Here is a 72,089-nt window from a genome sequence, read left to right as displayed (position 1 = left end):
CTCAGGACCGACTGGAGGACATTATAGTGGGAATAAAATCGCACATAAAATACTCGAATCAGGTTTTTATTGCCCCACTCTATTCAAAGATGCCAATAGGTATGTTACTTCTTGTGACAAATGCCAAAGGACAGTAATATCTCCAGACATGATGAAATGCCTCAGACATATATGTTTTCATGTGAAATATTTGACGTTTGGGGTATCGACTTCATGGGTCCATTCCCTAGTTCATTTGGGAATAAATACATCTTGGTAGCTGTCGATTATATGTCCAAATGGGTTGAAGCCCAAGCTTTTCCTACTAATGATGCTAGAGTAGTAGTACGTTTCTTTAAGAAACTTTTGTCTCGATTTGGAATACCTAGAGCAATCATCAGTGATAGGGGTACTCATTTTTGTAACGCCCAATTCGACAAGATCCTTAAGAAATGCAAAATTCACCACTAAACAGCTACCCTTTACCACCCTCAAACTAGTGGCCAAGTCGAAATGGCAAACAGAGAGCTTAAACATATCCTAGAAAAGACAGTAGAATCAAACAGAAAGAATTGGGCGATGAAAGTAGATGATGCTTTATGGGCTTATAGAACTGCTTTTAAGACCCCCATAGGAACATCAACTTACAGACTTGTGTATGGAAAAAGTTGTCATCTACCATTTGAGTTATAACACAAGGCATTCTGGGCTATACAATTTCTAAACCTTGATCCTAAACTTGCAGGTGAAAACAAGTTGATGCAGTTGAACGAGTTAGATGAGTGGCGAACCAATGCATATGAAAATTCACGCCTATACAAGGAAGCAACAAAGCACCGCCACTATGCTCGTTTAAGACAATGCAAGCAATTTGAAGTTGGAGATCTTGTCCTGTTGTATAACTCGAGGCTCAATTTTTTCCCTGGGAAGCTTAAATCATGATGGTCAGGTCCTTTCATAGTCCAAACTGTCTTTTCATATGACACAGTAGAGGTAAGTCACCCATCACAAGGCACTTTCAAGGTAAATGGACATCGCCTCAAACTCTACAACAATGAGAATTTCAAAGACGATAGAGAGGAGTTACGGCTCCATGAACTTCCCTAAATATACCCACAAAGTTGTGATAAACCATAATTTATACATATTTTTACCTCATGCTTAGCATATTTTTGGGTGAATTATCCTTAGATTTGGTGAATTCAATGCTCCTAATCCTTTAATTTCATGTTTTATACTTAGGTGGGCATAGGAGAGTAAAAAGAGCGAGCAACGGGACGAAAATGGAGAAAATGGACCAACATGAAAAATTAACATGGCTTGGACTTCCTCATACGAGTAAGCCACATGGCCGTGTCCATTTGGAAGAATCGAAGCATGACTTACACGAGTAGACCACACGCTCGTGCCTATATAACAGCCTTAAACACAGATTGAAGAAATCGCACACGGGCGTGTCCCTGTCGAGCCCAAGTCTAATTCTATTCGGAAAAGGGCACTCTTTAGGGCTTTTAGGCATTCTAAAGCCTATTTAAACATACGAGAGGAGGATTAGAAGAGACACACAGAGTAGGAGGCAAGGAATTACTCAAGGAAAGCCGATTGATCCATCTCAGAAGCTAGATTCATCATCAAGACTAAAGATCTCCCCTCAATTTCCTTCGGGAGTTTTGGGTTTTCTTTATGTTTTGTTATCTTTATTCTTTTGAGATTTATTCTTTCATAATTATGAACTAAACCCCCTAAATACCTAAGGGGAATGAAACCTAAGACGGATCTTTTTATTATTATCTGAATTGTATGATAAATATTTGACTTGTTCTTAATTATGTGTTCTTAATTTTTGTTTTAATATTCCAAGATATTGATTCAAGTTAATGAACTTATTCAGAGGAGCAAAAGTCCCTATCTAAGAGTAAATTTGTCGTAATTAAGTGGAGTTGATTTCACGCCTAGAGATAGGGTGACAAGATTTTTTTGGATTAGGGTGAAACCTAATAAGGGAGTCTATAGATCTAGTTAATGCAATACTAGGGTGTTAATTAGAAAGAGATTTCAATTAAACAACCTAGGGTTAGACGTTATTAGTCTCGAGAGAGATAATAATATAACTTAGGGATTTCTACGGATCAAGTCAAATGAATAAATCATCTAATTCAGAGTCAAATAACAAGTGAAATCTAGGCAGATTTCTCCTTGGGTATTGTCTTAATCAATCGAGTTTTCCCAAAAGCTTTTCCCCAATTTTCTCTCTGTGCACCCTTAGTTTAGTTAATTAGTTTAGATAAACAAATCCCTTAATATTTAGGCTAGATAATAAAAAGAAAGTAATTACTAGTACTCTTGGTTCCTTTGGGTTCAACAATCCGGTCTTGCTAAAGCTATACTAATGTTCGATAGGTACACTTGCCTTCATTGTGATAATAGTTAGTTTCAGTAACGATTAATTATAAATTTTTAAAACTTATCGCGACGAGCATATCAAGTTTTTGGTGTCGTTACCGGGGACCTAAGATATTAGGAACACTCGATTTTTTATTACTTTAGCCATTTTACTTTATTTGCAATCTAACTTTTTATTTTCTTTTCTAATTTTCTCTTTTATCCGCTTCTGGCAGGTTTTTTATAGTGTATGACTAGAAGAAACCCGTTGGGACCATTACTTTTTGATAGTGAGATCGATCGCACAAATCGTAGAAACCAAAGAGAAATAAGCGAAGCTTAAGATACACAGAGGAAGAGCAAGAGGACGATATTCAAACCACAACCGAGGAGATGGCTGAAAATCAGGAAAATTCGCTACCTCCTGCGATTGCCACTGATCGAGTAAATCAGAATCATGCTCCACGCACTATGTATGATTATGCTAAACCGAATTTAACAAGAACTAAGTCAAGTATAATTAGGCCTGCTATTGCTGCAAATAATTTTGAATTGAAACCTAACACGATTCAAATGATATAGCAATTTGTTCAGTTTGATGGTTTGCAGGATGAGGATCCAAACACTCACTTGGCGAATTTTCTTGAACTTTACAAATTATTTAAAATCAATGGCGTCTCTGATGATGTCATTCATCTTTGGTTATTTGCATTTTCATTAAGGAATAAGGCTAAACAATGGTTGAACTCATTACCACGAGGGTCAATCACTACTTGGGAACAAATGACCGAAAAATTTTTACTTAAATATTTTCCACCGGCTAAAACAGCTAAGTTGAGGAATGATATCTCTTCTTTTGTGCAGATAGATCTAGAAACACTCTACGATGCATGGGAGAGATACAAGGATCTGTTGAGAAGGTGATCTCACCATGGGCTACCACTCTGGCTATAGGTTCAAACTTTTCACAATGGCCTGAATCCTTTAACTAGACAGATGGTTAACACAGCCGCTAGTGGGACTATCAATAATAAGACACCTAAGGATGCTTATGAATTTATAGAAGAGATGTCACTGAATAATTATCAGTGGCAAGTCATGAGGACAAAGCCAACGAAAGCAGTCGGCGTTTTTAACGCCAATTCAGTCACCATGCTCTCTAATCAGGTAGAACTTTTGAATAGAAAAATTTATGATTTTCTTGGTTCTTCACAGGTTCACCCAGTAATTCAATGCAATGCAAGTGGAGGACGGACGAGCAATTCAGAATACCCACCTTATGGCCACATCATGGAAAACGAGCAATTAAATTATATGGGTAATAATCCTCGACCTTAAAATAATCCTTATAGTAATATTTACAATGCAGGATGGAGGAACCACCCAAGTTTCTCATGGGGATGCTAAGGGATCAGAGACCACCACCACCTTCAGGCTTCCAACAACCACCTTACCAACTGGAAAAGAAGTCGAACCTTGAAAAGATACTAACAAAGTTTATTTCGGTGTCGGAAACTCGCTTTCAAAATACCAAAACAGCAATTAAGAATCAACAAGCGTCGATCCAAGGGCTTGAAACTCAGATAGGCCAACTCGCCAAATTGATTTATGAACGACCACAAGGTAGCCTGCCGAGTAACACTGAATCCAACCCAAGGGAACAACTCAACGCAATTACCATCCAAGACGAGGAAGAGTTAGTTGAACCTAAACCAGAATCGAGGCAAGGAATTGTGGCAAGTAAAGGTAAAGGCGAGGTGGAACATAGTGAGCAGAAACTGATAAGTAAAGAGTACAAACCATGAGTGTCATACCCCAATGCGACAAGGAAAGACCGCACAGATGAACAATTTGGTAAATTCCTTAAACTATTAAAGAAATTACACATTAACTTACCATTTATTGAAGCTCTTTCGCAGATTCCAAACGCAGACAAATTCTTAAAGGAGCTTTTAACAAATAAACGGAAATTGGATGAGGCGTCGCATATGGAGTTAAATACAGTTTTCTTAGCCATTTGTACAGAACAAGCTTGCCAACAAATTGAAAGATCTAGGGATTTTTACGATTCCTTTTTTAATTGATAGCTTAAATATTAAAAATGCTTTGGCTGATTTAGGGGCTAGTATTAATGTCATGCCCTACAAAATGTTTAAACAACTAGGTCTTGGGAAACCCAAACAAACTAGGATGAGTATTCAATTAGCCAATAAAACTATCAGATTTCCTAGAGGTATCATTGAATATGTACTTGTAAAAATTGATGAATTTATATTCCGAATCGATTTTGTTGTTCTAGACATAGAAGAGGGTAGTGACGCACCTCTAATTCTAGGAAGGCCCTTTTTAGCAACTGCTAGAATAGTTATTGATGTTGGTACAGGTGAACTCACACTTCGTATGGGTGATGAATCAGTTACTCTTCAAGCTCGTAATCCTATTAATACTAACCATGTGGTGCAACCTTCTTTACAGGAAACACGTTCGAAAGCCTTGTTCAAGTAAGAACAAAAAACCCATCTATGAAGAATGAAGGCTACAAGTCGAGGAACTAGAAGAATGGCGGACACAAAAATTGAGAGCACACAATAGACCAAAACCACCCCATGACGAGCTCAATATTTCACCAAAACAACTTAAGGTTGGAGACAAAGTACTATTAGATGCAGCAGACCCTCGGATTGCCACCTCTGAACCTAATAGAGAAATCCCTCTTACGGTACTTAGCATTTTCCCATACGGCACAGTCGAGGTAATTCATCCCAAATTCGGTACGTTCAAGGTAAATAGTACTCATCAAAAACTTATTTTGATAAAATTGATAACAGGGATGAGGAGTGTAAACTACTCACACCACCATGACCATGCAAGAGAGAGGTAAGTCGAGCTTAGACTATAAATAAGCGCTTCTTGGGAAGCAACCCGAGCACTAACGGTGTTAAATTATTTAAATTTTAGTTTTTAACATTTAAGTCCACTAATCGAAACACTAAACACAAGTTTTCCAGAACCACATGGCCAGGCCCACAGGCGTGCCTTAGGCCGTGCCCATACCATGGAAGGCAACACGGTCATGCGATACAGCCGTGTGGAAACAGCGCATAATTTTTCCCCAATATGGGAACTGATAAGTTGCCACGACCGTGCGACATGGCCGTGGGTGAATCTAGAAAAACAGCACGGGCATGCGACACGCCTATGTTTAGAGGCCATGGTTGAAACTGAGAAAACAACATGGGCGTGCGACACGCCCGTGCCCACTACCCATGGTCAAGACTGACAAAATAAAACTGGCGTGGACATTCATACACGGGCGTGGGAGAAGTGAACAAAGCAGAACAGCACGGCCGTGTACATCAACATGCCCAAAGAACACGGGAGTGAGCCGAATTTCAGACGCGCCCAAATTTAAAAATCACGAAACACACAGGCTAAAATGAGGGCACACGACCGTGGGGAAATCTATATAAACCCCTCACTATTCATCATCTCTTACCTCAAAAACCCTACCCTAGCCGCTGCAACCTCTTCACATGCCCTCAATCCTACACCCATGGCTGGCAGCTCTCCTCAGACGACTAACTCCTCCCTCCACCAACCTATTGCGTTTGTTCACTCTTTTCTCTTTATTATCTTCATTCTTTTTTCCAAATTTATGATCTATTCTTGTTTTATTTAACTGTTTTAAGTTATCTTCATAGTTTTAATGATAGTTCTTTGCCATTTTTTATGAAACCTTCATTAATCATCATTCTCATATACATGCATCCACTAGTTATTTTCCTTAGCATCATTCTCGTATTTATATTCATAATAATGATTTGATATATCTATTAGGACTTGGTTGTTTTTCAGTAGATTTTCCCTTTAGTCAAAAAACTCCCATGAAATATTGGTATTTAGTTTTAACATACTTGCATGCTTTTCTATTCGTGCGGATTATTCCTATAACTTCATGTTTTCATTGCAGATATTATGTCAAATCCATGCGGTAAGAAAACCGTTGTACCCACCTCGAAGAACAGAAAAGGAGCAACTTCATCCTCGGGTCCTACTACTGAAATCAAGCACCTATTCCTCCAATTCCCACCGGGACCACAAGAGGAACTTTTTCAAACACTACGGGCCTGACCCTTAGGTACGGGCCGCTGCATTGACTGGGCCGCACTTTAACAAATCCAATTGGCTGACACTGTCCGAGCCCTCCTAACGACGGACCCGTGGGGGCTATTCTTTGATATCGTCGAGCCGACGTACCTCGAGCTCACACTCGAACTCTGTTTGACCTTCCACCTCCAAGCAGTTATGACAGAGTTGGATGATCCCAGAACCGTCTAGTTTGGTCTTGGCAGTTTAGTTCGCCAGTTGAGCGTACCTGAGTTCGGCGTCGCTTTGGGGCTCTATACGGAGGAGTTCATGGACAACGATGATTTTGACACCCTCCATCGCCACATCTACTTGTCTCCCTCCAACTGCTAGAGGACCCTCGTTCCTGCTTCGGCCACCTATGACCCTAACAGCTCCAAGGCATCGGCCCTCACCCTATCCCTGAGGTACTTTCATACCATCTTGGCCCACACTCTGACAGGGTAGCGGGAGAGCACCGGCATCGTCAACACTCACGACGCCTACTTTTTATGGAGTATGGCGAACGAGCACATCTTCGACCTTGCCTATTTCATTGTCCTCGCCATTCACTATCAGACAAAGTGGCATAGGAGATGAGTCATTTCCATTGGCCCCTATGTAACTCGACTGGCACGGTATTTCGGCCTCCTCAACACGGCAACGTAAGCATCCTCACTCACCCTCATTGGTCAGATGTCCCCACAGGGCATCTCGAGTATACTACATATGAGGATGATCGAGCGACGACGTAGAGTTGACCCTCCCCAATACTGCTTGGTCCAGTCCGTATTAGAGGAGGACCCAGAGGACATTACTGATGATGTCCCTCCACAGCATGAGGACCCACCGTCTCAGCCACCACCCATCCATCATCCAGTTCATGCAGCTACTTCATACTCTGACATCTCTGAGTGCCTTACGCGATTTGATCAGTAGTGTTTTCAGCGCTTTGATCACATTGATGCTACTCTACATCAAATTTGTTAGCACCTTCACATCCCATCGCCACCACCACCTTACGAACCATCTGGCGATGACAATGTTTAAAAACTTTTTATTTATTATTTTTATTTTCACTTTTACCTTTATTTCTCTTCTTAAAGTACTTTTTATTTTACTTTCCTTTAATACTATTTCATTTTTAGGTTTTATATTTTTTATTGAACAATTTTTAGTTTCAGCTATTTCATTACGAGTTATAAAGAGTTCTTGACTTTATCACAGTTATAAAGAGCTCCAGAGCTCAGCATCACTTAGGAACTTGAAACTCCACTGGAAAAGGTTCTTTACTACTGCCATGTCCTGCTTGACCACGACTATAGCTAGTACTAGATATAATATTCTTTTGGCGCTGGACGTATGGACTAATGAACCTCTACCACCACTGGAGTATCCTCCTCCACTCTCATCATTGCTTTAGCCGATTATTCTCCATAACTCCAATTCAAGGAGTCCATTCATCATTCAGGAAGTTTCACTTCGCTCCCTATCTTATGATTATATATCTATATTTTTCAGTATATCTATCATTGTACATTGAGGACAATGTACGTCTTAAGTGTGGGGGGTCATTTATATCATTATCAGAAAATCCTTGAATTTTGTCTTGTTCTCAAATAATTTTCTCATATCATCATTAGAATGAATTTTGATTAATTTATGATTTTTATTAATATGTTAATTTATGATTTTTATTAATATGTCTTGAATTAAAACATAGGCATTTATGTATTGATTGTTTAAACTTTAAGGAATTAGAGAATCAAGCATGATAAGTTGAATTTTGAGAATTAAAAATTTTTAAGTTGTTTCCCCAAGTCTAGGCATTATCTTGAGTTGAAGTTCACAGGTTTAAACATCAAAAAGCCATAATTTTTGTGAGATCTTGAGCCTTTAGAGCATCTATTTTTTCTTTCATGCTCACTTTTATTGTTGCTTTGAGTGCGTCAATATCGAATCGTTATTCTAGAACTTGCTTGATTATGCATGTCAAGACCACGCCATTGATTTGATGTGTCGAGATGATAAAGGCACTTAGGTTTAACCCACTTACTCCGTAAAAGCCTACACTTATAATTAACCCTTAGTGAACCCCTTTGAGCCTAACAAGCCTTTAATTGATTTACCCTCAATATTAACCCATAACCCATTATTGTTGAAATCCCCTAAATTAATTTGATCCCTATTTGTGTCGAGATTTGATTTGAATAAATTGCTTAGCTATGTTTTATTTTTGATAGCTAGCCTATGTTATTTGACTTATTCTTTAAAAAAAACATACATACATACATACATACATACATATTAGTAGTAACTCTTTGTTTTTGAGCTTAAATAATTAAATTCATTATCCCATGAAGAAAAGCTCAATTCTAGGATTTTCTAATTAGAAATGTAATTTATCAAGTTGTAGTATTTTTCTAGTTAGGTAATTTTTCAATTCAATCTCGACTCTAACCTTATCCTATGCCTATGTAACAGCCTTAAACACGGATTGAAGAAATCGCACATAGGCGTGTCCCTGTCGAGCCCAAGTCTAATTTTATTCGAAAAAGGGCACCCTTTAGGGCTTTTAGGCATTCTAAAGCCTATTTAAACACACGAGAGGAGGATTAGAAGAGACACACAGAGTAGGAGGCAAGGAATTGCTCAAGGAAAGCTGATTGATCCATCTCAGAAGCCAGATTCATCGTCAAGACTGAAGATCTCCCTTCAATTTCCTTCAAGAGGTTTGGGTTTTCTTTAGGTTTTGTTATCTTTATTCTTTTGAGATGTTTTCTTTCATAATTATGAACTAAACCCCCTAAATACCTAAGGGGAATGAAACCTAAGATGGATCTTGTTATTATTATCTGAATTGGATGATAAATATTTGACTTGTTCTTAATTATGTGTTCTTAATTCTTGTTTTAATATTCCAGGATATTGATTCAAGTTAATGCGCTTATTCAGACGAGCAAAAGCTCCTGTCTAAGAGTAAATTTGACGTAATTAAGGGGAGTTGATTGCACGCCTAGAGATATGGTGACAAGATTTTTTCGGAATAGGGTGAAACCTAATAAGGGAGTCCACAGATCGAGTTAATGCAATACTAAGGTGTTAATTAGAAAGAGATTTCAATTAATCAGCCTAGGGTTAGACGTTATTAGTCTCGAGAGAGATAATAATATACCTTAGGGATTTCTACGGATCAAGCCAAATGAATAAATCGTCTAATTCAGAGTCAAATAACAAGTGAAGTCTAGGCGGATTTCTCCTTGGGTATTATCTTAATCAATCGAGTTTTCCCAAAAGCTTTTCCCCAATTTTCTCTCTGTGCACCCTTAGTTTAGTTAATTAGTTGAGATAAACAAATCCCTTAATTTTTAAGCTATATAATAAAAAGAAAGTAATTACGAATACTCTTGATTCCTTTGGGTTCAACAATCCGGTCTTGCTAAAGCTATACTACTATTCGATAGGTACACTTGCCTTCATCGTGATAATAGTTAGTTGTACGAACGATTAATTATAAATTTTTAAAACTTATCGTGACTAGCATATCAAGTAGAGTCAAGCTTAGACTCTAAATAAGTGCTTCTCGGGAGGCAACCTGAGCACTAACAGTGTTGATTTCTTTAAATTTTTGTTTTTAACATCTAAATCATTAACTGAGTCCTTAAATACAGGTTTTCCAAATTCACACGGCAAGGCAAACGGGCGTGCCTTCGGCCGTGTGCCTATCACGGGAGGCGACACAGCCGTGCATACAACTGTGGGAGAATAGAGCAAAATTTTTTCCCAACACGGGATTCGATACATTGCCACGACAGTGTGACACGCCCATGGGCAATCCTGCCAAAATAACACGGGCGTACGACACACCCGTGGCACCACCCGTGGTTGAGATTGTCAAAAGAACACAGGCGTGCGTATTTATACATGGGCATTGGAAAAGTGAACCACATCACGCACGGTTGTGCGATACGACCATGTGACCACACGACCTATACACACGGGCGTGTCCTCAGGCCGTGTGGCGATTCCTCATTTCCGATAAACATGGGCTGGACGCGAGCCATACGGACGTGTGAGACCAGTGTTGGGTGACACAACCGTGCATCTTTTAAACTCATTTTATTTTATTTTCTTTACTTTTATTTCTATTTATTTTTTGAAGACTCATGTTTTATATTTTTAAACTCTACCTATCTTTATGGTAATCATCGAATTATTCCCTTAATTCTCCTTCACAGTAGTGTCTTCTCATTTATCCCTCAGAATCATGCCTTTCCTTCAGCTTTATCTTCAGCTCTTGCTCTAGCTAATCCAAGGATTTCATCCACAATCTCAGGGCAGTTCCACTTATCTTCCTCTCTTTCGATATTATATTTATATCACTATTATATATCTTTGTACATTAAGGACAATGTTCATCTTAAGTGTGTGGGAGTTATTTATATCATTATAAAAAAAATCCCTGAATTTTGTCTTATTCTCACGTGAATCACTCATATCATTATTAGAAAGAATTTTGATTAATTTATGATTTTTATTGATAAATCTTGAATTAAAACATAGGCATTTATGCATTGATTGTTTAGACTTTAAGGAATTAGAGAATCAAGCATGATAGGCTCATTTTTGAGAAGTAAAATGTTTAGGTTGTTCCCCCAAGTTTAGGTATTATCTTGAGTTGAAATTCAAAGGTTTAACATCAAAAAGCCATAATTTTTGTGAGATCTTGAGCCTTTAAAGCATATATTATTTCTTTCATGCTCACTTTTATTGTTATGAGTGCGTCAGTATTGAATTGTTATTCTAGAACTTGCTTGATTATGCATGTCAAGACGACACGTTTGATTTGATATGTCAAGATAATAAAGGCACTCAAGTTTAACCCACTTACTCCATAAAAGTCTACCCTTATAATTAACTCTTAGTGAACCCCCTTGAACCTAACAAGCTATTCATTGATTTACCCTCAATATTAACTCATAACCTATTATTGTTGAAACCCTCTCATTTGATCCCTATTTTTGTCGAGATTTGATGTGAATAAATTTCTTAGTTATGTTTTATTTTTTATAGTTAGCAAAATTCTATGTTAACTTGATTTGTTCTTAAAAAAAACATACATACATATTAGTAGTAACTTTTTGTTTTCGAGCTTAAGTATTTAATTTCATATCCCATGAAGAAAAGCTCAATTCTAGGATCTTCTAATTAGGAATGTAATTTATCAAGTTTTAGTATTTTTCTAGTTAGGTAATTTTTCAATTCAATCTCGATTCTAACCTTCTTTTTCAGCTTTTGACCACACCCCCTAACCAAAGCCAAGTTACAACCCTCTAAAAGACCTTTTGATTGATGTATCATCTCAATTTATAGTGGTGGAGATTTGATTTTCATGCAAGCCTATGGTAATAACTTTTCATATTGACTGTTGAGTGCTAAATTTCTTGTCATTAAACACCTCGAGTGATTTAAGTGAATCTTTAGTGAGGAGTTTAAACTTTGTGATATTTTGAATCAAAGGTAATCAGTTAGATAGGGGGAGACACCTATGTTTTCGTGATAAAATGCTCAACTTGGAATGTTTGAAACTTTAATGTTCTTCTAATTGAATTCTCAATGTGTGATTACTTATGGTTTATTTTAAGATATTATTGATAGGAATTATAAGTTGAGAAGAATTTATTTTGATTGTGAGTTAAGGATTTTGCTTGAGGACAAGCAAACGCTTAAGTGTAGGGGTATTTGATAAACCATAATTTATACATATTTTTTCTCATGCTTAGTATATTTTGGATGAATTATCCTTATATTTGGTGAATTCGGTGCTCCTAATCCTTTAATTTCATGTTTTATACTTAGGTGAGCATAGAAGAGTAAAAAGAGCGAGAAACAGACCGAAAATGGAGAAAATGGACCAACTTGAGAAATCAACACGGCCTAGACTTCCTCACACGAGTAAGCCACACGGCCGTATCCCTTTGCCAAAATCAAATTCGACTTACATGCGTAGACCGCACGCCCGTGCCTATATAATAGCCTTGAACACGGATTGAAGAAATCACACACGGGCGTGTCCCTGTCGAGCCCAAGTCTAATTCTATTCGAAAAAGGGCACTCTTTAGGGCTTTTAGGCATTCTAAAGCCTATTTAAACACACGAGAGGAGGATTAGAAGAGACACACAGAGTAGGAGGCAAGGAATTACTCAAGGAAAGCTGATTGATCCATCTCAGAAGCCGGATTCATCATCAAGATTGAAGATCTCCCTTCAATTTCCTTCAAGAGTTTTGGTTTTTCTTTATGTTTTGTTATCTTTATTCTTTTGAGATGTTTTCTTTCATAATTATGAACTAAACCCCCGAAATACCTAAGGGGAATGAAACCTAAGATGGATCTTGTTATTATTATCTGAATTGTATGATAAATATTTAACTTGTTCTTAATTCTTGTTTTAATATTCCAGGATATTGATTCAAGTTAATGCGCTTATTTAGAGGAGCAAAAGTTCCTGTCTAAGAGTAAATTTGACATAATTAAGCGAAGTTGATTGCACGTCTAGAGATAGGGTGACAAGATTTTACCAGATTAGGGTGAAACCTAATAAGGGAGTCCACAGATCGAGTTAATGCAATACTAATGTGTTAATTAGAAAGAGATTTCAATTAATCAACTTAGGGTTAGACGTTATTAGTCTCGAGAGAGATAATAATATAACTTAGGGATTTCTACGGATCAAGCCAAATGAATAAATTGTCTAATTCAGAGTCAAATAACAAGTGAAGTCTAGGCAGATTTCTCCTTGGGTATTGTCTTAATCAATCGAGTTTTCCCAAAAGCTTTTCCCCAATTTTCTCTTTGTGCACCCTTAGTTTAGTTAATTAGTTTAGATAAACAAATCCCTTAATTTTTTGGCTAGATAATAAAAAGAAAGTAATTACTAGTACTCTTGGTTCCTTTGGGTTCGACAATCTGGTCTTGCTAAAGCTATAGTACTATTCGATAGGTACACTTGCCTTCATCGTGATAATAGTTAGTTTTAAGAACGATTAATTATAAATTTTTAAAACTTATCGCGATGAGCATATCAGGTAGAGTCGAGCTTAGACTCTAAATAAGTGCTTCTCAGAGCAACCGAGAGCACTAACAAATGTTGATTTCTTTAAATTTTTGTTTTTAACATCTAAATCATTAACTGAGTCCTTAAATGCAGGTTTTCCAAATTCACATGGCAAGGCAAACGGGAGTGCCTTCGGCCGTGTGCCTACCACGGGAGGCGACACGGCCGTGCGATATGACTGTGGGAGAATAGAGCAAATTTTTTTCCAAACACGGGATTCGATACATTGCCATAGCAGTGCGACACACTCGTGGGCAATCCTGCCAAAACAAAACGGGCGTGCGACACGCCTGTGCCACCACCCGTGGTCGAGACTGTCAAAAGAACACGGGCGTGCGCATTTATACATGGGCGTTGGAAAAGCGAACCACATCGCGCACGGTTGTGCGATACGACCATGTGACCACACGGCCTATACACATGGGCGTGTCCTCAGGCCGTGTGGCGATTCTTCATTTCCAATAAACATAGGCTGGACACGAGCCACACAGACATGTGACACGACCAGTGTTGGGCGACACGACCGTGCCTCTTTTAAACTCATTTTATTTTATTTTTTTTACTTTTATTTCTATTTATTTTTTGAAGACTCATGTTTTATATTGTTAAACTCTACCTATCTTTATGGTAATCATCGAATTATTCCCTAAATTCTCCTTCACAGAAGTGTCTTCTCATTTATCCCTTATAATCATGCCTTTCCTTTAACTTTATCTTCAGCTCTCGCTCTAGCTAATCCAAGGATTTCATCCACAATCTCAGGGCAGTTCCACTTCTCTTCCTCTCTTTCGATATTATATTTATATCGCTATTATATATCTTTGTACATTGAGGACAATATTCATCTTAAGTGTGTGGGAGTTATTTATATCATTATCAAAAAAATCCCTGAATTTTGTCTTATTCTCACGTGAATCACTCATATCATTATTAGAATGAATTTGATTAATTAATGATTTTTATTGATAAATCTTGAATTAAAACATAGGCATTTATGCATTGATTGTTTAGACTTTAAAAAATTAGAGAATCAAGCATGATAGGCTGATTTTTGAGAAGTAAAATGTTTAGGTTGTTCCCCCAAGTTTAGGTATTATCTTGAGTTGAAATTCACAGGTTTAACATCATAAAACCATAATTTTTGTAAGATCTTGAGCCTTTAAAGCATATATTATTTCTTTCATGCTCACTTTTATTGTTATGAGTGCGTCAATATTGAATTTTTATTCTAGAACTTGCTTGATTATGCATGTCAAGACCACACCTTTGATTTGATATGTCAAGATGATAAAGGCACTTAGGTTTAACCCACTTACTCCATCAAAGTCTACCCTCATAATTAACCCTTAGTGAACCCCCTTGAACCTAACAAGCTATTCATTGATTTACCCTCAATATTAACCCATAACCCATTATTGTTGAAACCCCCTCATTTGATCTTTATTTTTGTCGAGATTTGATTTGAATAAATTGCTTAGTTATGTTTTATTTTTGATAGTTAGCAAAATTCTATGTTAACCTGATTTGTTCTTAAAAAAAAACATACATACATATTAGTAGTAACTTTTTTGTTTTTGAGCTTAAGTATTTAATTCCATATCCAACGAAGAAAAGCTCAATTCTAGGATCTTCTAATTAGGAATGTAATTTATCAAGTTTTAGTATTTTTCTAGCTAGGTAATTTTTCAATTCAATATCGATCCTAACCTTTTCTTTCAGCTTGTGACCATACCCCCTAACCAAAGCCATGTTACAACCCTCTAAAGACCTTTTGATTGATAAATCATCTCAATATATAGTGGTGGAGATTTGATTTTCACGCAAACCTATGGTAATAACTTTTCATATTGGCTGTTGAGTGCTAAATTTATTGTCCTTAAACACCTCCAGTGATTGGAGTGAATCTTTAGTGAGGATGTGAAACTCTTTGATATTTTGAATCAAAGGTGATTACTTAGATGAGGGGAGACACCTATATTTTCGTGATAAAATGCTCAACTTGGAATGTTTGAAACTTTGATGTCCTTCGAGTTGAATTTTCAATGTATGATTACTTATGGATTATTTTGATATACTATTGATGAGAATTATAAGTTAAGAAGAATTTATTTTGATTTTGAGTTGAAGATTTTGCTTGAGGACAAGCAAATGCTTAAGTGTGGGGGTATTTGATAATTTGTAATTCATACATATTTTTATCCCATGCTTAGCATATTTTTGGAAGAATTATCCTTAAATTTGGTGAATTCGATGCTCCTAATCCTTTAATTTCATGTTTTATACTTAGGTGAGCATAGGAGAGTAAAAAGTGAGAGAAACGGGCCAAAAACGAAGAAAATGGGTCAACGTAAGAAATCAACACGGCCTGGACTTCCTCACACGGGTAGTTCACATGCCCGTGTCTATTTAACAGATTGCAACACAGCCTAAGCCACCTTACACGAGCGTGTCACATGGGCGTGTCCCTGTCGAGCCCAAGTCTAGTCCTATTCGGAAAAGGCCACTCTTGAGGGTTTAGAAGCATTCAAAACCCTATATAAACACACCAGGAGGTACCTAAAAGACACACATGGAGTAGGAGACAAGGAATTACTCGAAGAAAGCCGATTGATCCATCTCAGAAGCCGGATTATCCTTCAAGACTAAAGATCTCCTTTCAATTTCCTTCAAGAGTTTTTGGGTTTTCTTTATGTTTTGTTATCATTATTCTTCTGAGATGTTTTCTTTTACACTTATGAACTAAACCCCCAAATACCTAAACAGAATGAAACCTAAGACGGATCTTGTTATTATTTTTTGAATTATATGATAAATATTTGATTTGTTCTCAATTATGTGTTCTAAATTCTTGTTTTAATATTCCAGGATATTGATTCAAGCATTGATGTGCTTATTCAGAAGAGACAAAGTCCCTGTCTAAGAGTAGATCTAGCATAATTGAGCGGAGTTGATTGCACGCCTAGACATAGGGTGACATAATTTTGCCGGGTTAGGGTGAAACCTAATAAAGGAATCCATAGATTGAGTTAATGCAACACTAGGGGTTTTAATTAGAAAGAGATTTAAATTAATCAACCTAGGGTTAGACATTGTTAGTCTCGAGAGAGATAATAATATGAATTAGGGATTTCTACGGATCAAGTCAAATGAATAAATCGTCTAATTTAGAGTCAATAACAAGTGAAGTCTAGGTGGGTTTTTCCCTTGGGTATTTTCCAAATCATTCAGTTTTCCCAAAAAGTTATTTCTCCAATTTACTTTATGTGCATTCTTAGTTTAGTAATTAGTTTAGATAAAACAAACCCCTTTATTTTTAGGCTAGATAATAAAAAGAAAGTTAATACTAGTACTTTTAGTTCCTTTGGGTTCGACATCCCAGTCTTTCCATAAGCTATACTACTGTCCGATAAGGTGCGCTTGACTTTGTCGTGATAATAGTTAAGTTTTCAAGAAAGGACATTCATAAATTATAAAACTTATCGCGATTTGTTCACATCATATAGACCTATAATCACAAGGTCATCACATGATTATTTTCATAAGCATGAATTACCTATTTACATCTTCACTAAATGTGCATCATAAACTGAAATCATTTCTCATGAGCTTGGCATACATATCTATGTTACTCAATATGCTCATATTCATTTCTTACTAATTATATAACATGAATTGAATTCACATCTCATCAATTTCATGTAAGTACCTGTACCAATCACAATATGGTCATAACCTTTCTCATTTAGCTTAAACCGTAACTCTCACCGTTGAACCATTCGGAAAGCTATCGGATATTTACTAAGCCTCAAACATAGGGTATAATGTCGATGCCATGTCCCAGACATGGTCTTACACTGGCTCATCCATCAAGTCGATGCCATGTCCCAGACGTGGTCTTACACTGACTATCGAAATCAACGCTGACGCCATGTCCCAGACATGGTCTTACACTAGCTCTCACATATCCATGCCAATGCCATGTCCCAAACATGGTTTTACCCTGACACATCTCGTAGCCGATGCATGTCCCAGACATGTCTTACACTGGCTTACATCTCGAGGTCGATGCATGTCCCAGACATGTCTTACACTAGCTCTCGTCTCAATGCCGATGCCATGTCCCAGACATGGTCTTCCACTGTCTCTCCAATAACCCGAATGCCATGGCATGAATATCCGAATTGTTTCTTAAGGTTCAAACAGGAATTCTACTATCTCAATATTCATCAAACATAATCATTTCTACAACCAAGCAATTCATGCTATATCAATTTAAACACATATAATAACAATGTAGCTGTATTATTTAAATACAACTTATTTGTTTAAATGGAATATCATATTCCATCAAATCTCCAAGCATTCAATCAACACATAAATGTTATTTACATTTGACATCACTTTCACATATACAATATCATCAACCTAAAATTTAATACAATCATGGCAAGATAGATTTTCAAGTATAATAACAATGGCATAAATATCATGCTCATTTAATCACACGGACTTACCTCAAATGCAATTTCGGCTAATTATTCTCTTTTTGTCTTTAACCACGCACTTTCTCGATTTAAGCCCAAATCTCGATTTTCTTGATCTAACATGATGAAATTCACTCATTTAATCACTAAATAAATTTGGATAATCAAAATTCACATTTTTGGCAAATGACCATTTTGCCCCTAGGTTTTCACAAAATGACCATTTTACCCTTAGGCCCGGAAATCAATTTTTATTGAATTTCCTTATTAGCCAAGCCTAACCGAAAAATTATTACTCTTATGACAACCCCAAATTTCCACTATTTCACACAATTACAACCTATTTTATAACTTTTACAAAATGACCCTTTTAGGTGTTTTCTATAAAAATCCTTTTACAAAAGTTTTTTTTATTACACAACCAAGACTCATTTTCTTCCATAAAAATTCAGAAAAAAACATAAATCCTTTCATGGAAAATCCCTAGACTATCAAACATTTCACAAAATAGTCCCTCAATTAGCTAGTTCATGCTACAAGGGTTCCAAAAGTATAAAAATTATCAAAAATAGGCATCTATATCACTTACTTGCAAAGAATATAAGTGGCTGATATTTTGATCTTTCCAAGCCCCCTCCTTGCTTCCATTTTTGGTGGAAGAAGAAAAAAAAGATGAAAGGATGACAAATTTTTCTTTTTGTTTTATTTCTAGTCAAAATTAAGCTACTAACTTCACCTAACTTTGACTTTTCAACTCCTATTTGTCTCTATGGCCGACCAAGCTTATGAAAGGGGTCTATTTGAACTTTAAACACCCCCAATTATGGTTCTCTAGCAATTTAACATATTTAGCTAGCAAATCACAACTTTTGCCCTTTATGCGATTTAGTTCTTTTTCGAAATTAAGCTCACAAACGCTAAAATTAATTCACCAAAATTTTCATGCACTCATATAATCATGCTATGACACATAAAATAATATTAAAAATAATTTCTCCAGCCTCAAAATAGTGATTTCAAAACCACTATTTCGACTAGGCAGAAAATCGGGCTGTTACAAACATAAAGCCTATTGGGCTCTTAAGCAATTCAATCTTGATTTGAAGTTCACAGAGATAAACGGATGTTATAGCTCAATGAGTTGGAAGAAATAAGAATGTTCTCTTATGAGAATGTCAAAATCTTCAAAGAAAAATTAAAGAGATGGCATGACAAGCACATTCGACCCCATGTGTTCAAAGTTGTCAACAAGTCCTTCTATTCAATTCTAGGTTGAAGTTCTTTCCAGGTAAACTCAAATCTTGATGGTCAGGACCCTTTAGAATTAATCAGGTTTTCCCGTACGGAATATACACATCCTCATGTCGTGATCTATTGGTTCTGTTTACATCTTACTAGAGGCTACACTATAAGTATTCTATTGTCATACGATGACATGGGTCTCTACCATATGGTCTTACACATATCTGCATGTCATGATCTGTCATCTGGTTAGCAATGTATCTGCCCTACCGGAGGTATCACAAATGATTGTGTTACTCATTTAACACATAACACACTTACCTATATTCATTCACACACTCTTGCAAAATTCATATTCTTCCATAAAAAATTTCACATGCGTACATACCACCCATCATCTTATTCATGCAACAACTCATATATCTCATTTGTAAACATGTAGAATTTTTATGAGACTTTACATACACATACATTCACTAGTTATCCGAGAAGATATCAACGTATGAATTTTGATTATAAATTATCATATATGAGTTAGGATAAAGACACACCTAAAAGTCACATTTACTTTAGCTCGGAAAACATGTTCTGATAGTCTTACCTGAACCAGCAGCAACAACTGCTTAAAAGGACATTGAATCACCATTAAAATCTCATTTATCGACAGTTTACTAACATCTCAATTACAGGCGATCCCCAAATAGGGCCTCCTATTCACACCCTAATATTTTTATACCTCTTAACATCTTTACTCTTTCAAATTCATAACATGCAAAGCTATCAGACTTACTAGGAGGTTGAAACATCCACTGATTAACCCAAAGACCTTAGCTTCCAGTATAACAAAGAAGAAGAGAATATTTAGTCTTAAAAAGAACTAAAGCATAGAACGGAAGGAAGAAAACCATCTGAATATTCCCTTCTTACCACATAGATATACTCAATTCCTCTTAGAGGATATTGACAAGTGTTGAATGCATACAGAAATTGTCCCTTAATTGCCCTACAAAAACTAGGAAAATATAAAAAGGAAATCTGAATGTAGATACTATTTGACCAGTAAATCCATTCAATTGACTCCCAACCAATCCCACTACATAACCCACCTTGGATAGCGTTCGAGCAAACCGGGCATACATACCTCTGGCGGTAACTCTCATAAGGAGTTCTCTTGAAGACGATCTAATCTCCCAACATTTTCTCATACATTTGACATGTGCATCATGCTTGGCCGTATTCTAAGGCATGCTATTCTATTGGCGTACATTTTTTCAATTGGGAAATATCCCAAGATGTAAACCTCAGATTCTATGATAGTAGATACATTATCCGACAAGATTTAACTTGCTAAAATTCTGAAAAGTGGCAGACTATACTACAATAGTGCGCTGAAACAGGTAACCTTCACATCTATTCGCCTCTCTCTTGGATCCGCCAATTTTGGGGTATGACATACTTACTATTAAATAGGAAGAATTAGAAGCATATGGTTCCCAATTGTCACACGAGATGGCCACACGCACTTATGAGTATTGTAGATTTGGTCATTTAGTTTTCATATGGTTCCCAATTTGCAATTTGATCCACACAGCTTCAAAAAGTTACACGACCTAGACGCACGGTTGTGTGACCCATTTTTTGCATGATTATCTTTAACATTTGAAAATATTTTAATTTGATCCTTGTTTGTTCTTGGGTAAACTCTAGATCTCACATAAACTCATATAAGACTCGAGAAAAGTTTTAAATGGTATTTCATGGTTGAATTGATTAAAGTAATTGAATTTTTTACTGTTAATTGCTTATAATTGTTTTGTTTTGTACTGTAACATCCTGTAATTCAATTTCGACGATAGGGATAGGTGAGGGGTGTTACATTCCGCTTATTATCATGCCAAATAATCAATAACAACCCATAGTTCTCATTTTGGTCAAATTTGCAATTCAATGATCAAACTTTTCAAAATTTACAATTTAGTTCTTTTTACCACATGCTCACTTCTATAATTATTTGCATTGATTTCATCTCCAAAATCAAATTTACATTCATGAAAATTTTCTATCTAACTCATTTTTCAAAATTTTCTCAAAATTTCATTGTTTTCGACCTTAAAACTGTGTCAAATGAAATTGTTTTCGACCTTAGAACTGTGTCAAATGCCAAATAAAAATTTTTGGAGAGTTACATAATCCATTAAAAAATAAAATATAGATTAAATTAATTAAAAACTTAAATATCACAAGTCAAGAAAACTTTATCACAAATAAATTGAAATATATGCAGTCATAGAGAGCAACTCATATGGTATTGTTACCAGCTTGGCTTTAGAGTAATTCTGCTGCTATTACTCATTTGGTTAATTGATTTATGAAGTGCAATTATTATATTTGAATTTTCAAAGTACTCCGATAATAGAGAGGCTCATAATTTAGTTCGTATAAGATTTATTTTCTTATTTTTTATGTTTTATATTTGTATTCTTGGTTGCCTTAATGTTTCCTTCAATATTAAAATTTACATTCTCTTTTTAAAAGTGCAATATATTTTATTATTACATCTAACATTTATTAATTTATATAAGATTTGATGATAGTATTTTTATTTTATTTTATTTATCCTGATATGTATTACTCGAAATGATTCATTGACTGATGCTAAGAATTTTGATTAATAAAAGTTGTTGAAGTATTTCCATATAAAACAAGTTAACATGGAAACTATCCCTTTGTCCAAAGAAAACATGATTTTGGATTAAAAATATTAATGTTTGTAACTTTAATAACCTATATCTTTATAATTTTTAAAGAATTAAATCAAACATTTATCATTTTTAGGGGGTTAAAGTGTAATTTTACTTTTATTAATTTTAAATTTTAAAAATTTTAAAGGGCCTAAATGAAAATTTTTCTATTTTAGGAGGGGCTCAGGGCCCTGCTATCCCCCTAGCTACGCCCCTGTAAGAGTGGATAATAATATTAAAGTTGGAAGAGACAAATGAAGTTATGCATGTTTAAACAAGTACTAATATTTATATAATTAAAATATCAATATTTTATACTATAAAATATTTATAAATTGTGATATATATTTATATTAAAATACTAATATAAATATTTTTCAATAATACATTAAGAATATTATTTAAAATTTAAAATTATTATTGTTAAAATAAAATTGTAATATTGAATAATAAATTATATTAATGATACTAATAATTTATTATATTATTAAATATAAATAACTAAATATGTATATTTAATAATATGAAACATTGTAATATTAGATATTAACATTTATTTTAGAAAATTTAAAATTTAATTTTTATTAATAAAATAATACTAGGTTTGTTTTAAGTTAATTTTTATATAAAATAAAATTATTCTTAATTTTTTTTCAAAGATGACCTATTTTTTCAAAGGCTAAGTTAATTTATACCCATTGAATTTGGTCCAAATCTAAATCAACATTTTCGATAAATATGATTTAATTTAATTTTAATTGTTGAGTTTAAGAGTTTAGAATTCACTAACTTATTAAATGCTTCGGATTAATGTTTGTTAAAGTAGAGATATTTGAATTTATATGTTGGAAAAATTTAAAGTCCTTAACTTTCTAATTTGGCATGATTTGAGTTAATTGGAATGAGCTTTAATTGAGTTCGACAATTTTGGTTCTATGTATAAAATATTTTTACTATATATTTTTATAAATATAAAAAATGAAAAAATAAATCGAAATTTTTAATAAAAGCTACAGATCTCACAAAAGTTTACAATTACATCTCTAATATATTCTAGAACTCTTAACGGTTGAAACAGGTGGTGGCCTCCCAATGGCCAAGCACCTACACAAAAACACTAGAGAAATACATTCCTCAACACCATTCCAGGACAAGGCTAGCACATCACAAGCATGCAATTAGCAGCACCAAAGCTCTATAAGGAGCTCATGCTCCATCTCTAAAAGCTCTTAGATAACAATATCTTGAAATCAAACAAGGGAGGTTAGCCTTTTTTTTTTACAGCAGTTAAAAAACATAGAATAATCTTGGTTTCGGACAGCTAGCCTCCACCACCACCACCATCTTCCATCAAACCACCACTCTATTCAACCTCCACTACTTCTTTCATTACCCAAACCCTTCACTACAACCAAAATCAGCCCACAATCCATCGCTCTACCCAAAAACACCTATTGCTCGTAGCTAATCTCAATCCTCAGACCATTATCAACCCCTAAAAACTCCTCTCAGTGTTTTCTAGCCTCAACTTGAATAGCTAATGGGCACTTATTATCAAGAACTGTTTTAAGTTTCTCACAGCTCAAGACAATTATCAGGTTCCTTTTCCATTCCTTATGGTTATTTTTGTTTAGTTTGTTTTTAGTGAGTATGTTCAATAAGGGAGTTGGTGTCATTTTCGAATTGAAAATAAAATATTCATATATTTGTATATTTGTATTAAGCAAATGTTTTAAAACATTTTGCAATATTACGATATGCATTAATATGATGCTTGTGTCTTACATTAAACCTTGAAAACATTTGTAAACCATTGCAATAATAATTCCTACACCCATTGAATCAAGCCATCTTGGGGTGATCATGATCAACTAGTAAGAACATGAATTTTCATCCAATTAGTACATGAACCTAATTCCATAGGCATTCATACGTACTAATAATCATGTAACGTTTCGCCATCATTCTAACTTAAGCATAGCTCTTTGGGGAGTTACTTAACTAGATGATCTTGAGTGTATAACTATCAACTCAACACTTATAGCATCATGAACCACAAATGAGTCATCTTGGGACAATCTCAGCGAGTAGCATGTTGTGCCTAGTTGTCCTCTTTGAAAACATAATTTCTTAATGTATCACATAATAATACCTACCACAGAGGCCACTCCAACTATCACATGATCATAAGAAAATTTTGCTTACTTTCAAGAGGTCTTCTTAGTGAAATTCGTATGACAACGTCTACCTTGGGGCGGTTCCATTTCATGCCATCCCAAGAGACCATTAATGGAAGTCTTAGGTTTTTTTTAGAGACCTTCTCCCACTCAATATTTTAAAAATCATGTTAGGTTTTTAATGTTCAGTTTCAATCATGAATGATCAATTTATGCATGACAAGTACATGTGGCATTCTTTCCTAAACTATATGGCATGCTTATAGCATATATGTATGACATGCTATGGAAATTTTATAATACACACATTCATTTATTCACAAGAATCAATCAATTATCAAATAATTTTTTATTCTTCGCAGTTTCTCTTTTAAGGGAGAAAAACAAAGAAGTGAATGTGAACCGTGCACCAGGTAGGGTCTCAGGAAAGGAAGGTGAGTCATATTTGACCACTTAAAAACCAAGTCTTTCTTTGCCAGAGCCAATACTAGACATGCACCTTCTCATTACCACACTTCTCATAGCGATCAAATAACCTATAAAAGTGAATGGAACAATACAACACATGTATTTTCTCATTACTACACTTTTTATCTTTAACCAATAAATTGTGGATCATCTTATACATATATTTCACAATTATATCATTAGAAATTACTAAACATATATATAAGGAGATGAGTAATTAAAATTAAATTTCCAGCCAAGGTTTCCATGGTTCTATTTTTAGAAAATAAATGAAAACTATAAATTACATAGTTTTTTTTACCATAGGGCATTTCTTGAGTCTTCGACTGCCATCGCTCCATCTTCTTCTCGTCATGGACTCATTTTGAAAAAATTACATTTAAGTCCTATGTCTGTTTTTGACTCATAAGAATTCTAAAAAAATAGTCCTACATAGAGATGATAGTCCATGGTCTATTTCCTAAGAACTACAACTTTTGCAATAAATAAAAATTATATAATAAATATATAAAATTGTATTCATTTACATACACTCCCTTAAACATGCGAATAATTACAAGAATGTCATATCTTATCAAATATCAATCAAACAAGATGAAGAGAGAAATTTGGTCTCAGTTTGCACTATAAACATAACACAACTTGGCTCTGATACCAATTGTTGGAAAAAATTCGATTTGAAAACGATTTTCTTGTAGAACAGAAAATTAAAATTTTGAAAACCAACTTGGTTTGTGATATTTATTGCAATAAACCTTAGACCAAAATCGTACCTATGTTTTCGGGTAGCCGAACGTTTGTGCTCTCGTCTTTCAACCAAATGATCTTCTCCGCTATTCTCATACCATGAATTGCTTCGAGTGTAGGCTCAAACCAATTGAATTGAAACACAAAACTAAAAAAAGTTTTAAACTAGAAAAAGTTTTCTCTCTTTTATTTAGGGTGAAAATGAAATTTCTCTCTTCTTTAATAGAAAGCAGTAGAATTATTATTTTGGAAAAATATATTGATAGTTGAGAATAAATTCTCTCTATTTTTTAACTAAGTAACAATCTCTCAAAGTTGTGTTAATAGCTTTACTGGTGTCATCTATTTATAGGAAGAGAATGTAGAACCCTTATTAAGTTGTAGTAGTTTATTTCAAATAGAAAAACAACTTCATACTTAGAGTAGGAGTGGAGTGGATAACACACCCTAGTATTCCTACTCGGGTTACCGCCCCATTCATGTTATATGAGGGGTTTTGGGCCTCTCTCACATCGGGTCCAATTACAAGTACTTCCTAGGTCTTTTGACCTAGTACTCTGTAATGTGATCCAACCCGATTCAGTTTTTCTATTTTCCAAAAAAAAAACTTTAATATTTTATATTAAACAATTTTCTCATCCCTATTTTACCTCCAGTAAAATTTTGACAATTTTACACCCATAAAATTTCGAAAAAAATATGTTCAATATTTCATAACTCAGCATGTTCACTATGACCGAATGATTTATTTTCATTTTTGGGCTTCAAAATAGCTCAAAAACATAAACTCATTTTTCCAACCATTTTTAGGTAATCCATATAGAATTGCAAATGGACCATTTCTATTTCAATTTCTATTTCAATTTCTATTTTTGGGAACCTACATTCATTTCCAAATGATTTCATTTTTCTATTTTGAAAAAAACCATAATCATTTCTGAATGCTTTTTATTTCTCTTTTCTGATTCATTCTGTTCATTTTTATTCAAACTCGCAATTCATTTCTAGTTTTAACGAGCTAACAAAGGGATCAATTGGACATATATAATTAAGGCTCAAATGATTTATAATTAAGTTCTGGCTTTTCACCTATTAATTATAAACTCATTTAATCACAAAGTCATTCTACTATAGTATTATAACTGAGCTCTCCCTAACGACATACCATTATGAAAGAAACTATTCAATGCTCGTCTAATGACCTTGTCATAAGAGTGTTACTCTCATAGGATATCATTGATCTTTTTGGGTAATATCCACTCTCCCAAAATGATCCTATTTTATCTCATGGTAACCATTACATCTTCTTTTATGAAAAGTCATTCAGTATCAAATAGTGATCAAGTCATCCATCACAAAGACGAACGCCCCATAGCCATGTTTTCTTTTCATCAACCATGTAATGCCTATAAGAGGATATCATTTACCTTCATCTCGGGCTATGAATTCCATTATTGTGAATGACACTACATAATACAGAAGTCGTACACCCAACGCACTAGCTTTCGATTCCTTATACATTCGAACTTAGGCTTTTACTTACATCAAAATGTACGAGTCACGCATACATAGTCCATCACCCACTCAGGATTTAGGTATGCTACATTATGAACATCAGAAGTGAATAAATCCATAAACAGATTCAAGACATATTCCGCTCGGGTCCTGTCCGATGTACTGTCAACCCAATTAGTCACATCTATGTCTTTATCTTCTGGGAGTCATCCACTCCAATGCCCAGGATAAAACATCTCCCCAATTGGACTTGATAGATGACATATTAGTCTTTCAATAAGTTTGCTCATTTTCGATTAGACTAAGGATATGTTTAGGTTTGTCTACTCATATAAGTTGTCTTTCTGTATTACAATCCGACCACGTAATTTTGTTTAGTATTAGTTAAGCATTAGACAACCAGTGAGCAACATTTGCTTCCATTTTGCTTTGCATGCAAAAACCATGTGAGGATAATATACAAAGTATAAATGTAATTCATGAATAGTTTTATTAACCAATCTATTCGAAAAATTACAAGTGTATTTAGAGGAAAATACTACACTTAAGGCACCGCAATTTACATATTAAAATCATAATAAATGTCATAATCTACATTCTTCAATTAAAACTAACATGAATTTCAAGAAAAGTTTATCATTCTTGCCTCAATCACTTATATTCACTACTAATCCTTATTTTCTCCCTCCTCCAAGACAATTACAGATGTACTTATTATGAAATGTATGTGGCTACTACTATTCTCTATTGATTTCACTTACTATTCATGAAAGAAATTGAGTGGATTAAGCTTAATTGGCTTGGTAATGGTAAAAATGACCTATTTATAAGAAAAACAAAAGTTGAGATGGAGGGCTTGGTAATGGTAAAGATCACCTATTTATAAGAAAAACAAAAGTTGAGATGGAGGGTTATGAAGGTGATGTGATGATGGCTTAAATAAGATGGTTTCTCCATTTTTTCTACACTTTTCCATCAAAATATCTCATTAAAATAATTCTTAAAATGATAATTATCATTTTGCCCCACCAATCATGTTTTGACACAATTTAGTCCTTAATCATTATACGTTTCATAATTATCTATTTCAAATCATTACCATTTGACCCTTTAACTTTTACTATAATTCCATTCACGAGTCATGTTTTCTTTTGGCAAATTTTCATCTCTAGTCCCTCCTTTTTCCTTTAATTCAATTTAATCATTTCAACTCTTAATTTCTTACTTTGGCTCAAGTACTTTTCACTTCCTTGCAATCTAATCAATACCCTAGATTTATTTTTCTGAATATACAAGAGTTTCCAAATGCCTTCAGTATCTGTCTTCACCATCTACTAACACTAATGATTTTCAAATTATGACTTCTTCAAATTATAATTGATTCACTATTGATTTGACACCATTTCTAATTCATGAAATTTCGGGGGTGTTACAATTTGCATGTCTTCTAATTTAATTACAAATATTCAGATTTGTTGAATATTGGTATCGTTTTCAATTGCTTAGAATATTTGTCTTGTCAATTAGAATTATTAAATATGTAATTTTTTTTAATTTATTCGAATACTTGTGACAAATAACATAGTTGGATATGACGAAGATATGCATTCTATGTTGTGTGGGCATGCGATCAAACTTAAATAAATAATGGTTTAGGGTTTGTTAGTTAGAATTGGGTTTCTTTCATTTTTAATGCTACTAATAGATTAAATCCTAAGCGTTCATTATAGGATTGTTTATCAATAAGAGAAATAATTAATGACAGTCATATTGATTTTGATCGAGAAGGTAAGAAGATATTTTACTAAGAGGTGATCGGTAACTATAGCCAATTTATTAAAGAACACTGAAAATTATCTCTGCATTAGAGCTTCGTCTCAATAATTTTTCTTTCGATTTTAATTATTGTTTTCTTTATTAAGTTTAAATTTTAATTTTAGTTTTTGAATTTCTAACCCCATAATATTTACTTGTTTTTATTTAAGAATATGTGGATAACATTCTATTCACTGCCATTTACTAATTTATATTTTTGAATGGTTTTTTCTTTTTTAGGTATTGACAACCATACACATAAATCTTCAAATTATCATTTTATTTATTGATATCCAACTTTTATTATTATAAAACTAATTGGATATTATTTCTTCGTATAATTCAATCAAAATAGTTATCTCTCATTAGCCAAAGAAGTTTTGATGGACTCTTCAAGCATGTAACTCACATGAAAGAAGTCAGGTTTAACTAGACTCCTCAAGACTTTGCTACACATGCTTTCCTTTTATTACGGACTCTTTCAAGGACAAGTTCATCTAAGTTATGTTTTTTATTCAATAGCTACTTGTGAAATATATTCATTGCGTTTGGTAAATTGATTATATTATTGGTGTTGATCACTAGTAAAATTATATTGAGAGGGAAATAGCTCGGTTTTGGCATCAGTGTACAAATTCAAGCCACCCTCAACTTTTGGATGTAGCAAAAAAAATAATCAGTCAGATTTTTTATTTTTATTTTTTATTATTTTTTTCAACTTGCTTACCATCAATATCAATGGCAATGGGCAAGAAGCTAAAGAAGTCAGCATTCGGAATGGTATTTCAAAGCTATGCCGTAGAGAGGGCCTTAAAAGTTGGAAATAATCCACAAATCTGCCCACAATTTTGACAACTTTGAGCTGCAAAATGCAGGCATCCTACTGAAATGGCCATGCAATGAAAACTATAGGTAATGTACCTAAAATAAAAGTGGTCATGCACCTAAAAAGCGAACAACAGAAATCTCAACTAATGTCAACAATGAAAGATTCTTGGATAAAACTTGAAAGCTAGAGTTGGGAAAGGAATTACAATACAAATATAGAAGCTAAAAAGGGAGATATAGTTAGTAAAATAAGGAGGAAATAAGTGTATAGTTTTTTTTGTTACTTTTTGGTGCTAATAATTTATACATTAATCTTGTGATAAAGAGATTATGCGTATATTCTGAACAAATGGATTTGGTTATTCACCACTATTTGCACTGAAAAAGACAGACTTGAAGAAGATTGAGTTCATAGTTGAAACGCAATTAATTTTATAATCTCTTTCACATTCATATAGCTCCATATAACTATTTGTTAATAAAATAAAATTTAGGATAGATTTGAATACCATAACAGAAATGGTAAGAAATTATTAAAAAAAAGTCATTATGATTCATTACTTACATAATTCTTCAAATTCTCAAACTATTGAAATATATACTAACTACAATAATTACTTAAATATATCACATATACAATATAGGAGAAAGAAAAAAGTATACGTAACAAAATTATGAAAAGATTGATATGTATTCAAATAAATAATAAAGAAGGTAAAGAACAAGAGAAATAGGACAACAAAAAGAGTATGTACTTTATTAATCTATAAGAATATTTTCAATACTTCTCCAAAGTCTATATATTTGTAAACATAATAAATATACATAATATAAAACTTTACTTCTAATAAACATTAAAATCCTAATGTATATCAAATTTATAGACATCCACCTAATAGTAAAATATTCATAACAATATGAAAATTAAATGTGAGTTTAATTAAAATGGTAAAATTTAGATAATAAAATCTATAATTTTGGGTTCAGATCTCATGATTTCTCACATGTGCTCTTATTTTCTTGATTTATCGAAATATAAAAAGTATAAATACTCTCAAAATAATACTTAATTACTTTTTGATAAGTTTGCAACTAAATTTTGACATAGTTAATAACTAACATCAACTCATTAAAATACATTATAATTGTATAAATGTAATTATTGTTATGAATATTTTATTAAGTGGAATCCATTATGATCAAGATAAAGTTTTGATGTACTTTAAATTCTAATAGTTATTAGAATTAGATCTATACTTCTTTTATACTTCATATACCTATAAATAGAGAATCGACGTAAGTATTGTAATCATCTCTTTCGATCAATAAAGTACATCATTTATTGCTTTCATTTTTTTATTTTTATTCTCTCTATCTCTCTTTATTTTATAACAATTATAAGCAATTATCTCAATTTCAATTACTATTTTTTAAAACAAATATCTAGGACAACCCATAGTCCATTAATAATCCTTAAATAGGAAGATAAATATGTTTCGACGCGCTTAAGCTCACATCATCATATACTAACAACAATACTAATATCAACCGAATTAAAACTCAGTTAACTCAATTACTAATTTCTATATTCATATACATTGGGTTTGGTTAAAAAATTAAAGTTTAAAAATAACAAAACCAATAATCATTTATCGGTTGGGATATCACATAAATTAATTAAATAAATAAAATAAAAAGAAGGTGGGATGTTGAGGATAAGCCTTAATTTCTTTCATTTTCTATTTACACCGAATCGAAGTCAAAGAATAGAAATTTTACAACATGAAATGACTTTAAATTAAAAAAAAAAGGTTAAGACTTTATTGTATTTCCAAATCTGACTACCAACAGATATATGTTTTTTTTTCTAATAAAAGTAACACTTTGCCTATGAAACGTTAAAGTTTATAGACTTTCTTTTTATATTTTAATCAAAAGGTTCTGTTCGCAAACAATTCCAATTTTTTAAGGATAAATATTTTATCAAAATGGAATAAATAAATTCTATAAGCTTGTCTAAGTTTAATAAATTATTTAGTATCTAAGTTTGATATATTTTTAATGCGGTACTTGTGTTTTGTTCTTCTCATGTGATACTTGTATTTGATAAAAATATATATTTTGATACCGAAGGTAATTATGTTAAATTTTTATTATTTAATTTGGATTTGAAGATTAATTTGATGAAAATTCATAATTAACTAATAATATTATCAATTAAGATTCATCAAACCAACCCTAAAACTTGAAAAATTACAATTAGCATGTTCTATTTAACAAATTAAACAATTAAAGAAATTCACAATTAACATTAATTTTGTTCTACTAACAAAATCATGAAAAATTTAAACCTAATAATTGTCGAAACCATTTTTTTGAAAATGGGAAATCGACTTTTGAAAACGAAAAGTTGGGAGTCGCCACCAATCGTTTTTAATAGGGTGTGATTGGATCACCTCAAAACACGGTCGTTTTTAATAAATAAATAAAATTTTCAAAACGACGATTTTGGTCTGCGAAAATAGAAAACTGGTTCGAGAGTCAGTTACGTACGAGGAAAGATTAGCACCCTCAACACGCCCAAAATTGGTACTTGATTAATTATTTAGTGTCTTAATGTCGAAAATTAAAGATTTGGACAGAGTTCAAAACGCGATCCTCCTTTTATTGGCTTTTAAAACATTTAGGTAAGTCAAATGTGTATTAAAGACCATCTCACCTCAAGGTAAAACATTACATCCAAAGACGTTAGGACACAACATTTTGACCTCAATTGTGAGCTTGCCTTTAAAACGTGCGTTTTAGCTTTAAGAGGATATTCGAATATTCAAAACAAACAAAGAAAGCGAAACCCAGTACGTTAGGGCACGATTCTTTGAATTCTTCAAATACTAAACATTGCCTTGTTTAAAATTTCAAATGAAATGTAATAAATAAATGAAATGTATTTTTATAAAAAAACTTGATAACATAAGGAATAAAACACGTGGCAATAACATATCATGAATAATCTAAAATAATAGGAAATGCAAAGGAACAACTTAGAATACATGCAATAACAGACATAATATATTATAAAATACTACCATTTATGTCCAAGGGCCAATGAATAAGAAACCAATTTTAAAGAAGTTTCAAATAAATCACCCAAATAAAATATAACGAGTTTTTAAAATAAAATAAAATAAATAATAGGAAAAGAAAATTTGGAAATATAACTATATAAACTATAAGAAAAATTTAAATAGGTAATAAATATAAGAATTTAAAAAATAAATAAGGGAAAAAATAAAAGAAATAATATATCATATTGTAATGTACAAATGAATTTTAAAATAAATATTATAAAATAAATAATTTGAATAAAAGCTTGAATTGTATCAAGAATAAAAAATAAGAATATATATATATATATATATATATATATATATATATGCATGAAAGATTAAAAGTAAATAATATACAAAAAAAATATGAAGGTATTTAAAACAAACCATATATACAATCAAAATAGGATCCCTAATAATTCAATTGTACATGAATAAACTCAAAAAAGGGGAAAAAAGATTTATATACGTATAATAAATTTAAGAGGGAAAAATATATATATAATAAATACAAAGAGAACATTCATATAGAATAATATGACATCACTACATCTTTAGAGGGAAAAATGTATGCATGATAGCATTAAATTAAATATAAATCTTTAAAACATGGAAAATATGAAAGAAGATTTGGAAATAAATAAACTATAGAATAAAACAATTCAAAAAAAATGAAATTATAGAATGACGAACTAGAACAGTATAAAGTCAATAGCATAATCCAAGATAATACATATTAAAATAATAAATTTAAAAGAGGAATACAAAACGTGAGCCAAAGCTTAATTGAAATAAAAACAATCCTATAGAGACAATTAATAATGAAAAAACATAGAAGGTGACACAAGGGCCAAATCACAATGCGTGCAAATGCGCGCGGACCAAAAGCGAAAATGATCCAAATTCCAAAATGCAGCACGCAAGCATGGACTAAATTAAAACTGTGCATGAATTTCAAGGAAAATTTTAAAAAAATTTAAGAAGTACTGAAACACGGCTTGATTGAACACTAGCGCAAAGGGGGAGGACCAATTGTGTAAATACCCCATTTTGGGCCAAAATGCATGGGTACAGCACCAAACGGTGCTGTTTTGTTTTGCCTTTTAAGCCCTAAAAAAATCTGGTTGAAATCATTTCAGTTTTGCTTTAGGAAAACCTAAATTTCAAGACCCCCCATATCAACCACACATGCCACACCCCCAAATGGAGAATTAGAGGCGATCCCGACTCCCTCCTAGGCCCGATCTCAACGACGGAGGAAACTTCGACGACCACGTGACCACCGGAAGTCAGGTAAACTCCCTCTTTTTTTAACTTTAGTTTCGTATAAATCAAAAAAAAAATCTAAAGGAAGAAAAAAAATGGTAGAGAAATAAAACAAAATGACACAAAAAGTAAAACCACAGTAAAATCACCTTGATTGCTTTTTTTAAAATCTGCTTTACTTTGATTTTTCTGCTTATCTTCTTTGAAAAACAAAAAAAAGGTCCCTTCTACAATACATTTCTAAGGTTTTATAGCCGACTTCACAACCTATTTCACTTGTTTGCAGGTTCATGGGCGTGTACGTCTCCTACGTGGAGGTGGAGTGACGCACGGTGCGGAGATTCGCACGATGTACGGAACCTGAGGATTGCTTCGGTTGCAAACAGCAACACCTTTGCTTGCTGAAATTTGTTTATGCCTTGGGCCTTGTAGTTTGGGTTTGTTTTTTATTTAGTTTTGTATATGTGTGGGCCTGGGCATAAATTAGGCCTAACAATAATATTAGCAAATATTTTTTTATCAAATTAATTCTAAAATCAGAATTAAACATTAAAATGTTAACAACATCACCTTTGACTGGGACAGCAGGGCCCTACACCCACAAAATATTATTTTAGTCCTTTAATTTTTAAAAATATAAGTTATTTTAATAGTAAAATTATACTTCATCTCACAAATCCCTTTAAAAGTTTTATAAATAATAAGCATATAAATTGTACTTTTACCAATTTAAAATTTTATAATTTAACTTTGGTCCCTCTAAATTAAAGTTTTTGCTTTGTCCCTTTTAGGTACTAAAATATATAATTTTATCAAATATAAATATCATGTTAAATAAAAAATATCGAAAATATTATATTAAAATAAAATGTCAAATTTAAACACCAAATAATATATTAAGAAATAATATATATTTTTTTATTTTCCATATTACACCCTAAAGACACATGAGTTGCAGTGGAGGCTTTCTTACCTTGAGATGATATAATATATATTTTTTCAAATGGGTAATTATTTCGCACTCTACTAGTAAAATTTTTAAGGCTCTAAATAAGGTTAGAAAAGATGATATGTATCCCGTTTTCATACCTTCAATAGCATATTACCTTTTTATTATGAGTAAGAAAATTCAATTTAATTAATTTAAAATTTAATTTTTTAATTGAATCAAGTTATTAGAATTTTTATTTTTTGAATCAATTTGAATAAATAATTGAGTTTTGAGTTCGAGTCGAGTTAAATTTTACAATTTGAATAACTCAAATAATTTGAATATAGATTGATATAAATATCTTTTAGTTCTCACAATTTTAAAAATGAGCAAATCGATCTCTATCAATAAAATTTCAAAAAAAATTCAAAATAACTTTCAATTTCAAAATATTTATAAAAATTCCAAAATTATATATATATATTTTAAAAATTTCCAAAGAATATATAAAGAAAGTTAAAATTTTAAAAATTAAAATAATAATTTTGGGATGTAAATAAATTAATTAATGATTTAAGTTTATCATATTAAAATATTTTTTCTTCTTATTTTGCTTTGAAAAAGTTTTCAAATATATATATAGTTTCAAATTTATATCTTCTAACATGGAACTAGTTATATTAAAACAAGATTTTAATTTGGAATGTTTAATTTTTAATTTAACTCGAGTAATTTCACTCAATTTGATTCGAGTCGACTTGAATTTCATTTCACTGGACTCAATTAAAAAAAATTCAACTCGAGGTAGGATGATAAAATAAGACTCGTTAACTCAATTAACTCAAATTTTTTTACTCGATTTTATCAAATGTTTACCCCAACTTTTAACCCTGATTAAGAAAAGTAAAAACCTAGGCATAACGTTAAAAGGATGCTTTTATTAATTATTTAGTATATTACATTTTAATAAAAATAAAACTTTAAAGATAAAATAATTTAATTATAATTGTTTTATCTATCATCAAATAAATATATTTAATAAAAACTCATGAGTTGACTGATGTACAACTAGAGTTTCGGATTTTATCACAAATCATATGGGTGTAAAAATTAAATCTTTAAGTAAATTACGTAACTATTAATAATAATACTTTATATAATATATGGAATTAAAATTAAAAGAATAGTTTAAATTGTGAGTAAATTTTTTAAATAAATAAATACGTCATATTAAGAATATAATTTATCTCATCATATATAAATTTTATACTGATTTTATTAAAAATATAAAAAAAAGCACCGTTGTAAGAATATAACTTATTTCAAATTTGTAAGGAGAATTTAATAAATTTTTATTGGTTGACCTTGGATTGACTTGTAACATAAGCTCAATCAGATATTTAAATAATAGTATAAAAGATAAATATACAACCAATGTTGGTAAAACATTGAAATGTTTGTGAAATAATATTGAAATGCATAAAATATCAAAATAAAATTAATGATATGAGTTCAAATGTCAATATATGTAAATTTTATGCTTATTTTCTTAAAAGCTAAAAAAATAAAAATATTATCATAACAATATTACTTATTTTAAATATGTAAAATACCTTAGTAATTTTTAAAAGCATAATTATTTTTAATTAAAGATATACTTTTAACTTTTTTCAATTAGAGATTCCCATATTTATCTGTAAATACAGTAAATGCTAAGAAGATTTTTCAAAACCATGTAACAATCCATATATCATGTAAAGTGAAAGAGTTGTAATTATCAGTATACACAATTGATCAAGACGCTTATAAATATAACATTATCTCTCCATAGGATTGACAATACTCAGTGCCATTATTTGCCATGAAGAACACTCTCTTTTGTTTCCTTCTCTTGATTGTCGTTCCTATCTTGGCCTCATCTGTTGAGAAAAAAGTACTTTTTCTGTTTCTCGTAACTCTTCTATTATTTCTTCAACATCTTTCTGTAGTAAAGTTCTCTCTCGGAACTCTAATTTTCATGTAAAATATATATATTTATTGTCTATGTAGGTGTATATAGTTTACTTGGGGCTACACAACAATGGGGAGAAAGCTTTGCATGAGATTGAGAAAACCCATATCTCATACTTACTTTCAGTCAAAGAATCTGAAGAAGATGCTAAATCTTCCCTTCTTTACAGCTACAAACACAGCATCAATGGCTTTGCTGCAAAGCTTACACCAGATGAAGCCTCCAAGCTCTCTGGTGGGTGACTCATTAGCAACATATTTCTTCATCTCCATTTCTGAAATTAATACCTAATAATAATGCTTGGGTTTTCATTTTTCCTCACAGGAATGGATGGGCTTTTGTCAGTGTTTCCTTCACATGGAAAGCACTCAGTGCAGACAACAAGGTCATGGGAATTTGTTGGCTTAGATGAAGGAGATAGCTATTCATGGGAAAAGCTTAAGATGGGAGGAGAAGACTTATTGTCAAAAGCTAAACATGGCAAAAATGTCATTATTGGAGTGATGGATAGCGGTAAAAAAGTTTTGCAATTATAATTTTAAACTATATATGAATTCCAATGCCATCTTTTTAGATTACTCATGTGACTGTCTCAAGCATTATTGCTTTTGTTGTATTAAGACAACTGAGTAGCAAATAATTCATTTTTCTAAATGTATTATGTAATTATTGGATTGTTTTACTGTTTTGGGGGTCTTATCAATTTAGGTGTATGGCCGGAATCACCGAGCTTCAGTGACCAAGGAATGGATCCCACCCCAAAATCATGGAAAGGAATCTGCCAAGGAGGAGTCGCTTTTAACTCATCCAATTGTAACAAGTGAGTGAATTTTCCTTCTTTGCTTTCTATTCCGCTATTCGGCTTGACTTGCCACTTCATGTATGGGTTCCAGCATTCATTCTTTATAATAATATTTATTATTTTAATATTCTAAAACCCTAAACATTCACATTTTAAATCCTAAAACTCTAAACTTTACCCTACATACTTAAAGCTAAATTTTAAATTTAATTAAAAACTATTTAAGGGCTCAAACGTGTGAGCATATGTTTTTCCTTAACTTTCATGGTATTTGTGTCCTATTAATCAAACCATATTTAGTAAAGGTTTGAGAAAAATTTCCCTTTCATCTAATTTACTTGTGATGAACTTTATATAATTTGTTGAATAGCATGCAAATTTTATTGCACACTGAGGGGTTTCTATTCCGCTTTTTCGAGGTTCGTTTCATGTGTCAAAATCTCGTGAAAACAATCTGAAAATGGCTCCTAATAAATCCAATAATCTTTGGGGAAAGGAGGGCCCTTTTCCATTTGGATTGATAGGACCAGCTAAGGTTCTTTGATTATTATCGAAGAGTCAATTCTATGATTACACCCCGTAGTTAATGAAAATTCCAGCTTTAGTCTTTACATTTTAATTTAATCAATATTTTTAGAAGTGATTTGATTAATTTTAGTGTTTATATTTTTAAATTAATTAATTTTAATCTATATATTTTTAAATTTTAAAATTTCTATTCTACTAAAAATAGTAATTAAATTTATTGGATTAAATTCAATTAATAATTTTATACTAAACTATACAAATATTTATCCCTATCACATTCACGTGACTCTATACCCACCTTACACTACTGATAGAGTATCTTACATAAGTCCCACCAAGAACCCCTTTTATATACACTTTCAAGGACATGAGAAAAGGGTCATTCTACCCTCTGCAACCAAGTTTCATGGGGCTCCCAATAGCTTCTCCCCTCTCAGCTTATCCTTTACGACACTCCACTCGTCCGCATTTTGGATTGGGTGAACTGTCCTCAAGCTTCAAATCCAAATCTTGTATCAACATGTACTATGTGTATAGTTGTAGATTTTGTCAATATTCTTCAATTGGATTATTTTAAGTCTCTATACAATTCAAAATTTGAAATTTACAAAATGACAATTATTAATCTATTAATTGAATTTTTAATGAGTAATACGTGGAAATAACAAACTAATATGACATTATGCATATGGTAATAACATAATTGAACGAACTTAACAACCGTATGATGTGGACATAAATTTTAAAATTTGGAAAACATATTAGCTAAAAATGACCAAATTAAAGTCTAAAGACTAAATACTTTCGTCTAAAGTATAAAGAGTTATTGCAGAACTTAACCTATCAAAGGTGATAATCTTTTTATGGTTAGAAGTTGAGTCATTTTCCAAACGATAAACATGTGATGTCATAAGTTTTGTACTCTTTTAAATTTAAAATTTAATTTTTGTACTTTTAATTTTTAAGAATTTAATACCTGTACTTATTTTAAAATTCAAGTTCAATTATTAACCTTGTTAAAATTCAGATTTCTCTCTACTTAGTAGGCATGTAATTAAAAAAATTGACGTTGGACCTAAATTTAATGAAAAAATTTAAAAGTATTAACAATTAAATCTGAATTTAATATTTAAAAATAATTAAATTAAATTCTTTAAAATAAAATATAATAACTAAATTTCAAATTTAACAACAACTATCACATTTACCACTTTCAATTAACATCAGGAGAAGCTTTGCATATACACCAACTTCGAAATTGTCGTTCAAAATTGAATTATGTGTAGCTAAATTAAGCCAAAACTCCATACTTTTTATAAATTGTTTTCTTTACTATTCAAAATACAAAAGCAAATAACGAGAAGGAACTTTTAGGGTAATTGGTAATATATCACGATGGTTCCGCTGATAATAGTTAGATTATATTTTGTTTTTTTTGTTAAAATATTAGATAAGTTATTCTTTATACTTTAGATTAAATAGTAAAATAGATTTTTTTTTGTAAAAAATTCATTCCTTTCTACTCTAAAAATTAGCATGATTGATAAAATAATTAAACAATAACACGGGCATGTTATGTGTATCTCCTACTAATGTACATAGATCAATTTTAAAAGTAGAAATGAATAAGATTTTAACAAAATAATTAATTTACTCTTTAATTTAATATATAGAGACTAATTTACTTATTTTTTAAATAATAAAAAAATAAAATATAATTTACTTCCTAATAATGTTACAAAACTGCATGCAGTAGACATGACAGCCTAGCCTGCACATCCTTCTATAGATATTGAAGCAATGTTATTTTGTTAAGAAATTGCGTCGATGAGTCCCTAATTTGGTTGTCCAATTCACCCAAAACAAGATAGCAATTCTGACTTGTGTTTATTGCTTTTGTTTTATTTCTTTTCTTTCTCCAGTCTTGTGAACTGTTATCACTGCAATGCTGCAACCATTGGGGTCAGTCTCTTTTGTTTTCTTCTTTGGCCTCTTAGCCTTTCATTATTCAATATTAACCGAATTAACTTGCTAAAATTTCATTCGGCCCGGAGAATTTATTAATTATAAAAAAAATCTTTAAATTATTATTGTGATTATCTGTTAAGCTTAATCTTAATAAACTTCTATGTCTTTTGATTTTGGTTGATTTGATTAGATAAAAACCTATCAAAATGCACTGAGTTATTTTGATTTGATTAATTCATTCCTAATAAATTTTGATTCCGTTAACTATCAATTAAATTGTTGAATGATTTGGGTTATTTATTGTGGAATAGCCCTCACAATTATATGGTTAATTTCAAGCATTTTAATCAAATCTTTAATGCTTTTGACACAGAAAGATAATCGGAGCCCGATACTACGTAAAGGGTTTCCAGAATGCATACGGGCCCGTAAACGCGACGGAAGACTACCTCTCCCCACGAGATATGGATGGCCACGGAACGCACACTGCCTCCACAGCGGCAGGCCGACAAGTTTCCGATGTTGCCGCCTTCGGTGGGTTCGCAAAAGGCACGGCTTCCGGTGGGGCTCCTTTGGCTCGCCTTGCCATATACAAGGCCTGCTGGGCGATCCCTAACCAACCCAAAGCGGATGGCAACACTTGTTTCGATGAAGATATGCTTGCAGCTTTGGATGACGCCATAGCTGATGGTGTTCACATACTTAGCGTTTCCATTGGAACCGCCAAACCTTTACCTTTTGAACATGATGTAATTGGTCTTGCTGCGTTAGAGGCTGCAAAGCGCAACATCCTTGTTGTATGCAGTGCGGGGAACAGTGGTCCTGCCCCTGGAACATTGTCGAACCCGGCGCCGTGGATAATTACGGTCGGTGCTAGTAGCCTTGACCGCGCATTTTTTGCACCCGTTAAGCTAGGCAATGGCTTGAAACTTATAGTAAGATACCATCAGATCATTCATTAAAATTACTATATTTTTATGCTCATCATGATGCAAATATTCTTGTTCTCCAATCATGGTTTAATTTAATTAATAGGGACAAAGTGTTACACCATACAATATGAAGAAGATGTCCCCATTAGTTTACGCAGGAGATGTAGTTGTCCCTGGTGTGCCTCTAAACGTTACAGGGTGAGTTTCTTTCCTTTGATATGCATATATGTATCTTGTACTTCACAAGGTCAATTATCACACTGGAACGAAATTGGTTGTTATTTTAGTCAATGCCTTCCTGGTTCACTCGACCCCAATAAGGTGAAAGGGAAGATCGTGGTGTGCACGAGAGGGGCTGGTCTAAGAGTAGGTAAAGGCTTGGAAGTAAAAAGAGCCGGTGGTGTGGGTTTCGTCTTAGCCAACGCCAAGGCTAATGGAGATGAAATAGCATGTGACGCTCATTTGCTTCCTGCAACTACGTTGACCTATGATAGTGGGATTAAGATTCTTGAATACATCAACTCTACAAAGAACCCGATGGCAGTGGTCAGTCCAGGCAGGACAGTATTGAAGTACAAGCCCGCACCCTTCATGGCTGGATTCACCAGTCGTGGTCCAAATGTGGTGGATCCCAATATTCTCAAGGTAATTTCATGATGTTTTTGTTGTCAAGTTTATTTGTTGGCGGTTTGCTATCTTCTAACAACTTCTTCTGGTTACTGGATCCCATATACGATATGCAGCCTGATATCACGGCTCCAGGACTTAATATTTTGGCAGCATGGAGTGAAGCATCATCTCCCTCAAAGCTACCAGAGGATAAGAGATCAGTGAAATATAACATTTACTCAGGAACTTCCATGTCTTGCCCTCATGTCTCTGGTGCCGCCGCGCTTCTCAAAGCTATACATCCGGATTGGAGCATTGCTGCTATCAAATCTGCTCTCATGACCACAGGTAATATCTTAAAATTTAGAGATATGATCTTCACTCGGTCAGTTCCGTAAAGAAGTTGAAAACAGAAATATTTTGTTTTATAGAAAAAATTGAGATAGGCGAGTCGATTTAAATCAATTGGTTTGGTTGGTTAACCCTCCAATATCCTTTTCTTTTCTAAGTTATGTTGCATAAGAAGCTTGGAAAAATTGGATTGGAAAAATTATATTTATAAAAATTCAATTTTTAAATTATAGGAAAATGGTAAAATAATTATACATAAACTCTTTTAAGTTAGGATTTAATTTTAAAAATCCATTTTAATTATTTTATTTAAACATTTCATATAAAACATACTATATTAATATTAATTACTTTATTGAAAACCGATACTTGAGTAATTTCTCTTGTCTGTCAACTTGAGAGTTATACATTTGTGTATTGATACCAACTAGTGACATTTAGGTACTAGTATTAACTACTCCGTTAGGAGGAATTTTCAACTTTTTATTTATAGTTTTATCAAGTTTTAATTATTTATAATAATAAAAATTAATTTTAAATTGAATTTTTAAGTAATAATTACATATTAAATAAAATTAATTAAATTTTAATAATTGTTTAGGCATTCAAATTATTGTGAATCATTTATAAATTAAGAAAATATTATTTTTCTTACTCTAACAAATTTGATAGGAATATTAAATGTTTAAATTAATTATATAAATGAATTAAATTTTAATAATTGTTTAGGCATGAATTCTAAAATTAAGTTTACTTATTTTAATTAGTTATAATTGTCTAATTGATTTTTGTGAAATTAAAAATAACGGTTGTGATGAGATTGAGTGGTGTAATGTGAAATTAAAGTAAGTTGTGACAGTATTTGAATTTAAATGTAGTTGTAATGGTTAGTTGAAGGATAATGAAATAAAAAATTATCTTTATGAACATATTAGATGAAAACTTGTATAAAATAAAATTTTAATTATTTAACCATTATGAAACTAATAAATAATTCTAGTTATTATAATTATATTTATATAAAATAATTGCTTAATTAGTTTTTAAAACATGATAGTAATAAATTAAATAATATCTTTATTTTATTTATTATTGATGCAGTTATTAATTTTATTTAAATGAAAATTGAGAAGTCAAGTGCTACAGATGATTTTTCATCTATATAAATTTTGAGCGGATGATAGTATATTTTATTTTCTATCTTATTATTAAATTCAAATTTAAAAATAATTATAGTATTTAATTTAATATTATTAGCTAAAAATTTGAAATAAAATAAATTTTTGATAATTGTACATTTAAAATAACTGGAATTTAAACTACCATTATTAATTTTAAAATAAAGTTAGTACTTAAATAGAACTCTAAGTATAAAATACAAGGAAAAGAGAATGTGATAATTTTATTTTTTTAAAATTGTACTAATTTTATTGATGTAAAATAGAGTTATTATTTTGAATAATGTTATTTAACATAAAATAAAATTATATTATATGTTGAATATGATAAAAATGCTTCAATTATTATTTAATTTTTTTTATTATAATATTTGAATTGATAATTTAATATATTTTAATTATATTCAATTAAATTTAAATATAAAATAGAAGGGAGCAGGCTAATTTTATTTTAATCATAAGCATAAGGCTATAAGCCCCACCCGCAGTCATCTTTTTATTGTTATGTAACTTTTTACACCTAACCATCTTATTTCTATGTCACAGCCGCAATAACGAACAGTTTAGGTAAGGCAATTACAGATGCAGGCGGTAACAATGCAACTCCCTTCCAATTCGGGGCCGGCCATTTCCGTCCAATTAAGGCAGTCGATCCCGGTCTTATTTACGACGCCTCGTACGACGATTATCTTCTCTATCTCTGCACCGCTGGTCCGAAGTCCCTTATAGAACTTAGCTCTACATTCAAGTGCCCGCCTAACCCTCCTTCAACACTCAACCTCAACTATCCATCCTTCGCAATTCCCAACCTTAACACCACCGTCACAATCACGAGAACAGTCACAAATATTGGAAGACCCAAGAGTACATACTTCTTCAGTGCCAAACCGCCGCCAGGAGTCCGTGTAAAGGCGTCGCCCAGTATTTTGCAGTTCAAACGAATAGGGGAGAAGCTGAGCTTCAACATCACAGTGTCCCCCATAAATGATCCCCCAGTGAAGAAATCTGAGTATGGGTTTGGTTGGTACAGTTGGGATGGTAGATACTATCATGTAAGAAGTCCTATGGCTGTTTATTTACCATAATTTTTGTAGGTTTTTTCGTGTTTCCCATTTTTAGTGGCTACATTTTTAATTGGTCAAAGAAACACTAGTATTTTAGTCCTTTTGTTTGAATATTGAATAATTTTGATTTTACATCGCATTCGGGATCACAGTCAAATGTAAAGATGCAATCGATTGAAACCTTGGCTTCCATTTGTCAAATGCCCCCTAATTTGAGAAACAATCACCCCTAAAAAATGTTTGTATACTGCATGGTATAAAATGATTCAAGTAATCTTATAATTTTAACAAGAAAATTTCTGTCTCCAAAATGGACAGAAACGATTGCTTGGAATTTTACCGAAATTCTACCAAAAGCTCTTATAAAGCTAGTATAGGTTTAGGAAAAGCATTAAAAAATGGGAATAGCTAGATTATGTAACAGAGAAATCCCAACCATTGGATAGAAAAAAAAAAAGGTAAAGAAAAGATAAAATTGACTTTACTCGGATACTTGTATTTAATAGAACAAAAAATATGAGATTTGTGAAATAAAACCCTAAGCAAGAAAAGAAACACCAAACCCCTCTCGCTAATCATCATCTTCGATTGCCACTCCTATTTCCCCTCGTTTCTTCTTCCAGTTAAATAATATTCTAGTCTCGTTGTCATCTGCATTTCTTTATTGGCGAAGGGCGACGTTCCCTGTCATTTTCTACACTTTCATCGCCGATTGGTTTAAACCTTAGTCATAGCCATCATCATCTGCATTTCTTTATTGGTGAAAGGTGATGTTTACCAAAATCATTTTCTTCCCCTTCCCTGAACCCCCCTTCATTGATTATCCCATCCTCGAACCCCTTCCATGTCGGTTTCCCCATCCCCATGAATTATCCCATCCTTAAACCCCTTTCCCCGCTAGTTATCCTATCTTCGAACCCTCTTTTCTCGTTAATTTCCCCACCCCAAAACCCACATTTCCTGTTAATTTCCTCATAGCCCAACCCTTGTCGTTGTGTGTGGTTCATCAGAAAGTAGTGATTTGGTAGTTCGTGTTGTACCACCTTTCCCTCAGGCATTAGTAAACTAATGCTATCATTTTCCATTTCTTCACTTCCCCAAAAAGCACTATTCTTACATATCGTATTTGCTTTATTGGACAACAAGAAACATTAAGGTGCTATTTTCTTTATCCATTACTTAATATTTTGATACGAACCTTTGGAGAACCACACACCAAAAGCTAGTTGTAACACCCCAAACCCGATCTGATAAACCAGATCTGAATCCTGGGTGTTACCACTCTAATACAGATGAAATTTAACTCTACTTACACAAATTATAATTAATTTGAACTACTTAATTATAAGACTTCATAATGTAATACATGAATATAAAGATTGAAGAATTTCAGTTATAATACATAAGGAATTTGATTACAAGTATTATTGAAATGATATCTTGGTCTAACATGGTTATCTCGATTCAAAGGTTTCTATGTGCCAAACAGACTCGATCACACCATCAAAGCTTGTTCTGTATGCATAATAATATGATATGCTGCTCTTTAGGCATAGTTCTGACATCGTTCCCTTAGGTCCTGCCTCACATGCAACTTGAAATAGAAAAGATAATCCATGTATGCTCATGAGAACATAGTGAGGAATAATCATTTATACCTTAATCGTTGATTTCCAAAAATGGACGGATAATCAATCACCATCAACTTATTTTCTTAAATCTTCAGATGTTTGTCACCAAAAATAGTTTATTATTAATGAAACACAGTCCTTTCTTCTATTTACTTTATCATGGTTAATTCCCTTTAACATTGTTTCTTTAGTGGCTTCATCCTTTCAGAACTTTCCTTTGTGCTCACCTTTAATAATTATTCCCTTACCTAATGCTATTTTCAAAACAAAGTTTGAATTCACTTTTCTTACCTTATCTTTTTTCAACTACCCTTTTCTTTTTATTGTTCCCTAGTAGGTGTCCTTCATTGGACGATCAGAGTAGTCTTTACTCAGGTTTGTTATTTAAAATTTACTTAATTCTTTCTTCATATTCATTGTAACACCCCTTAACCGTGTTCAACGCTGGAACGGGGCTCGAGGCATTACTGGACTTTCATATCAAACAATCATACAAATCGAGTCATAAATTTGCATCTAAATTAAAACCATTCGTATTCAATCATAAAGTCCCTAATACGAGCCTATGAGGCCTAAAACATGCATTGGAAGTGGTTCGAGAATAAACCGAGAACTTTAGAAATTCTTACAAAAACTTAAAATTTTTTTACTGTAAACAAGGGATCGTACGAGGACTAATACGAGCCCGTGTCCCTAACCCGTGTAACTCACTAACTTGCAATGCATGTACAAATTGATGTCACATGGCCAAGTCACATGCCCGTGTGCTAGGCCGTGTGGGTAATTAAATTTTCATTAAATAGGTGCAGACTTCACACGCCCGTGTCTGAGGCTGTGTCCCTCACATGAATGAGACACAAGCCCGTGTCTCTACCCGTGTGCTCAATTCTGAGTATACTGTTTCTAAAAATTAAGGTGCAGGGGACACACGGCCCGGACACATGCCCATGGGATAGGCCGTGTGTGACATACGGCCTAGACACACGCTCGTGTGTCTACCCGTGTGGACAAAATAGAGGCTATTTACCAAGCCATTTTCCACCCTCATTTACACCTACACTTACACAAATTTAATGGCACAATTCATGGCTTACTTAGCAACCAAAACATTCACAATTATAGCTAAAACATGTTAATGTGATACCATCATTTACAATGTACATGACATTTCATTATGCCAAATCAAACATACCACTTTCACATTCAAAGGCATCCACACACACACTTTCATCATGTATAATTCTACTTAGATTTTTCTAATATACCAATGAGCCATACTTAACTATTCATCAATTGTAACACCCCGAACCCGAGACCGTTGCCGGTGTCGGACACGAGGGGTTAACAAGCCAAAACCACTTATAGCACCGACCAACTTGACATTCCCAGGCAAGCTGGAAAACTGCGTCACTGTTGCCTTAAAAAGCATATCTCGAGTTACAGAACTCGGAAACTGATTCCGTAAATTTTCCCTGAATTTAGACTCATATATCCATCCCTGGATTTTTTTCTAGAATTTTTGGTCAGGCCAATTGGTACAGTTTATTAGTTAAAGTCACCCATGTTACAGGGGTCGACTACACTGACCTAAGCGCGTTACAACTTGAATATCTCTCTGTACAGGGTTTCAATACTGATGTCGTTTGTTTCTAATGAAACTAGACTGAAAAAGGAATCTGGACATATAAGGCATGACTTCTAATTCATTCTGGATAATTTATGGTAAATTTTCAAAGTCGCGACAGGGGACCCAGAAACGGTTCTGGCCCTGTCTCACGAGAACTTTAATATCTCTCAGTATACTGTTCATATGATCGTTTCGTTACTTTCATGTGAAAATAGACTCGTCAAGGTTCGATCACATAATTTATTCACTATTTAACACCATTCCTACAAATTTTGGTGATTTTTCACATCCACGTCACTGCAGCTGGCAGCCTCTGTTTTTAAGGTAGGCTTTACCTATATTGTAGTTCCCATGGACCAACTATAGTCTAGTCATACTTAGGTCCACATATGATCATATTTAGCCATTCCAATGGCTGATCATGTGACCAACACTCTCATTCCAAACCATAATCACATCATGAAACCTAATATAATTACAAACCACATATGGTCAAATTCCATACTCCACTTTTATGAACCATTTTCGCATGGCCGCACACATATACATCACAAAGTACTTAAAAACAACCGAGGGTGGTCCTATACATGCCATATCCAAAACTCAACTAAAGGAGTACCAAAAAGGGCTTTGATAGTGTGGTTGACTTCAACTTCTATGATCCCGAATCCGATCGCTAACGAGCAAAATCTATAAACAGAGAAACAAAGAAACGGAGTAAGCAATTTATGCTTAGTAAGTTTGAGCCATAATATACACACAACCAAAGCATAGCATTCAAGTAGCTAAACAATAATTCATATGCACAATTTCTCAAAGACATGCTTACTTCACAATCCCAACTCTTATATTCATACACAAATAACGGCCTAGTTAATGCCGATAGCTCATTTATCATTAGAGCGAATATTCCTACGCACTTACTCATAGTGTGCGAAGCACACACAAAACGTACTTTTGTTGTTGGGAATTTCACAAGTGCATTAACTGAAAATTTTCCAGCAAGTTCAAAGTTCTCGAATCACATACCTTCGAGTTTATCCGGATATAGCTACTGCTCAAACGCCTTCGGGACATAGCCGGTTATGGTAACCCGCACAAAGGCCTTCGGGACTTAACCCGGATATCACAATTTGCACAATTGCCTTCGGGCTTAGCCCGGATATCATAACTCGCCCAATTGCCTTCGGGCTTAGCCCGAATATCATAACTCGCACAATTGCCTTCGGGCTTAGCCCGGATATCACTCGAACATTCATACACATCTTTGTTTCAATTTCATAACACAACTTTTATGCACAATTCACTTAGCAAAATATCATTTCGCTCAATGGCCACATACAAAGGCACAATTTCAATTGCTTATTACTTCATTCAATCGAATCAAAATCTAAGTTTCGATACTCGAAAACTTACCTCGGACGTGGTCGAACGATTTAACGGCTATTCGACGACTTTTCCTTCCCTTATCGGATTTAGCTCCCTTTGCTCTTGAGCTTAATTTAACAAATAAATTGGTTTTATCATTTGAGCATCGAAGAGGAATTCAAGATACCTAGCCAATATATATGCTCATTAGGCATCAAAGTCGCATATGTACGAAATCACGAATCGAACTCAACACATTAGTTAATATTCCTCTTAGCGAATTTTCTAAGCCAAGAATAGGCATCAATATGCTTGCCTCTAACCGAATGCATGCACACCAATTTCCCTCATGTGGCCGAATATGCATGTCCATGTTGAGGCCAATTATGCACTTAATACCACATAAAAACAGCATACATTTTACTAACTAACGATTACATATTGTAGCTCAATACACATCTCTCATGTACTTCATAACCAAACATCATCACAAGCAAATATATACCTTGAAATAGTATATATGTCATGCCAATACATCATGTGCAAACATGTATACACATATAGGTGCAAGGTCAATCTCAAGGGGTTCATACCCATCCAAACACAAATTTTACCAATCAAGTAACAAGCATAAATCATGCTCATGAATGCACCATGGCGAATACATCACAACCATACTCTTTCAACTTCGGTCATGGTTAAACAAAGAATTCAATGTCCTACTCAAGAATACTAAAAGAAATTTCAAGAGTAGTCAATCCATCATTACATGCATCATCAACAAGCTTCACATTTAGCATGCAATGGCTTTAACACAATATCAACCTTGGCCAAATACCATTTTTCATGGCATAGCAAGGATTTGAACCATGGCTAACATGCACATCAAGTTAGCAACCAAAACAAGCATGAATCTCATGACACAACCTCAACATACCTTAATCTTGATGCAAGTATAGCCAAATCTCCTTCTAGATCTCTTCTAAACTAAAATGGAGCAAAATTTCCTTCATTCTTAGAATTTTCAGCCCAAAGAAAATGAGAATGGATGAACCAATTTTTTCTTTTCCTTTCTCTCAACTCACGGCCAAGGGGGAAGCATGGATGAGACCATTTTTTTCTTTCTTTGCCCATGCTCTTTATTTTATTATATCACCCTAATGCACCAACAAAACATGTTTCATGACATGTTTTGCCCATCCACTCTTGCCATGGCCGGCCACTTCATGTTGGGGAAATTGACATGCAAATCCTTTATTTTTGCATGCATGTTCAACTAGTCATCACACCTTTCCCCATCATACTTTCAAAGTTTACTACTAGGTCCTTTCTAATGAAATTCACATTTATAACTCTAAATCGAAACATCAAAATGTCACACATGAATTAACACATATTATAGGCATCAAAATAAATTATAAATTATTTTTATGCCTCGGTTTTGTGGTCCCGAAACCACCTCCCGACTAGGGTCAATTTTGGGTGTCACAACTCTCCCCACTTAAGAAATTTTCGTCCCGAAAATCTTACCCAGAATAGGGTTGGGTATCGCTCTTTCATGGAGTTCTCGGTTTCCCAAGTAGCTTCTTCTATCCCGTGTTTGAGCCATAACACTTTCACTAGCGGAACCCACTTGTTTCGCAACTCTTTCACTTCACGTGATAGGATACGAATCGGTTCTTCCTCATAACTCATATTGGTTTGAATTTCAACCTCGATGGACTAATCACGTGCGATGGATCGGATCTATAGCGTCAAGTATCGAAACATGAAAGACATCGTGATTCTTTTCGAGTTCGGGGCAAAATCAAATGATATGCCACCGGACCGACTCGCCGGATATCTCATATGGCCCAATGAACCTCGGGCTCAACTTGCCCTTATGGCGAATCGAGTATCTTTTTCCAAGGCGAAACCTTGAGAAACACTTTATCTCCCACGATACTCGATGTCTTTTCGTTTCGCACCAGCGTATGACTTCCGACAATCGGAGGCTATCTTGAGACTTTCACGGATTACTTTCACTTTCATTCAAATCTCTAATTAAATCCACCCGAAAATTTTGCTTTCACCGAGCTCGGTCCAAAACAATGGTGTACGACATTTACGACCGTACAAAGCCTCGTAGGGTGCCATCTTAATACTTGATTGAAAACTATTGTTGTAAGCGAATTCAATCAAAGGCAAATATCGTTCCCATGAACCACTGAACTCGAGGATGCAACATCTTAACATATCCTCAAGTATCTGAATTATCCGCTCGGATTGACCATCGGTTTGGGGGTGAAAGGCGGTGCTGAAATGTAGCTTGGTACCCAAAGCTTCTTGCAACTTCTTCCAAAATCGCGAGGTAAATCTCGGATCTCTATCCGACACGATGGAAATAGGCACCCCGTGTAATCTCACAATCTGAGAAACGTACAGTTCGGCTAGTTTGTCCATTGAAAAATCAGACGACGGGATAAAGTGAGCCAACTTAGTCAATCTATCTACCACGACCCAAATCGCATCCTTCTTACTTGTCGACAATGGCGGTCCGGATACAAAGTCTATTGTGACTCGATCCCATTTCCACTCGGGTATCGTGGTCGGTCAAGTAATCCTCAAGGCACTTGATGTTCCGCTTTCACTTGTTGACATATTAAACATCTCAAAACAAAGTCGGAGATGTCTCGTTTCATACCATGTCACCAAAACCGACGTTTCAAATCGTTGTACATCTTCGTACTCCGGGTGGATTGCCATTCGGCTACAATGGGCTTCGTTCGAATTATCGAAATAAGTTCAATTCTTTGGAACACACAGACGACTTTTGAACCTCAAACAATCGTCATCATCGATTTGAAATTCCGAGTCCTTGTTCGGAACACACTCAGCCCGTTTTGCAACCAACTCATCGTCGACTTTCTGAGCTTCACGAATTTGACGTATTAATAATGGTTGGGCTTTCAATTCAGCTACTAACACATTGTCGGGTAGAACAGACAAGTGTACATTCATCACTCGTAAAGCGAATAATGATTTACGACTTAAGGCATCCGCAACCACATTCGCCTTTCCCGGGTGATAGTCAATGACCAGCTCATAATCCTTTAACAGCTCGAGCCAACGTCTTTGTCGCAGATTTAAGTCTCTTTGAGTCATCAAATATTTGAGACTTTTGTGATCCGGATACACATGGCACTTCTCACCAAATAAGTAATGTCGCCATATCTTTAAGGCGAATACGATGGCAGCCAATTCGAGATCATGGGTCGGATAATTTTTCTCGTGTGGCTTTAATTGCCTCGACGCATAGGCCACAACTCGACCTTCTTGCATCAATACGCAACCTAACCCGAGTAGGGATGCGTCACTATAAATAACAAACTCTTTGCCCGATTCGGGTTGCACTAGAATTGGGGCTTCAGTCAAATAAGTTTTCAGTTGATCGAAACTTTTTTTTGACATTTCTCCGTCCATTCGAACTTAACATCCTTTTGGAGTAGCTTCGTCATTGGCGTGGCTATCGTCGAGAAACCTCTTACAAATCGTCGGTAATAACCGGCAAGCCCCCAAAAGCTCCGAACCTCGGTAATATTTCTCGGAGGCTTCCAGTTAAGTATGGCTGAAATTTTGTTCGGGTCGACTCGAATACCCGATGCAGATATCACATGCCCCAAGAAGCTAACCTCTCTTAACCAGAACTCACACTTGCTGAACTTAGCATATAATTGCTTATTCCGTAAAATTTGCAGCACTAACCTCAGGTGTTCAGCATGTTCGGTCTCATTTCTTGAATAGACCAAGATGTCATCAATGAACACGACTACGAACCGATCCAAATATGGTCTGAAGATCCGATTCATTAAATCCATAAATACCGCAGGGGCATTAGTAAGCCCAAACGGCATCACTAGGAACTCGTAGTGACCATATCTCGTTCTGAAGGCAATCTTGGGTACGTCTGAATCTCGAATTCAAGAATCGATAATAGCCGATCTCAAATCTATTTTCGAGAACACCGAAGCTCCTTCAGTTGATCGAACAAATCGTCGATCTGTGATATGAGATATTTGTTCTTTATCGTCGCTTTATTAAGTCGACGATAGTCGATGCACAACCTCATGGTTCCATCCTTCTTTTCACAAACAACACCGGTGCACCCCAAGGTGAAAAATTCGGTGAGCAAAACCTTTATCCACCAATTCTTGCAATCGAGCTTTCAACTCCTTTAATTCCGTTGGTGCCATACGATACGGAGCTATCGAAATTGGGGTGGTACCGGTACCAATTTGATGCCAAACTCTATTTCCGAACAGTGGTAATCCGGCAATTCTTCGAGGAAAACATCCGGTATTCACAAACCACTAGCATTGCCCATATTTCTAGGTGGCCTACCTCGAGTTGTGGTAGCACCGGGTTCCCACTTTGATTTACGTTTTGTTCAAATAAACTCGGGCAATCCTTAATGAAATGATCGACCGATCCGCACTTGTAACAGAGAGGTCACGAGTCTACAACTCCTGAATGCCATTTGCCACAATATTGGCACTCCGTTACCTCGACGATCATTACCAACACCGGCGATCGAAGTGACTCGCGTGCCCATAGGGGGTCGATCGCGGTCTCGTCTAGAAAAGCCCGAAGTGTCTCTAGACCGGCCTAAGCCATCTCTAAATTTCTTTGATGACTATGGGAAGGGCTTCCCAAGACCTCTTCTGAAACTCCCTTGCTCCCACTTCACTTTTCTTTTCTCCATCTTGAGCTCCTCGGCTTTGCACGCCGCTCGACAAGAGCCACAAACTCTCGGATTTCCAAAATGCCAACATACGACTTTATATCATCATTCATCCATCTTGAGCGTTTACACATCACGACTTCAAGAAATGCATTCAGCAGCATCGGCTAAGCCTCACAAATTTTCGTTCAGTAGTCGATGAACCACATGGAACCTTGTTTAAGTTCAAGAAATTCCTTCCATTTTGATCCATAAATCTCGATGATTTACTTCTTTGAACTCGGTTAGAAAGAACTCCCAAGTTACGTGCTCCCTAGGCACAATGAAGTCGAGTACTCCACCAATAGTAGGCGGAATCGTGTAGCAAGGAGATAGTACACTTTAAGCATTCATCGGTGTACATGATAGCTCATCGAGCACCGGATAGTGTTGTCCAACCAAAATTCAGCTTCCTCGGCATCGTCGCTATCCGTAGCTTTAAATTCAGTAGCCCCATGTTTTCAATTACATCGATTGGGGCTTACTTGACCTTATTTGGTCGATTCTGGAGGTATTGTAGGTCTTGGGTTGCATTAGTCGGGAATGGAGGTTGTGGAACAGTAGTGTTAGTTCGAATGTATTGGTTGAACCAATCATTCATCACGCTATAGAAGGCTTGCTTAGCCTCATCATTCGGATTGCTAGCAATAGGTTGAGAGTCCGGGCGCTGTCCCTTGCGCGAGCAGCGCCACACTCTCCACATCATCAGCTATTGCTCGATTGGGATCGGGATCCATGGCTATAAACAAACACAAATTTCAAAATGTCGAAATCACCACACTATCAATTATCACTTAATGGCATGTATAGCTAGACCCCAAACATATCACGGTAGTCCTAGGATCGACTAAACCGTAGCTCGATACCAATAAAATTATAACACCCGAACCCGAGACCGTTGCGGTGTCGGGACACGAGGTTAACAAGCCAAAACCACTTATAGCATCGACCAACTTGACATTCCCAGGCAAGCTGGAAAACTGCGTCACTGTTGCCTTAAAAAGCATATCTCGAGTTACAGAACTCAGAAACTTATTCCGTAAATTTTCCCTGAATTTAGACTCATATATCCATCCCTGGATTTTTTTCTAGAATTTTTGGTAGGGCCAATTGGTACAGTTTATTAGTTAAAGTCACCCATGTTACAGGGGTCGACTACACTGACCTAAGCGCGTTACAACTTGAATATCTCTCTGTACAGGGTTTCAATACTGATTTCGTTTGTTTCTAATGAAACTAGACTGAAAAAAGGAATCTGTACATATAAGGCATGACTTCTAATTCATTCTGGATAATTTATGGTAAATTTTCAAAGTCGCGACAGGGGACCCAGAAACTGTTCTGGTCCTGTCTCACGAGAACTTTAATATCTCTCAGTATACTGTTCATATGATCGTTTCGTTACTTTCATATGAAAATAGACTCGTCAAGGTTCGATCACATAATTTATTCACTATTTAACACCATTCCTACAAATTTTGGTGATTTTTCACATCCACCTCACTGCAGCTGGCAGCCTCTGTTTTAAGGTAGGCTTTACCTATATTGTAGTTCCCATGGACCAACTATAGTCTAGTCATACTTAGGTCCACATATGATCATATTTAGCCATTCCAATGGCTGATCATGTGACCAACACTCTCATTCCAAACCATAATCACATCATGAAACCAAATATAATTACAAACCACATATGGTCAAATTCCATACTCCACTTTTATGAACCATTTTCGCATGGCACACACATATACATCACAAAGTACTTAAAACAACCGAGGGTGGTCCTATACATGCCATATCCAAAACTCAACTAAAGGAGTACCAAAAGGGCTTTGATAGTGTGGTTGACTTCAACTTCTATGATCCCGAATCCGATCACTAACGAGCAAAATCTATAAACAGAGAAACAAAGAAACGGAGTAAGCAATTTATGCTTAGTAAGTTTGAGCCATAATATACACACAACCAAAGCATAGCATTCAAGTAGCTAAACAATAATTCATATGCACAATTTCTCAAAGACATGCTTACTTCACAATCCCAACTCTTATATTCATACACAAATAACGGCCTAGTTAATGCCGATAGCTCATTTATCATTAGGCGAATATTCCTACGCACTTACTCATAGTGTGCGAAGCACACACAAAACGCATACCTTGTTGTTGGGAATTTCACAAGTGCATTAACTGAAAATTTTCCAGCAAGTTCAAAGTTCTCGAATCACATACCTTCGGAGTTTATCCGGATATAGCTACTCGTTCAAACGCCGGGACATAGCCCGGTTATGGTAACCCGCACAAAGGCCTTCGGGACTTAACCGGATATCACAATTTGCACAATTGCCTTGGGCTTAGCCGGATATCATAACTCGCCTAATTGCCTTGGGCTTAGCCCGATATCATAACTCGTACAATTGCCTTGGGCTTAGCCCGATATCACTCGAACATTCATACACATCTTTGTTTCAATTTCATAACACAACTTTTATGCACAATTCACTTAGCAAAAATATCATTTCGCTCAATGGCCACATACAAAGGCACAATTTCGATTGCTTATTACTTCATTCAATCGAATCAAAATCTAAGTTTCTATACTCGAAAACTTACCTTGGACGTGGTCGAACGATTTCGACGACTATTCGACGACTTTTCCTTCCCTTATTGGATTTAGCTCCCCTTTGCTCTTGAGCTTAATTTAACAAATAAATTGGTTTTATCATTTGAGCATCGAAAGAGGAATTCAAGATACCTAGCCAATATATATGCTCATTAGGCATCAAAGTCGCATATGTACGAAATCACGAATCGAACTCAACACATTAGTTAATATTCCTCTTAGCCGAATTTTCTAAGCCAAGAATAGGCATCAATATGCTTGCCTCTAACCGAATGCATGCACACCAATTTCCCCTCATGTGGCCGAATATGCATGTCCATGTTGAGGCCAATTATGCACTTAATACCACACAAAAACAGCATACATTTTACTAACTAACGCATTACATATTGTAGCTCAATACACATCTCTCATGTACTTCATAACCGAATCATCATCACAAGCAAATATATACCTTGAAATAGTATATATGTCATGCCAATACATCATGTGCAAACATGTATACACATATAGGTGCAAGGTCAATCTCAAGGGGTTCATACCCATCCAAACACAAATTTTACCAATCAAGTAACAAGCATAAATCATGCTCATGAATGCACCATGGCCGAATACATCACAACCATACTCTTTCAACTTCGGTCATGGTTAAACAAAGAATTCAATGTCCTACTCAAGAATACTAAAAAGAAATTTCAAGAGTAGTCAATCCATCATTACATGCATCATCAACAAGCTTCACATTTAGCATGCAATGGCTTTAACACAATATCAACCTTGGCCAAATACCATTTTTCATGGCATAGCAAGGATTTGAACCATGGCTAACATGCACATCAAGTTAGCAACCAAAACAAGCATGAATCTCATGACACAACCTCAACATACCTTAATCTTGATGCAAGTATAGCCAAATCTCCTTCTAGATCTCTTCTAAACTAAAAATGGAGCAAAATTTCCTTCCTTCTTAGAATTTTCAGCCCAAAGAAAATGAGAATGGATGAACCAATTTTTTTCTTTTCCTTTCTCTCAACTCACGGCCAAGGGGGAAGCATGGATGAGACCATTTTTTTCTTTCTTTGCCCATGCTCTTTATTTTATTATATCACCCTAATGCACCAACAAAACATGTTTCATGACATGTTTTGCCCATCCACTCTTGCCATGGCCGCCACTTCATGTTGGGGGAATTGACATGCAAATCCTTATTTTTGCATGCATGTTCAACTAGTCATCACACCTTTCCCCATCATACTTTCAAAGTTTACTACTAGGTCCTTTCTAATGAAATTCACATTTATAACTCTAAATCGAAACATCAAAATGTCACACATGAATTAACACATATTATAGGCATCAAAATAAATTATAAATTATTTTTATGCCTCGGTTTTGTGGTCCCGAAACCACCTCCCGACTAGGGTCAATTTTGGGCTGTCACATCAATAACCCAATAAGCCACACTCAACCATTTGCCAAGCATTAATAAACTACATCACCAACAAGGAATTGATACATGCATGCACATATATAATATATAAGCTTACTACCAATTCAACCAAAATGAGCTAAGTTACATGGCTAAAGGTGTAACAACCCATTTTTCAGTGAAATCGGAACAGTGGTTTCGAGACCACAAATCCAACCCAAAAATAAGGTTTATTTTTATTTCATTACATGGTCGTATTATAATAGGCATGTCATGTGAAAATTTTGATACAAAAATTTTATCGATTAAGTGTTTAATTACGAGAAGAACTAAATCGCATAAAATGCGAAAGTTGAATTCTAGTAGCTATAAGGATCAAATAGCTATGGAATTAAAAAATTAAGGTCCTTATATGGTAATTAGGCCATTAAGAAAAGTATGTAGATTTTTCTTAGTGACTCATCCATGGAATTGTAGAAAAAGACAATGGACTAAATTGGAAATACCAAAATACTTAATTAATTAAAAGATGAAAAGAAATTATATCATCTTATTTTCATCATATTCAACCCAAAACACATGAACACCCTATGAGAGAGAAAAGAAACTTTCAAGGAATAATTGGGTAAGTTCTCTTTTCCCGTTTTTAGTAATTTTGGTATTTTTAAAATTGGGATAGCTTAATATCTCTATTTGAGGGATTAATTTGAGACGTTATCAAAGTATGAAAATGGGTCATGGATGTATTATGCTGGAAAGTAGAAATTTATGGTAGAAAGTTAAACAACTTTTACAAGTGATTTTTGATCAAAACATGATTTACGGACTAAAATGAAAAGTTGTAAAATTTGATAAAAAATTATAAAATTTTATGAATACATGTGCTGGAAAATTTGTAATGCGGCTTTGGTTAGGCTTGGAATAAGGAGTAATTTGTACAAGTTTCATTTTCCAGGCCTAGGGACAAAATTAGAATTTATGGAAAAGTTAGGGGCAAAATGATAATTTTGCCTAGAACGTAAAATGAGTCCATTTAGATATGAAATGTTTGAGATTGATGTTCAATTCATTTATATAGATCCGGACAACACTAATTCGAGGTTAGATCGAGGAAAAAAAAAGATTTCAGATTAGTAGACTTTTACGCGAACAAGTGACGAGGTAAGTTCGTGTAACTTAATCGGACATGTAATTATGTTAATCAATTATTATGTTGCATGTAATGTGATTTATGTTGATGTGCTTTACTTTTATGCTATGATGAAAAATGAAAATAAGCTTGAAATGGTGATAAATGGGTTAGTCCCGATTGGATGTTGAATTTTGATAATTGTGTGCGCTTTCCCGAAACAAGTAGGGTCCTGCATTTGTTGTAGATGGGATTTAGCTCGGACGACTAGTCCCAATGACCTTGTCATATAAAGGATTTAGCCCGGACGGGTAATCCTAGTATAATACCTCTCGAGTATGTGTTAAGATTAGGGTTTAGCCTGGATTGGTAATCCTAATCGAGCTTTTGAGCATACGCTATATAAAGGATTTAGCCTGGACTGATAATCCTGTTAAACGATATGTGACTTGAGAGAGTGTTTCTTGGTTAAGTGCCTTAAGGGGTATCTCTGAATAAGAAATTGATGAATTTTTGAATCGTACACTTCGAGTGTACTACTTGAGCAATCATAAGAATTCAACAATCCAGCAGACATAAAACTGTTGACATAGCACAAGAACTTCAAGATGAATTGATAATGATTTGAAAGAATATTGCTTGATGAGCTCATCTATGTTACTTGATTTATATGAAGATTTTGGTGACTAACATGTTTGATTGAATGTATGTATGTGCTTAGGCAGATTTAGTCAAATGAATGGAAACATGATGTTGTATGTTTAGATTTAATAATCAAGATTGGTAAGTTTAATTTCCGTTATACGAACTTACTAAGCATGTAATGTAATAGCTCGATTTTAGCTAAATCAGAACAGTAGTTTCGGTACCACAAATTCGAGGTTAGAAAATTATTTTAATATTATTTTTGGTGTTTATAGCATGTGATTATATATGTGTGAAAGTTTTGTAAAATAATTTTATTGATTGGATGGTTAATTTGACAAAAGGACTAAATCGCGTAAAATACAAAAGTTGCAGTCTAATTGTTTAAGTGCTTAATTGCTATGAATAATCAAATGTGAAGTCCTTATGTTTTGAATAGACCATAGATAGTAGGATTTGACACGAACAGTCATCCATTATATGTTTATTAATGTTTTAAACCAAGGTCAAATTAGTAAATTAGTAATTAACTTATGTTTTAATAAAACAAAACATAAAGCCATCTTTATGTTCATATTTTACGGCTTAATGAAGCAAAGAAGAAAGCTAAAATAGGGTTTGAAATTTTGGCACTTGCATTTCTTGATTGAGGTATGTTTTGAGCTCAATTTTTGATGATTTTTACGTTTTTGTGATCGTTGTATCGAGTACTAGCTAGCCCAGGGACTAAATTGCAAAACTATTTAATGTTTTGAAAGTTTCCAATGATGGATTCATGTGTTTTTGAATGTTTGATGATGAATTATGAAAGTTTAGTGATGGATATCTATGTTTTGTAAAGAGATTTTGAGTAAAAATGCATATTAAGGATTAAATTGTGAAAAGATAAAAATATGGGGTTAAAAGTATGAATAAATGTGAAATATGGGCTGCTAGGGATACTATAGTAATTCGGCACACATGGGTTTGAATTGAATTGGTGTATTTTTGTGTTTATTGAAATAAGGACTTGATGGTGGCTAAATTGACTAAAAAATCGACTAAGGCAAGTGCACCTATCGAACAGTAGTATAGTTATGGTGAGACCGGAAATATCGTATCCACTAGGACTAAAACTACTAGTAATTACTATATTTCTATTATCTAGCCTAAGAATTAAAGGGATGTTTTTAAACTAAGATTAACTATCTAATTAACTAGAACACGACAGAGACAAAAGTTGGAAAATACTTTTGGAGAACCGATGGAGAAGACAATACCCAAGGAAGAATCCACCTAGACTTCACTTATTACTTCTGAATTAGATGATTTATTCACTTGAATTAATTTTTAGAAATCCCTAGCTTATTTTAATATCTCTCTTGAGACTAGAAACAACTGACTCTAGGTTGACTAATTGAAATCTCTTTCTAATTAAAACCCCTATTGTTGCATTAACTCGGTCTATGGATTCCCTTATTAGATTTGACTCTAATTCGGTAGATTTATGTCGTCCTATCTCTAGGATTGTAATCAAATCCATTTAATTACGGAAGATCTACTCTTAAATAGGGACTTTTGCTCTACTGAATAAGCACATCAAAACCTGAATTAATATCCTGAAATATTAAAGCAAGGATTAAAGCTCATAATTAAGAATAAGAATAAATATTTATCATATAATTCAAAAGATAATAAGACTCATCTTAGGTTTCATCTTCCCTACGTATTTAGGGAATTTAGTTCATAACGATGAGGGAAAACATCTCAAAATTTGGAAAACAACAAAACATAAAGAAACCCAAAAACTTCGATAGAAATTGAATGGAGATCTTCAGTCTTGAAGTAAATCCTGCTTCCGAGCTGATTCCAATGGCTGTCTTCAAGTTTTTTTTGCCTTCTACTCTCTATCCCCGAGTATTTTCTCCTCGTGTGTTTAAATAGACTTTGGAATGCCCAAAATCGCCCAAAATTAGCCTTTTTCGAGTAGAATTAAAATAGGTCTCGACAGGGACACAGCTGTGTGGTACGACCGTGTGATGGTGCTCAGGTCGTGCACAATTTTGATATGGTTTTAAGTCGACACGGCCATGACACACGGGCACGTGGTCTGCCTGTGTGTCTCACACGTACGTGTGGATTACCCGTGTGGAAGTGTCTGGGCCGTGTATAGCACTGGAATAAACCTATTTTGTCCCCTTTTTGGCCTTATTCTTACACTTTTTGCTTTCCTATGCTCATCTGGATATAAAACATGAAATTAAAGGATTAGGAGTATCAAATTCACTAAATCTTATGATAAATCATCCAAAAATATGCCAAGCATGGGATTACAATATGTTACTTTTGAGGTTTATCAAATATCCCCACACTTAAGCATTTGCTTGTCCTCAAGCAAAATCCTGAACTCACAATTAGAATGCATTCTTCTCAACTTATAATTCTTATCAATAATGTTTCGTAATAATTCACAAATAATCATACATTGAGAATTCAACTAAAAGAACTTCAAAGTTTCAGACAATCCAAGTTGAGCATTTTAGTCATAAAATCATAGGTATTTCCCTTTATCTAAATAATTACCTTTAATTCCAAATCGACAAGAGTTGACATCCTTACTAAAGATTCACTCAAATCACTCAAAGTGTTTAAGGTTCAACAATGAATCACTCATTAGTCAAACATGAAAAGTTATTACCATAGGCTTGCATGAAAATCAAATCTCCACCACTATAAATGAGATGATACACAAATCAAAAGGTCTTTAGCAGGGTTGTAATGGGGCTTGGGTTAAAGGTGTGGAAAAAGGCTGAAAAAGAAGGTTAGAATTGAGATTGAATTGATAAATTACCTAACTAGAAAAATAAACTAACACTAAATAATTATATCAATATTAAATATAAACATGATCTTATTATCGAATATGGAATTAAATACTTAAGCTCAAAACAAAGAACTAATAATAATCAACATATATGTATACTTTTTTTTTAAATGAATGAATGAATAATGAGAGAAAATTATACAATTAAAATAAAAGAACATAGTTAGGCAATTAACCAAATCAAATCTCTACAAAAAGGGGATCAATAAGATAGGAAAAATTCTCAACGAATCAAAAAGTATGATGTAGGGGTTAAAATTTAGGGTAAATTAAGAAATGGTTTGTTAAGCTCAAAGGGGTTCACTAAGGGTTAATTATGAAGGTAGGTTTTTTGTAGGGTAAGTGGGTTAAAACCTAGGTGCCTTTATCATCTCAGTATATCAAATCAAATGTGTGGTCTCGACATGTATAATCGAAACAAGTTCTAGAATAAAAATTCAATATTGACACACTCATAGCCAATAATAAAGTGAGCACGAAAAAAATGTATGCTCTAAAGGCTCAAAATCTCACAAGAAATATGGCTTTTAGTGTCAATCTTGTAATTTTCAAACTTCGAGGTAATACCTTAATTTAGGGAAACAACCTAAAATTTTTTATTCCGAAAAATAGACTTGTCAAGCTTGATTCTCTAGTGTCTTAAAGTGCACAAGTATCTATGAATTTAATCTAAAACATATCAATGAAAATCACATATTAATAAGAGTTCATTCTAAAAGTAATATGAGCAAATTACTTAACCACAAGGCATAAGTTAGGGATTTTCAAATAATCATATAAATAACCTCCCCACACTTAAGATGTACATTGTCCTTAATGTACAAACAAATATAAATCATAATAGAGACAAAATATCATAAGATAGGGAGACGATTGAAACTACCCTGAATGGTGGATGAATTTCCCATACTAGTGAAAAATGGAGTTGTAGATAAATGTAGGGGTAGTGCAAAATTCTGAGCAACTGATAAGAAAATAAACACAATGCTTGAAGAAGATTAAAGGGTTATTAGTTAAGAAACAACTATAATAATTGAAATAAAGTTCAAAATATGAAAACAAAATAAATATAAAAAGAAAAATAATAATAAACATAAAAAGAAAAATAATAATAAACCTAAAAATAAACATAAAGAGAAAAATAAAAATAAAGATAAAAAATAAAAATAAACATAAAGATAAATGGATTTAATGGTCCTCATCATCAGACTGATTCGTGTCACGAGTCGGTGGCGCTGGAGGAGCGATATGAAGATACTGACAAATCTGCTGTAAAGTCACATCAATACTGTCGAACCTTTGAGCACAGTACTGATGAAAACTATCAAACTCCTCGGAGGATACTCCTAGAGAGCTAGCAGCAGAGAGAGCATGTTGCTAACTCGATGGTGGAGGCTGTGGTGGGTCCTCGTGGTAGGGAGGAACATCATCAGTGAAGTCCTCTGGGTCATGCTGACTGTCAAACTGGACTAGTCTATACTATGAGGGTCCACTCCACGCCACCGCTCGATCATCCTCATATGGATCATGGTCGAGATGCCCTGAAGAGATATCTGACCTACTAGGGTAAGGGTCGAGGACTGCTCCAGTGTGTCGAGTAAACCGAAGTGTCGAGCGAGACGAGTCACATAAGGGCCGAGAAAGATGGGGCCCTTCTAATTGCGTTGAATCTGATTGCGGCAAGTGAGCGCAATGAAATATGCCACATCAAATACATGTCCGGTAGTCATGCTCTACAGGAAATAAGTGTCATAGGTACTAACCACTCCTGTGCTCTCTCTCTGACCCTTCAAAGTGTAAGCTAGGAGGGCGTGAATATACCGTAGGGCTAGAGAGAGGTGTATCGCCTTCGAGTGACTCGCGTTATAGTTAGTTAGGCCACCTGTGAGCTCTACCCAACATTGAGAGGGCGAGTAATGAATATGTCGATAAAGGTGGAGAAAGTCCTTGGTGTTCATGAACTCCTCTTTGTAGAGTCCCAAAGCAGCACCGAACTCTGGGACACTTATGTGTCACACCAACCCGCCAAGGCAAAAGGTGATGGTGCCTGGCTCGTCATAGACTGACATGACTTGCTGGATTGAAAATGTGGGGCCGAACTCTAAGGTGAGCTCTGAATAGGTGGGCTCGACGATGGTGAAGAATCTATCTCATAGGGCTGTGGTAATAATTGCGCGCACATCTTCAGCCAAATGGACCTGCTCTAACGTGGCCCAATCGATGCAGCGACCCACACCGAAGGGTTGTACTCGATGAAGCTAGTAAAATTCCTCCTGAGGGCCCACCAAAAATTGAAGATAAGGATGGCGAGTCTCGGTAGATACGCTCGAGGAGGAGGTCCCATTAGGGCCTTTTCGCTTTTTGAAGCGGGGACAACGATCTTCTTGCCTCGTATGTTGGTCATAATGTTCCTAAAATAATAAAAGAGTGTATCAATAAAGAATATATTACCAAATAAAAGCAAATAATCCTAATTAACAAGTTACTCCTAAAATCTAATATTCGAAATCGAGATATGCAACTTTATATAGTGATTCTAATAGAAAGTAGATAATTAAATAACTAAATAAGTAAAATCCAAACTCAATATGAATCGAACTCAAAGACAAAGTAACCTATACTAAAAATTATATATATATTAACAATAGTAACTAAGAAAAAGAACTGGCGAACACAATCATATTAGACAAGAATAATAAAATATAAGAATAGTAAAATGAACAAATTAAATGTGAAGAAATCATGCCAAATAGACTTCAAAATAGTGGGTAATCATACGAATGATAATGAACAATGGAAAGAAAAGAAAATAATGAAGAAATGGAATACGTAATAAGCATAAGAAATAACTAACATAAAATACGTTTTATAATAATCAAAATAACAGATGTTAGGGGAGAAAGGGGGAACCAGAAGAAGTGACCAGAGATGTGAAGGGCAGTGGGATAAAAAGGCGTGCGGTGGTGCTTGGAGGTTGGCGCAAGGGGTGAACGGCTAGGGGACTATGGGTGGACGGTGGTTGGAGGGAAAGAAGAAAGGGGAAAATGAGAGGAGAAAAGGAAAAGAAGGGAGAGAGGGGGAAAGAATGGGTGGAAGAAGGAGGAAAGAAGAGAAAGAAAAGGGGAAAGCAAAATGGAAAAATAGGAGAGAGATGTGGTGGCTAGTTGACAAACGGTGAGAGGGAGGAGGGAATGGCGACGTCTGGTTGAAGAAGATGGGAGAGAAAAAGATAAAAAATGGAAAGGGAATTTAGGGTTTGGGGGGTTTTATGGGGACACAATTGTGTGAGTCTCATGTTGGGCCACACAGCCGTGTCACATGCCTGTGTGGCTCAAAATCTAGCCCATGTTCATCGAGGAGAACAATAGCCCACCCGTCACACAGCCTAGGACATGCCTGTGTGTTTCACATTACCGTGTGCTACGATGTTTGCTTCTCCCACCCCCGTGTGGTCTCCCACACACCCATGTGCCCAAACACAAGGCCGTGTGCCTTACCTATGTAGCTCTCTGACTTATTTGAAATTTGAAAATTTAGCACCAGTTTTCACACGGCCTAGGACATGCCCATGTGTCCATGCCGTGTGGTTTACATGGCCGTATCGCACGGCCATGTGGTCTCTGTCAGGCTATGTCTCTGTCGATATTTGGGAAAACTAAGTCCCAGGATCAACACGGCCAAGGAGACGCCTATGTGTCAAGGCCCTGTGTGTAACACCCCTCGCCCGTATCCGATGCCGGGACAGGGTTCGAGGTGTTACCTGACTTGAACTCAATCAACTATATAAAATCGAGCCATAAAATTTTGATCAATTTAAAACTTTTCGTTTCACAAAAAAATTGTCCCTTAAACGGGCTCACGAGACCCCAAAACATACATTAGAGACGGTTCGGGACTAAACTGAGAACTTAAGAAAAACTTGGAAAATTCATGCTTTAAGGCTCCACACGCCCGTGTGAATATAGACTGTATGGTTACACACGCCCGCGTGGCTTGAGACACGCCCGTGCCTTTAGCCCATGTACAACACTGACTTTAAAACACGGCCATGACACACACCCGTGTGCCTACCCATGTGGACAAATACAAGGCTATTTTCCAAGCCATTTTGTCACACTCACAACACATGCACGCATACTTATACAATAACATACAACATGGCAAAATTAGGTACTTAAACATTCCTAACATGTCATGATTATGGCAATTTCACATGCAATAGATATAATAGATTTTACTCACATCTTTACCACATTCATGCTATAATCATTCTAAACTCATCATGTGATACCATAGCACATACATACATAATTAAAATGGATTTACAGCCCCATAATCAAAATAGGCCAACACATATGGTTAAAGTCATATCACATACTCTAATATTTAAACTCCTATCCATGCCATAGACTCAAAGTACTTGAAATCACTACACCAATAGCGTTAGCTTGACAGTGTGATAATATCTCTGACGAACTCCATCCCGAGCAAACCTGACAACCCTAAAGAACATGGGAAAGGAAGGGAGAGTAAGCTTTACGCTTAGTAAGTTCATATGAAAAAAATAAGCAACTCATTAACAAGTTTTATCAATGTTTACAACATAATCACAAATTCACTACAAGTTGTCTTCCTGAGTAACAGTCACTAAATTATTTATAACTGGAGCTAGAAACTCCAAATCAATTACTGTTAATTTTAACTAAAAATATACTCATATATCTTCTATCCATAAAATTTTCAGAATTTTTGGTTTGACCAATCAATACCAGATTTTTCTTAAATTTTCCCCTATTTCACCGTTTGACTAATCTGACCACTCTTCACTACGAATCAAATTTCTCATTGTACAGAATTCAAAATATGTTCTCGTTGATTTAATTTGAAACTAGACTCATTAAGGAGTCTAAGAATATAAATTTTATCTTATAACCATTTTTGTACAAATTATAATGATTTTATAAAAATAGAACAGGGGACCCCAAAGTCATTTGACTCTATCCCACGCAACTTAAAATATCTCATTATCAGCAATTCTTTTGCTTACACGGTTTCTTTTATAAGAAACTAGACTCATTAAGCTTTAATTACATAATTTATTCAGCTTCTAAATCAACTCCCAAAATTTATGGTGATTTTCCAAAATCACATTACTGCTACTGTCCCAAGAAGATTTATTACAAATTTACTCTTTCACACATTCTTTGCATTCACATTATTTAAACATGTATATCACCAATCAATTTCATCACATATCTATAATTTCACTTAAGCATAATCTCAATACAATACATCATGCTCAATGATTCGCACACAACCGTTCAAATTAGCAATTATAAGATGGTTCCGCACATAGCCCACCATTATCGATAATTTACGATGGTTTTACCCTTACTCACATATATGACATAGGCATTTTCACCTATGCTTCTCATTTCACATTCATGATTCAATTCCAATCGATCTAACATGCATAAGTATATATCACATACCTGGCCAACTTAATGTATTGAACGAATTCAATTGCCGATTTAACACAAGGTCTCATATTCTTAGGCTTTTATCAAATCACCGGCATTTAGCCTGCTAGGTTTTAAACCCGAATTCATCACCGGCACGAAGCCTGCTAGACTTTAAGTCTGAACTCATTCACCGGTATTTCGCCTGCTAGGCTTGAAGCCCGATATCATTTCACTGGCATTATAGCCTGCTAGGCCCGAAGCCCAATAATATTATTCACTAGCTTAAAGCTTGCTAGGCTCAAAGCCCGAACATCACCATTATAAAGTCGTCTCATAACAATTAATATAATATAGCATGTATACCTGTTCACTTTACCCTATTTAATCTTTCAATCACAATTTATAATTGTCCTTTGAATCATTCGATATTTTGCACACGAAGTGTCATTCTCAATATCTCACACACTAAGTGCCATGCTCAATATTTCGTACACTAAGTGCCATTCTCAATATTTCGTACACTGAGTACCATATTTGATTGCCCCGCACACTAAGTGCCATATTTTGTCGATATGTCGTCAGGCATTAAAATATTCACGTATATACAATTTATACGATATTAAAGCATTAGAAACATAAATTTAACAATGCTTATTGCATACGAACTTACCTCGTTGGCGGTAACGATAAATTAGATTGACGAATCCGATACTTCGTTTTTCCATCGATATAGCTCATACGAGGCTTAACTTGATCTAATCAATCAAATTCAACTATTACAATTCATATTCTATTCATTTTAACTCAATTTCATATTTTGGTAAAATTACTATTTTACCCCTAAAGTTTTATTTTTATTCAATTTAGTCACTGAGCTAAAAAAAAAATGCAAATTAACTATTTTTAACCATAATTAAGCTTAACCGAATATTCATGGTATTAAAACAGCCCATAAATTACTTTATGGCAAAATTACATTTTTGCCCCTGATATTTCAACTTCTTTATAATTTAGTCCCTAAGCTCGAAAAATTAAATTCATTCAATTTTGGCCAAACCCATGCCTAGACGAATTTACTACTACTTCATAACAGCCCATATTTTCATTTATTCACACTTTCAACCACATAATTTCAATAATACACAATTTAATCCAAAATTGACATTTTTACCAAAATTCACTTTACAAAACATGTATATCCAACAACAATAATTTATTTTCCATCATCAACTATCAAAATACTCATGCACTCAACAATGGCAACATTCAAATACTTTAATAGTTTTGAAATCAGAGATACGGGCTAGCTAGAATACGAAGCAACGATATCAAAAACATAAAAATTATCAAAAACCGAACACAAAACATACATAAATCACTTCATGCAAATGCCGAAACTAAGGAAGCTTCAATGGCTTTCTTTTCTCCTCCATATTCGGCCAAGAGATAAAATTTGCATGGCCATTTTATGTTTTATTTTTATTTAATACATTTTAATATTCCATTTACCTTTTTGTCCTTTATAATAATACATAATTTCATATATGCCAAACCATCAATCTCCACTATCATAAAGTAATGGTTTAATTGATAAATAGGGACTTATACTTTAGTAAAACATGGAAAATATACATTTAAACAATTAGAATGCAACTTTTGCATTTTACGCGATTTAGTCCTTTTTGCTTAATTAACTATCGAAACGATAAAATTTTTCAACGAAACTTTAATACCATCTTTTTGCCACTCCGTAAATATTTATAAAAATATTTATGACTCGGTTTATAGAAATGAGGTTCGGATACCTCATTTCCTAAATCCACTTGACCTTAGAATCATACCACTTGAACTTAATAAATCACTTATAAAACAAATATCACAACATCAAAAACATTTTTAAAATCACAATTAACTCGTAAATATTAAATATAATATTTACAAACCTACTCTTCGGATTTGGTGGCCTCGAAACCACTGTTCCGATTAACCTTAAAAATAGGCTGTTACATGTGGATCACACGGCCATGCTGCCAGGCCGTGTAATACACTGTTTAATCCCTGTTAGAGCACACAGCCTGGGACATGCCCGTGTGTCCAGGCTATGTGGGTCAAAAAACCTACATTTAACATAAAAAATAGATAAAAATAAACTAATTAGTAGTGTTAGTGCTCGGGTTGCCTCCCGAGAAGCGCTTTATTTAGAGTCTAGGCTTGACTTTACCTCGTATTCACATGGTCACGGTAAATCACGGAGTCGAAACTCCTTTTTCTCATTGTCAATTCCTTTATTTAAATAAGGTTTAAGTCGAGTGTTGTTTACCTTAAAAGTTCCGAAATGTGAATGGTTTACCTCGACTGTACTGTATGGAAAGACTTTGAGTACCATAAAAGGAGTTGCTCCGTTTGTGTTAAGCTCTGTATTGATAATTCGAGGGTCCTTTTTATCTATCCAGACTTGGTCCCCTACCTTGAATTGGTTTGTCTCGTTTTTATGCTCGTCATGGTTTTATTTTGATTCGGCCTTATGTATTTTTGGTTCCTCCTTGACATGTGTCCGCCATTTGTCTAGTTCTTCTATCTGAAGCCTTCATTCTTCATGAACTATTCTAATGTTGTCGAATAAACTAGAACGTGGCTCATTTGTATTACTCAAAAAATTTTCCTACAAAGAGGGTTGAACCACATGAGTAGGCATATTATCAGGATTTAGACAATTACCTTCATCATTCGATGTCTTGACTGAATCTCGAGCTTGAAGAGCGATGGTTTCTTGACCTACACAAACCGTTAGTTCACCTGTACCAACATCTATGATAGTTCTAGCAGTTGCTAAAAATGGTCGACCTAGAATTAAAGGTAAGTCACTATCCTCATCCATGTCTAGAATAACAAAGTCGACTGGGAATATAAATTTATCAATCTTAACGAGTACATCCTCAACAATACCCTTAGGAAATCTAATAGTTTTATCTGCCAGTTGTATACTCATCCTAATTTGTTTAGGTTTCCCAAGACCTAGTTGTTTAAACATTTTATAGGGCATGACATTTATACTTGCCCCTAAGTCGGCTAAAGCATTATCAACATTTAAACTACCGATTAAACAAGGGATAATAAAACTCCCTGGACCTTTTAAGTTATTGGGTAGTTTATTTTGTAGAATCGCTGAGCAAATTGCATTTAACTCTACATACAATGAATCGTTTAACTTCCATTTGTTTCCTAAAAGCTCCTTTCAAAATTTAACTGCGTTTGGCATCTGTGAAAGAGCTTCAATAAATGGTAAGTTAATATGTAATTTTTGTAAGTAGTTTAAGGAATTTACCGCATTATTCGTCTATGTGGTCTTTCCTTATCGTATTGGGGTATGGCATACAAGGTCTATATTCTTTGCTTATCGGCTTTTGTGTACCATGACTCATCTCAACCTTACCATTGTTTACCGCAGCTTCTTGCCTCGTTTCAGATTTAGGTTCAGCTAACCCTTTGGCATGGAGTTGCTCCTTTGGGTTAGTTTCTGTATTACTGGTCAGCCACTTTGCGGTCATTCAGAGATCGACTTAGCAAGCTGACTTATTTAAGTTTCGAGCCCTTGAATTGACGGTTGCTGATTTTTAAGTGCTGTCTCAGTATTCTGAAAATGAGTTTCTGATACTGAGATAAATTTTGTAAGCATCTCCCCAAGGTTTGGCTTTTTCTCCTATTGGTAAGGTGGTTGTTGAAAACCTGGAGGGTGTTGTGACCTTTGATTCCTTTGACCACCCCACGAAAAATTGGGATGATTCCGCCAACCTGCATTGTAAGTGTTACTATAAGGGTTATTCTTAGGTCTAGAACTGTTACCCATATTGTGGACTTGTTCTCCCTCGGTGCTGGGGTTGAAGGATGGATAGTTTGTGTTGTGTATCCCTCCTCCATTTGAATCAAACCTCATCATTGGATGTACCTAAGTAGAATCATACAAACCATCAATCTTTTTATTCAATAGTTCTACCTGGTTAGATAGCATAGGTGTCGAGGTTGGAAACACCAGCTGCTTTTGTCGGCTTCGTTCTCATGACTTGCCACTGATAGTTGTTTTGTGACATCTCTTTAATAAATTCGTAGGCCTCTTCAGGTGTTTTGTCGTTCAAGGTTCCACTAGCGATTGCATCAATCAGTTACCTTGTTGAGGGGTTCACACCGTTG

General features: G+C 34.3%; 1 protein-coding gene, 1 long non-coding RNA gene and 1 other non-coding gene across 3 annotated transcripts; 2 read left to right on the top strand and 1 right to left on the bottom strand.

Moving 5' to 3' along the window:
- Window positions 1-3,192: 3,192 nt before the first annotated feature.
- On the bottom strand, window positions 3,193-3,299 carry LOC128295034 (small nucleolar RNA R71). The gene has a single exon (XR_008285341.1). It is a non-coding gene; the product is annotated as a small nucleolar RNA R71 (small nucleolar RNA).
- Window positions 3,300-33,743: 30,444 nt separating this feature from the next.
- Window positions 33,744-34,516, top strand: LOC108465150 (uncharacterized). The gene is made up of 2 exons (XR_001868403.2): window positions 33,744-34,019; window positions 34,279-34,516. It is a non-coding gene; the product is annotated as an uncharacterized LOC108465150 (long non-coding RNA).
- Window positions 34,517-36,685: 2,169 nt separating this feature from the next.
- On the top strand, window positions 36,686-44,546 carry LOC108465151 (subtilisin-like protease SBT5.6). The gene is made up of 9 exons (XM_017765474.2): window positions 36,686-36,856; window positions 36,973-37,168; window positions 37,259-37,447; window positions 37,643-37,754; window positions 40,606-41,167; window positions 41,268-41,362; window positions 41,452-41,809; window positions 41,908-42,121; window positions 43,849-44,546. The coding sequence occupies exons 1-9, from the start codon at window positions 36,785-36,787 to the stop codon at window positions 44,385-44,387; spliced, it is 2,337 nt and encodes a 778-aa protein (XP_017620963.1). The 5' UTR covers window positions 36,686-36,784; the 3' UTR covers window positions 44,388-44,546.
- Window positions 44,547-72,089: the final 27,543 nt, after the last annotated feature.

This window comes from Gossypium arboreum, chromosome 6, assembly GCF_025698485.1.
Source record: "Gossypium arboreum isolate Shixiya-1 chromosome 6, ASM2569848v2, whole genome shotgun sequence".
In the NCBI taxonomy this organism is placed as follows: Eukaryota; Viridiplantae; Streptophyta; class Magnoliopsida; order Malvales; family Malvaceae; genus Gossypium; species Gossypium arboreum.
This window is presented reverse-complemented; position numbering and strand designations above follow the sequence as displayed.

Excerpts from the sequence above, each read along its gene's own strand:
- LOC108465151 (XM_017765474.2), top strand. The coding sequence starts at position 36,785 with ATGAAGAACACTCTCTTTTGTTTCCTTCTCTTGATTGTCGTTCCTATC. Across the intron at positions 36,857-36,972 it reads CCTCATCTGTTGAGAAAAAA|GTGTATATAGTTTACTTGGG; the intron begins GTACTTTTTCTG and ends TTGTCTATGTAG. Across the intron at positions 37,448-37,642 it reads TATTGGAGTGATGGATAGCG|GTGTATGGCCGGAATCACCG; the intron begins GTAAAAAAGTTT and ends TTATCAATTTAG.